Source organism: Miscanthus floridulus, chromosome 3, assembly GCF_019320115.1.
Source record: "Miscanthus floridulus cultivar M001 chromosome 3, ASM1932011v1, whole genome shotgun sequence".
Taxonomy (NCBI): domain Eukaryota; kingdom Viridiplantae; phylum Streptophyta; class Magnoliopsida; order Poales; family Poaceae; genus Miscanthus; species Miscanthus floridulus.
In genome coordinates, this window is record NC_089582.1 from 115014528 (window position 1) to 115086156 (window position 71629).

Sequence of the window (71629 nt, forward strand, 5' to 3'; positions counted from 1 at the left end):
GAGCTCCGACGGCCTCCCCTGCTCAAATCCCGTCAGGGACCTCCTACAAGAATTCGACGAACTTCAGGGTTCTAACTGCGAAGTCAGTGACTCATGTGAATAGTGCGTAAGGACTGGTTTGTAATTATTTTGCAGGAACTTTGGAAATTCATAGTAAATCGTAGAAAATTCGTAAAATAGTAAATGAGGACTTTTTGGAATCCTTGTGAAATTCTCTATGCATTAGATCTATAATATTACATGTTTTACTTTAAAGTTTTAGCTGTAAAAATATATTTATGCAGCTAGGTTTGTAATACTAGTGGTATTTGTCTTTTTCATAACTGTAGATCTAGGGCTCCAAATGGAGTGAAATTTTTGTGGCATGCTACTCATATGATAGTTGATGTGTGATAAAAATTTCATGAGTATTGGATGAAGTATGAGTGAGTTATTGGTTTATCTTGCTCTCACATGAATTCTTGCTTTAGCAACTTGTCTTTTTCGTAGAGGTTGCTATACATATCCAAATGGAGTGAAATTTATACAGTAGACTATTAAGAGGATATGTGAGCCACTGTAATTTTTGTAGAAGTTATTGTGCACTTTTGGTATATGTTCATTAAGTCACCTTATTATCTAAAATAAATTAAGAAATGCATTAAAAGAATTTATTTGGTCATGGACACTAGGTTTTCTGGTGTTCTTTAGTCATGTGTGACATGTTGGTAAAGTTGGTTTTGCCTAATTATGTATTTGCAACATAAGTTAATAATTATTTTCTTGCCGATGTGGTTTATGGATAGATCTGGGAACTTAGCAAAGTTCTTCATGATAATGTGCTTTGTTGTGAAACTTGTTTATACAAAAGTTGTAGATAATTCATGTATCTAGCTTCTATTAAAAATTGGTGTCATTTGGCCAAGTAGTTTAAGTGTTATAGCTGTTTAAAGTTGGGTTTCAGAAATGGCTGTTTTCTGTCAATTGTAGACCAGTTTCTGTAAATGAATATATTTGACTTAGTTAACTTGAGAATCATGCTGAGATGATTAAAGATGAAATGTAGATAATTTCCTAAGCTTTCCAGAATGTCTTGTTTCATATCATTTGGATTTATAAAACTCCAGATATGATTGATTTATGAAGCTGCTGTTTGCAAGTCCAGAAATTGGCATATTCCGGTTATAGTTGTTGCTTCACCTTGACTTGCTTTGCATGTTGCTAAGTGTGGTTCACGTCCTTGGTAATTAAGTTAAATACACCTGAGATCTTGTGAGACTTATGTGCCATGTATAATATTCTTTGTTATCTTAGCATGATAGATTGTGTGATGTTAAGTTAAGCATCGCAAAGTACTTAAGTGTGTTTAGTGTAAACGATGCTTGTCTTGCTTGCTATTTGTGATGCGTCTCATGGTACTATTCTTCATATTCATGCACTTGCATCTTGCATCTCATCTAGGTACGCTAGATGAACCACGTGAAGGACGTGATGTTGGAGCCGAATCCGAAGACGATGTATGGAGTATCTGTCCCGAAGATGGAAGGACTAAGCGAGTGCTAGGAACTGAGATGTCACCAGGATGGTGCAAGCTAACTGAACTGACTTGTGTCGGATCCCAGGCAAGCCCCGGAGCATTATAAGTCTCCTAATTTATAAAAGCAATTCTTTCTATATATGAGTTATATATTGTTGCATTAAGTTGTAGGAGTTGATTGAAACCGTTGATGCATTTATTACTATCCTTGCCTACCTTATTACCTTTTTACCCTGTTAGGTCAGGATCGAATAACTGCTTAGCCTTGCTTAGACCGGTAGCGATCGGTGATATCCGGTCACCTACATTATAGGTGGTTACTGGAAGAATTTAGCTATGGAAAGAATGATATCCTGGAATTAACCATGTGTGATGGATAATTGGAGACCGGACGGAAAAAGTTGGAGGCAACCAGACAGGGTTCTGGGGTGCTGTTAGTTTCCATCTGTGTCGATTAAGGACCGACCGTTGTTGGGCCTCGAGTCATGTTGAACGCATGCCTTACATTTAGCTGGCCGGATAAAGTACCTTCCGACCGCGAAGCTGGGAGATTTTTTGGGCCGAGTAGATTGCCCGCAACGCACTGTGCCGGAGCAGGTGTGGTAGGACACGGGGGCGGGATGATAAGGCCAAAGTGCAGTCGGTCGGCCCCCGGGTACATGTGGTTCCTGGCAAACTCGAGATTCCTGGAAAGTTGACTCGGTGATCAATATCTCACTTTAGCGGGTGAGTGAGGTTTGTGTAAGGAATAAATCACCAGCTGGTTAGGAATCGATTCGAATCGCCATCGCTCCTGGATAGCGAGCACTTGACTCGAGTTACTTCATCGTAGTAATTATTATGGAACAATGATGGTTATCTGGATGGTATGGGATATGCTAAATCTAAATTGGTAACTGGATGTTATTGGTTAATCAAGTGATTGCTATAGTACAGGTGCTTACCTAGATGGATAGGTCATAATAAAGATGATGCGAAGTACTTAAATTGGTTTCTTCATGATAGCTTATGCTTTTCGCAAATAAGTCAGCTAGCCCACTAAAGAAAGCCTTGCATGATCCTTGGTGTCATTTGTTTTGGTTTTCGACGGGTAAGTCTGGCTGAGTACATTCGAGTACTCAGGGTTTATCCCACCTTGTTGCAGGTGATGTTCTCGACCTGTTGATGATGGTGGCTAACCACCGGTGGGCTCGGTGATTCTATACTTACTTCTCATCTATATGCTTTTGTCGGATGATGTCACTATGCTAGCAATATATTTGGAACTTATATTAATGTAATCATTTGAAAGCTATGTTGTTTTCACTAAGCGGTTTTGAAACCCAAACTTGTACTATTATTTGTTAACCCCTTTGTAATATTATTTCCGCTGCAACCCGATGTATGTGATGTGTATTTGCTTAATCACGCGATCTTGGTTGTGATGTTGATTTACCGAGGTCTTTCGGGACACTCGGCGGACTACCGGGTTTATATGAGTGAAAGTATGGGTGTGTCAACGTGTTAGCGGGGACAACCGTACTTGATCTTATATAAATTGGGCGGTTCTGTCACAGCTGGTATCAGAGCGAGATTAAGCATAATACTATCAGGTACATAGTTTTAAAAGCCAAGTTTTGGTTTTAAAAAGTCTATTTTAACTAAAACTTTAGCTACAGGCAAATTTATCAAAACTTATTTGTAAAACTATGCTAGCGACATCTTCCTTTATGCCCAGTTAAGGACTATTAGGTGGCTATCTAAGTACTAACTTTGGGGGATGTACTTTGTTGAAAATTTTACTTTCATCGTCCATACGGCGTGCTATTGTATGGATGCCATTCGCTTGAATGGTACTGTATGGATCAATTGCCTCTACGCCCAGGTAAGTGTGAGTTGTGAGAGTATGACCGTCCAACTATCGGTCTAGGGGAGAGTTAGCTGTGGTTACTGGAATATTTACATGTTACACACATGTATATATGAAGGTACTTAATTGTGGGTATATCTGTCGGGTAGCTATGGATATCGAAGTATATACATCTGGGGATGTATATATGGAGAGTATCTTAGTTTACTACTTTCATTGTGTGCTTATTTATCTTTTTGTGGGGATGGGCTGCAATGAATTTGCCTGCAGGTACGCTAACCACGAATGCGTAGATTGAATGTAGCTGACGACTAGCTATATACCGAGAGAGTACGTGTTATGCCACCGACATAAAACGTGATTGTCGCCTTAGGCTGGCAATTTTGTGAGGACGAATAGGACGAGCATGCATCATGATTGTGCTTGTGCATAAATATGCTTTCCCTCACCTTGTTCTAATACTAAGTAACTTGTGATCAATGTGATGTTACTATCTTCTCTGTGTGAAGTTAAACAAGAATGCCTTGTTCCATGTTGCTTGAATAGGAAGTGCTTGAGAAAAGTGTGTGCTTAGCCTTGCTAGAAATAATTGTGGTTACATGCTTAAACATATAATGTCCTCTAGTTTAGCCAAGTGGTGGGTATGTATGCTTGTTATTTAGGTAGTGCCGTAGTTGTCACCCTTTTGTCCTCGGTAAGCGTACGAGTGTTGAAGAGCGCTATCCTAGAACCACGTCCAAGTTTTGGTAATCACTTGGTGGACACAAGACGTATATGGAAATTCGGCAAGAAGTCCCCTGCTCAGTTGTCCTTGGAAATTAAGCTATGCTCTCTTGCGTTGTGTTTTGATTTTCGGATCCCCTGCTTGTTGACTCCTAACCTTGTGACTACCTTTGTTTGCTATCCCTCCTTCGCATAGTGCTTGCTCCTATGCAACCCAATATATGCCATGTGAGATTTCTTGTGGGTTGTATGTTCAGTAATGGTGCCACGATTAGCGATCTATGGTGCCGCGACGAAACCGAGAGCCTCCTATGGGTGCACACACAAGGCTGTGCTGCTCGGCACGCGCTGGTATCGAGGTTTCTAGTCATGATCCATTGCAGAACTACACCAATATGTTATTCTCACTTGAGCTCTTCCTTGGTTATCTCTCCTTATCATGTCAAGAGATCTATATGCAGAACTAGATGCAATAGGACTTCCTTCTGGAGTAGTCCAACGGTTAACCTTTGAAGAACAGGTCACTAACAGGAACATAAATAGACTGCAAGAGGTGGTAGACAAGTGACTCTACTCGACGTGACTGTCCCTGTAATGATGTCGATCATCTAGTGAGCAACTTATATCATTTTCATTGGATCAGAAAGGTGCACCACACTTAAGGTTGAACAAGTTATTAGTCGGAAGGTAAATGGACTAGGATATTGTGTGTTGTAGTAGGTCACCTAGTGCTCATGAGCTTCCTGTCCAAGTCTTGACCTTTATGTGCAAGGTGATCAACCGACCTTCTTTGGTGTGACCCCTTTCTGCTGACTTCAATGGCGACCATCTGTAGGCTTCGACCACAATTTTTATTATCAAGAGTGAAGATCTGGAACATTTTTAGTGTTGAGGGACAACTGATTTGTTACCAGTAGGAAAGTTAGTCTTCAGTTAGGTAACGACTATTTGGTAACTATGAAGGCCAGATTTCACAGAACAATGTTGATCAAGGAAATAGCAAACCTGGCCCCGCAATGCAGGTGCTACTTCTTCTCCAAATGTGCTATCTAGTCAATTCTATCTTTGACAATCACGTATATAGTACAAGACGTTGTATCGGCTAGGTAGGAGCTAGCGAAAGCATGTCCCTAGTTTTTAGTCAGCATCTTTGTGCCCCAAGGTGCCACTAACACATGTGTCCAGACTCTATTGGATGAAGTGCCGAAGGATATATAGGAATGGTTCCTTGTCAATGTAGAAATGCCCTACATGTGGAATAATGTTTTGTGCCCTGCGAAAACAGCCCACAAGTCCAATGCTTGTGCATAGTCAAGTTGGTGCCTAAAACGATGGTTGAAGTATTACTAGGGAAGCATGTAAGGAAAACTCTAGCCTCCATCCTCAGCTAGAGAAAGACTGCTGCTGCTATGAGAAAGGTTAGAGAGTGCCAAACACACACCTCAACGTGTGGAGCGAAGAAAAGGGAGGACACGAAATCTATCCAGATTTTGTGGCACTAAACCGGTTATCTTCAAGCCGGCGGTTAGTGACTCAAACGAAGTTGGATTGACCCCAAACTTGGTGATCTCATTCATTGCTTAGGACCCTTCAATGTCTTAAGTTAGTTTGAGTATTGGTTGAGTAAAACATCGGATTAGAGAGATATCTTGTCGGCTTGGTTTGCTGCCATTTTCAAACACAGCAGTTTTGGTAGATGAATTGTTTGGATGGTCAAACGGTGCCCATTTGAGTTGAATTTTGGTGAGTAGTTAGAAGACCCATGGATCTACATGTCCACAAAAAATTGTGCATGTTGGAGCAGTAGTTTGTGAGATATGAATAGAAAACAAAAGGGTACAGAATCTGCAATTTCGCTGTGACTGCGATCATCATTTGCATTAAACGGTTGTGTTTGTAATTCATGCAAAGAAATTACAACTTGTAGGTGTATTGCTGATTAGACAACCCTCCATACCCTTGAGAAGACTAATTGCACCCCTATGTGCCTTGCCTTTGCCCTCTTAGATCAGCAATGCGTGAGCAGTCAAGGTGTTCTAGAAGTCAAAATTGTGCCCTTGCAATTCGAAAGCAATTGGAAAGATGTCAAACCACAGATTTTTGGATTATGGTTTTTGAGATATTGATTGGCCTTGGAATGGAAGTCTCGAAGACAAATGTAGTAAGAAGGCTGGTTTTGCTACGATGCAAGTCAACCCAACTTGTTGTGCAACTGCACCACGAAGGCAAATTGTGCTCAACCTGCTTGGTAGTGAACTAGTCCCTAGTTTTGTGATTACTTGCAACTTGTATTGTCCTCCAAGCCTCGCTAACATCCTTCTACGTCAATGGTTCTCCAATGCTGACATGCCTTTGGTACCTTATATGTGTTTTTACCCAAGAGGTTGCATCAGATCCAACCTAGATCACTGTTGCAACTTGGATACGAAGGCTCCCTAAGGAATGATCATCGAGAACGTTGAGCCGACAGAGTCAGCTACTATGTTTACCACTCACTCAGCAGACTCAGACCATACAATATTGTTATCAGAGAAAGAGAACTGCACACATGGAACCATTGCAACGAGTATCCTTTAGAAGATTATCATCTAGTGCAAAGTCCATAAGGTCTGTGCTATATCCACTTGGGAAGTAGATGCTGCAAGTATTTAGTCTACGTTTGTATCGCTCTTCGTACATCAAGGACGAAGTACGTAGGACATTGCTATCTTGGATTCCTCCCAAAATAACAATATTTCATGAAGGCCAAAGAAGGAAATTATTCAGACAACAGCTTACGACGAAGAGCAAGTATCAGAAAGTGTCATGACCAAATTAGCCTCTCTGATGCTCCAAAGTTAAGTAGCCTAATGCTATCACTGATGTTGGAAACTGGATGACATGTTTCTCTTCCCTTAAAAGTCTTTCGCATCGAATCTCGGGACGCGATTCCTTTAAGGGGGGAGGGCTGTAACACCCCAGGTGTTTGCCACCAGTTAAGCAATGGGTTTGAGCTAAAACATGGTATGTTAAGTGATGATGAAGATGTCAAGGTCAAACCTATAGAAACGAGCCCCAACCTAAACTTGGATATTGCACCTGTGCTCGCCTATAGACCCCTTTTCAAGATATATGCTTGGGTGGTGTGATTGGAATATCTTCATGTGTCTCACATCAATACCCATCTATATTGATCCATGGAAAAGTTTCGTGAAGTTTGGAATCAAGAAGTCACATGAAATGACGAGTTATGTCCTTGCTTAAATAATTTTATAAAGCGAATGGAATTCTTGATCGTCAACCAAATCTTGCAACCTTGCCCAAATGACTCTAGATGAACTCTACAACGAAAGTCATGAAAGGTTCATGTTGAGGAGAAGTCAAGAAAATGCCTTAATCGGTCAATAACTCTAATTTAAGCTTTATAGTGACGATACTTTGACCTATGTTGACCAACCACTTACAGTGCTTGCATGGAGTTGCACCTTAAATAAAAGTTGAAGATTGGGTAGAGTAGAACAAACTTTGTTTTTGGACTAAGAGCTAGATCAGCTTGGAAGTAAGTCAAATCAAGGTTACAAGATCAAATTTGCTGCTGATTTCAGCACTTAGAAAAATTTCTAAGTCTGGAATCCATTGTCATCACTATTGGCATTCCGCGTTCTCCAAATTTTGCTAAGCAACTTCAGTTGATCCAAATGTAAAAGTTGGAGCTTACATGATGGGGAAGAACATACAAGAAGATGGCACCAGTTGCATTTCATTTCGACCATCAATTTTGGATGTTTGCTTGTCGCTGTCAAATCACTGACACTATCAAGTTTAGTACTAATTATCTGCTAATCCAACAGCCTAATGGTCGAGCACCCTTAATCAAGTTTGTAGAGCATCAGAAGATGAAGAATTTTGCTTCAAGGCCCATAGCCCAGTTCGGAGCAGAGCTGGCCCAAAAACGGACCCCAAGTCGGGCACAGAGACGCACGCCACGTGTTCGTTGTTTTGTCTCCGTGGCAGCCATGCAACAGAGCGCGCACTCCATTGCCGACGCGCGTCCCGCCTCCGCGCCACGCGCTGCCCTGCCCCTGCGCCTCAAAATGCGAACGCCCGAGCTGCCCGAGCACTCACTCGCCTCCCCACTCTCCTTCCCTCGCTCTCTGGTGCTGCGCGCGCTCCGGAACGCGGCCGCCATGGTTGCCGCCGCGAGCTCGAGTTTGGCCGCTGCCGTTCTCCCACCTCCGAGCGCTTCGCAGCCCAACAGCCACCGCCACTATCTTCTCCTTGCCTTGCTCCATCTCGCGTGCACGCTCGCCCAAGCCATCGGTCGCCGTATCGCCGTCGCCACCGGAGGACAGCAGCCGCCGCCGCTGCAGGCCGCCGGCGTGCGTGGCCAGGCCGCGTCGGGCCTCCTCGGAGCAAGCTGCGGCCACCTACGGGTGCGCGTGGACCCACCGGTGCTCCCCCGCCCCTCAGCCGCCGACGCCATGGCCTCCTCCGGCCGGAGCAGCGAGCTCCGATGGCCTCCCCTGCTCAAATCCCGTCAGGGACCTCCTACAAGAATTCGACGAACTTCAGGGTTCTAACTGCGAAGTCAGTGACTCATGTGAATAGTGCGTAAGGACTGGTTTGTAATTATTTTGCAGGAACTTTGGAAATTCATAGTAAATCGTAGAAAATTCGTAAAATAGTAAATGAGGACTTTTTGGAATCCTTGTGAAATTCTCTATGCATTAGATCTATAATATTACATGTTTTACTTTAAAGTTTTAGCTGTAAAAATATATTTATGCAGCTAGGTTTGTAATACTAGTGGTATTTGTCTTTTTCATAACTGTAGATCTAGGGCTCCAAATGGAGTGAAATTTTTGTGGCATGCTACTCATATGATAGTTGATGTGTGATAAAAATTTCATGAGTATTGAATGAAGTATGAGTGAGTTATTGGTTTATCTTGCTCTCACATGAATTCTTGCTTTAGCAACTTGTCTTTTTCGTAGAGGTTGCTATACATATCCAAATGGAGTGAAATTTATACAGTAGACTATTAAGAGGATATGTGAGCCACTGTAATTTTTGTAGAAGTTATTGTGCACTTTTGGTATATGTTCATTAAGTCACCTTATTATCTAAAATAAATTAAGAAATGCATTAAAAGAATTTATTTGGTCATGGACACTAGGTTTTCTGGTGTTCTTTAGTCATGTGTGACATGTTGGTAAAGTTGGTTTTGCCTAATTATGTATTTGCAACATAAGTTAATAATTATTTTCTTGCCGATGTGGTTTATGGATAGATCTGGGAACTTAGCAAAGTTCTTCATGATAATGTGCTTTGTTGTGAAACTTGTTTATACAAAAGTTGTAGATAATTCATGTATCTAGCTTCTATTAAAAATTGGTGTCATTTGGCCAAGTAGTTTAAGTGTTATAGCTGTTTAAAGTTGGGTTTCAGAAATGGCTGTTTTCTGTCAATTGTAGACTAGTTTCTGTAAATGAATATATTTGACTTAGTTAACTTGAGAATCATGCTGAGATGATTAAAGATGAAATGTAGATAATTTCCTAAGCTTTCCAAAATGTCTTGTTTCATATCATTTGGATTTATAAAACTCCAGATATGATTGATTTATGAAGCTGCTGTTTGCAAGTCCAGAAATTGGCATATTCCGGTTATAGTTGTTGCTTCACCTTGACTTGCTTTGCATGTTGCTAAGTGTGGTTCACGTCCTTGGTAATTAAGTTAAATACACCTGAGATCTTGTGAGACTTATGTGCCATGTATAATATTCTTTGTTATCTTAGCATGATAGATTGTGTGATGTTAAGTTAAGCATCGCAAAGTACTTAAGTGTGTTTAGTGTAAACGATGCTTGTCTTGCTTGCTATTTGTGATGCGTCTCATGGTACTATTCTTCATATTCATGCACTTGCATCTTGCATCTCATCTAGGTACGCTAGATGAACCACGTGAAGGACGTGATGTTGGAGCCGAATCCGAAGACGATGTATGGAGTATCTGTCCCGAAGATGGAAGGACTAAGCGAGTGCTAGGAACTGAGATGTCACCAGGATGGTGCAAGCTAACTGAACTGACTTGTGTCGGATCCCAGGCAAGCCCCGGAGCATTATAAGTCTCCTAATTTATAAAAGCAATTCTTTCTATATATGAGTTATATATTGTTGCATTAAGTTGTAGGAGTTGATTGAAACCGTTGATGCATTTATTACTATCCTTGCCTACCTTATTACCTTTTTACCCTGTTAGGTCAGGATCGAATAACTGCTTAGCCTTGCTTAGACCGGTAGCAATCGGTGATATCCGGTCACCTACATTATAGGTGGTTACTGGAAGAATTTAGCTATGGAAAGAATGATATCCTGGAATTAACCATGTGTGATGGATAATTGGAGACCGGACGGAAAAAGTTGGAGGCAACCAGACAGGGTTCTGGGGTGCTGTTAGTTTCCATCTGTGTCGATTAAGGACCGACCGTTGTTGGGCCTCGAGTCATGTTGAACGCATGCCTTACATTTAGCTGGCCGGATAAAGTACCTTCCGACCGCAAAGCTGGGAGATTTTTCGGGCCGAGTAGATTGCCCGCAACGCACTGTGCCGGAGCAGGTGTGGTAGGACACGGGGGCGGGATGATAAGGCCAAAGTGCAGTCGGTCGGCCCCCGGGTACATGTGGTTCCTGGCAAACTCGAGATTCCTGGAAAGTTGACTCGGTGATCAATATCTCACTTTAGCGGGTGAGTGAGGTTTGTGTAAGGAATAAATCACCAGCTGGTTAGGAATCGATTCGAATCGCCATCGCTCCTGGATAGCGAGCACTTGACTCGAGTTACTTCATCGTAGTAATTATTATGGAACAATGATGGTTATCTGGATGGTATGGGATATGCTAAATCTAAATTGGTAACTGGATGTTATTGGTTAATCAAGTGATTGCTATAGTACAGGTGCTTACCTAGATGGATAGGTCATAATAAAGATGATGTGAAGTACTTAAATTGGTTTCTTCATGATAGCTTATGCTTTTCGCAAATAAGTCAGCTAGCCCACTAAAGAAAGCCTTGCATGATCCTTGGTGTCATTTGTTTTGGTTTTCGACGGGTAAGTCTGGCTGAGTACATTCGAGTACTCAGGGTTTATCCCACCTTGTTGCAGGTGATGTTCTCGACCTGTTGATGATGGTGGCTAACCACCGGTGGGCTCGGTGATTCTATACTTACTTCTCATCTATATGCTTTTGTCGGATGATGTCACTATGCTAGCAATATATTTGGAACTTATATTAATGTAATCATTTGAAAGCTATGTTGTTTTCACTAAGCGGTTTTGAAACCCAAACTTGTACTATTATTTGTTAACCCCTTTGTAATATTATTTCCGCTGCAACCCGATGTATGTGATGTGTATTTGCTTAATCACGCGATCTTGGTTGTGATGTTGATTTACCGAGGTCTTTCGGGACACTCGGCGGACTACCGGGTTTATATGAGTGAAAGTATGGGTGTGTCAACGTGTTAGCGGGGACAACCGTACTTGATCTTATATAAATTGGGCGGTTCTGTCACATTGTCGTGGGCTCGCGGCTATAGAACATGACAGGGCTGGCCACGCTGTACGACCTCGCAAAGCAGCGGGCGTGGGCGCGTGCAGGGACGTGGCGTGGCAGGAGTGCAGCGATGCGCGGTGGGCGCGACGACATGATGCGCAACATGAGGCCGTAGGTGGAGAGTGGAGTCGCTGCTACGACGGGGGCGGCGCACAACCCGCGTGCTGCTGTACCAGGGTGTCCGCAACCTCCGGGACGGCATCGTGTCCACGGAGGCGTGGCTGGCCGAGGTACGCTGGGACGGCCTGTGCGCCGTGTGGCGGACGGATGTCGGCGAGCTCACGTCGTACGTGCAGTGGTCGGGCTCACTGGCGTACCTCACGGTGTATGGGACCAGGCACCTGCCACCTGGTGCCGGCGGACAATGGCCGCGCGGCGCAGGAGATGAACGAGGGATGGGTGCTAGGGACGGGGCTATTTGGGTCCAGGAGCCGCGGTGGTGGCAATGGCAGGAGGCGCGCAGCCTGATCCCGCCGCCAAGCCACGGTGTCCCCCTAACGAGTGACGAATATGAGTGGGCTCGGCTCAATCCTGATGTGGGCCAACGCAAAATGTGTAGCCAGCCCAGTCGCCGCAGGAGCACTCGGCGTGGACGAAGCGCGCCAGCTCCGTGTCCGGGTGGAGGATGCCCGCGACGGCATAGCGCGGGGTCAGCGACCCGGCCTCGATCATTTGACGTACGTACGCACGGCAATTATCATGCCGTGCTTTTCTCATGATCCCTCCGAGCGGCGTCCCTGTGTAGTCGACGTACGTGTGTAGTCACGATCTGCATGGCTTCTTGGCACAACAACCTTGGCGAGGGCGCCAATGCGTCAGTTGGCGCTACCGTGCTAACGTTGTGGCCTTCGGTCAGGATGTCCAGTAGCAGCGGTCGCTCGGTCCGGTCCACTAAGCGCCGCTCGTCCACGTGCAGCCGGGCGTGATGGCGTGCCGATGTACACCTTCTTCGGGACGTGCTTGCTGAGGTCCAGCGGCGAGTCCAGCACTGGGGACGCCGGCTTCGGCTTGCCCCGGACGCCCATGTACACGGACACATGCCGCGCCGCGTCGTCGTACTCGACCTAGGGCGTGTAGTTGGTGGGGTTGCTGCTATTCGTGGTGATGCGGAACACCGTCAGGTTCGCCGTCTTGACGGACATGACAGAGCCGACGTTGAGGCCGACGTGGTTGTCGCTGGGATCGTAGTCCTGCTTCATGGTGTCGAACTCGACGGCCACGAAGTGGTTCCTCGCCGGGGTTGGGTTGGCCTCGTGCGTGGCGTTGGTGAGGCCAAGGTAGCCGCCGTAGCTGCCGGGGGACGGCTTGTCACGGGACGACGCGACGACGAAGGTGAGCCCCTCGTCGGGCCACGGCGACGAGTCCAGGAGGTGGAACACGTTGATGGAGAAGGTACTGTTGAACGACATGACCTGGACGCGCGGGGCCGTGGCACTGCCACTGCCATTGTCGACGCAGCGCCACATGGTGAAGCGGCACTGGAGGAGCACGGAGCCGAACTTGTTGACCATGATGTCTTGGTAGCTGCCGACGTTGTCGGTGTCCGGGGAGACCTGGATCGCGCCCTGGTAGATGCGGGCCTCCCTGCTGAACACCAGCTCCTTGCTCCTCCTGGAACGCCAGCTCCTTTTGCTCCCGCGAGTTGCCCTCCTGGAACGACGTGTAGTTGTAGGTCTCCACCTCCAGCGCCGGCGGCGGCTGCAGCTGCCCGTGCCTCGGCTCCTGCGCGCGGCCTCGGCTCCTCGGTCCTTAAACTTGTCTTGTGGTTCCACAAGACAAGTTTAAAGACCTACGATGCATGTACCTCTTTAATAAACACAAAAATTGTGACACTCCATCTGCTCATCAATCAAACAAGAAGACAAGACTATACCGTCCTAATAAACTAGAACAACACTGTCCCATCCTACTTTGTAACCTAAGACTTTATTAAGTGCCCACAAATCCCAAAGCTAAAGCACTAGCATTTTTTTAAAACTTCTAAAGCACTAGCATTCTGTGCTAAGCATAGCTGAAAATAGCCCGTGTGATTTTGCCATTTTCGAGCAACAAAAGCCATGCAACGAGTCCACCATGGCAAGAAACGAAGAAATCTACACCCAAGCGCCTTCGTCCTTGCGTTGTACTACCACTATCTAGGAAAAAAACAATTTAAATACATTTTCTTGGGTAAATAAAATGCTTAAAGTTTTGCTAAATATATAGATTAAAATATTAATGTTTATAACACAAATAAATATATTATGAAAATATCATAAACTATATATATATATATATATATATATATATATATTGTTAGTTAAATATGAGATATTTTATCGTGTTTTTTTTTTTTTGACGGAAGGAGTACATGGCCTCACATGACAGGCCTCGAACATTCAGATAGACTACAACATCCAAACCAATCTTATTGGACAATTCGATTTTGACTTGGGCCTGTAGATATTCAGCCCTGTTTACAAGCCCACAAAAGATTTTAGGGAGCTCCGTTCACATCCTGCCTCCCGTCAACCGCGTCATTCCGTGCACGCGCGCGAGCTCTCGTCGCTCAACTAGGCGACCGCCGCCGCCGCCGCCGCCGTCGCCCTACGCCACGTGCTCGGGTCTAGCCTCGTCGGTTCCTTCGCCAAGTATTTATCGGACCCTTCGCCGTCGACCGCACGCCCCTTCTCTTCCCTTCCTGCTGTGCCAAACCGAGCACCCGAACCCTAACTTAATCTATTTGGGTAGGGTATTTGTATTCGGATCTGATTTTGTTACAAGTTTTTATATGTATTATATTATACCTAATTAAATTCGATTTTTTGTGTGCAAAAGTTGGGTGTACACATATCCTTTACTGGGTCCGCCCCTGGCAGGGGATTAGGAAGCCATCTTAGAAAAAAAAATCTAACAATCACATTTGTTTTGTTATCTAATGACATGTCTCAACTATTGCTATTAACACTGCTGATGCAGTTTTACTTATAATAGTTCTCTTGAGGATGCAACAGTCTAATTAACGATGGTGTGCCATCAAAGGAATGAAATAGCATGTTATCACATTCTCAAACCATTGTCATGTTTCAAGATTTCAATGCTGGGTGCCTAGCTGACAGTCTGACACCGACATTATTGTGGATTGCAGAATGAAGATGTTCTTCTTATTTTTCTGTTCATTTATTTTGCAGTTGAATTGATCTTACAGGCTTCAGAACATGTTCAAGAATACATTTCAGTCTGGGTTCCTGTCCATTCTTTATAGCCTCGGGTATGTAGTTTGGTGATCCCATATTAGTCTCCTTTTGCTATCATGCATCTTAACAAGATATATCATGTGTTTCTATTGTGATTTGTTCAGGACCAAGCCATTGCAGATATGGGACAAGGAAGGTTTGTCATCTTCTTGATTTGTCCTCTTTATTAATACTCATACTTCTTTCCTTTGTTCCATCTTGTTCTTCTGAGGGCTGACACGAAATAAGAGCATCGGTTCATTTGGTTAGGATTCGAGCTTTTAGCTGCTAAAGCACTATCTGCTTCTGATGCTGGCTTTCTCCACTTTTGTTCACTTAGTGTGTGGGATAGATTATGAAAGTATGAACTTCATCTGCTAGAATATCATTGGATCGTTATTGATCATTGTCTTCCAGCAACAAAGTAAAATCTTCATGAAATATTTGACATGAAAGTGTGAACTTGTCCATCAGTACATACACTGCAACCTGCTATTTTAGCTTCTGCTGGGAGCCTGGGACCTAATAAATAGTAAATACATATGTGCTTCATTCTGACTTACCGCAAACATGTGTCAAATGTACCATTTCTGTTTCTTAATGGTTTATCCACTTGCAGTTGTGAATGGGCACATTAAACGACCTCAAGATGAAGATATCCAATCTAATGTACTTGAAATCATTGGAACAAATGTACAGTCAACTTACATCACATGCCCAGCTGATCCTTCTGCTACTCTTGGGATTAAGCTACCATTTCTGGCCATTATTGTGAAAAATCTTAAGAAATACTTCACGTTTGAGATCCAAGTTCTGGATGACAAGAACGTCCGACGTCGATTTCGAGCATCAAATTTTCAAGTGTGTAAGAGCTGCTGATCATTCCATTTTCTGCAGAAATAAATTGTGTGCCTTACTTATCTGATTGATTTGATTCTGCTTCATGAATCCTTTACATTTCCTTTTCCTTTCTAACTTCAGTTTTGTTGATCCTTTCTGTTAAACACCGCCAGCTATCCATAAACAGTATTTCACATGAACTTAGATCATAGTGAATAAATGGTGGAACGGTCTGAGGTTCTAGGATAAACAATTGATACTTGCAGTTTTATTTCATACTAAGAACATAGATTGTAATGAAATAATAATAATAGAAATATACTAGTTCTTGGATTGGCAATCAGTACCTGCAATCTTTCTACTTTATACAAGTTTTATTCTTCTATTACTTTTTTCTATCTTTGAGTGGTGTAAATGCAATCCGTTCTACAAATGTCTTTTGCTTCACCTTAACCCTTGGGCTTTGGGAAACTGGAACATACGACCTATCATTATACCCTGCAAACTTCTACTTAGGGATGCAAGTTCTAATTACATTGTATGGACCCAAAAACTTGCTCAAATGAACTAGAATGTCATTTCACGTAATTTGACTATTTGAGTGAGGAGGGAAATGAACTAGAATGTCATTTGACTATAATTAGTTAGCTGACCAAAAAAACACCATTGGATACCCACTTGCATCCTTCTACCCGTGGACTTCTGTCAATCTAGTCCTTAATGCCCTCGTAAGTCAAACATGCGGTGTATATAAATTTTTTTGCTATGTGTTAACATTACGACTCTGAAAAAGTTGCAGCCTGCATACAGATATTTAGTCTTATATTTCACCTATTTTTTCCTTTAGGCATTTCATAAAAATAATTGTAATCATGATGGTTGATCTATTATTTAGTGCGGTGGAGTTAGGTTGATTGGCACTTTCTTTTGCATGGTTGCACTTGAGTTGAATGGTTGATGTATTTTATCCCTTCCATTTTTTCACCATTTAAAAAAACGAGGCACCTAAATTGTGTGTACACACTGTGCATGCAATCACACTGACTTGTAAACTCTTTGCAGTCTGTTACAAGGGTGAAGCCATATATCTGCACAATGCCGTTGAAGCTTGATGATGGCTGGAACAACATTCAGTTGAACCTCACTGATCTGACAAAAAGGGCGTATGGCACAAATTATGTCGAGACGCTGCGGGTGCAAGTTCATGCAAACTGCCGACTTCGCCGAATTTACTTCTCTGACCGCCTCTACTCAGAGGAGGAGCTGCCGCCTGAGTTCAAGCTCTACCTTCCTATCCAAGTGAGAACTCCTATTTATGTACTTTGCTATAAAACATTTCTTCACTGCTTAGCTATCTACTACATCCTTTTGTGTGAACTTCACAGAAATCATAAGGATCCAGAGGGCATGGAGAGACTTTGGTGACCAGGAGGCATACATCATGTCATTGTGAGGATCCCTTTCCCATGACCTAGCTGTGCATTTGCCTTCCTGAGACTGAGATCCAGAAAAGTATCAGAATGTTTCTGTTAGTTTTCTGTTGTGTTCTGAATGATTAGGCTCTTCCGATCATAGCAAGGTGAGTAGCCTTAATTGGGGGCTCTTACCCAGTGACCCCCTGTCAACAACTCAATGTTATTAAGTCCAAACCCTTTCCCTACTGGTCCTTCTGGTCCAAAGCAAAACGTACCGTTACTGCTTACTGCCTGGTCATTTAACGTGCTCCTTCCATAGTTGTACTATCTCTATGATAGTATCATGTGACCACTGGTTTGTTGGATGCATGTCAAGCGTGATTCGCATTGAAAGCTTCACTTCTCTTCAGCGTCAGCCGTGCCGACTGACGACTGCTGCAGTCCTGCTCGGTCTGGCGCTCTGAATGTACCCGAAAGCACTGCGTACTGCTTCAGAAAATCTGAGCCTATTTGTGTTACGTATCAGTATCAACCGAAACTGTTCGTGTGGTTCACACGAGCAACTGAAATCATTTGGACTGGGCGCAATGATCGGAATTTATCCGTGGCCTTTCTCTTTTCAATGGGGATTGCAGATTCGTGTTTGTCTGTTGGAAAACGTCGTGCTACGGAACTGCTGAGCTCTGAAGCTAGCGTCGTGGCTTTCTAGTCGGCGAGCAAATGGTTGGGCAACACGTGCTGCGGCCTACAACAGACCAAGGCCACCAGGGGACCAGTGCGGCGGGCGGGCCGGCGGTGATCAGTGACCACCCACCAGCAGCCGCGCGGCCCCGGCCTTGCCGGTTGCCGCCTGGAACACGGCGCAGAGACGTGGGAGGCAGGCAGGGGACGGGCAACGCAACAGGGCAAGGAAGTAAAAGGCGCCGCGCGCAGCCCGCAGCAAGCGGTGAACGAATCCACCCACCGCACGGCCTGGTCCGGCTCATGTGCCGCGCCCGCGCGCCATGCCAGCCCGGGCCACGGCCGCGCGCGGGCGCCCACCGTGCCGGACCACGCAGTGCAGGCACGTCCGTCCGTCCGTCTGCGTCCGTGCCGCAGGGGGCGTGCCTGGCCGTGGAACGCTTTGCGCTCCCGGCGTCCAAGGCGCTGCGCGCGGCCGTAGCGCCAAAAGCTGGCGTACCTGTACTGGTACCCAGCATGTAGTATTGAGTGGCGGCCGGCGCAGGCAGCAGGTCGGTTACTTGCCGTTGTGGCCGGTAACGCGACTGCCTCGCGGCCGGGTCCACGTCATAAATGACGAACGGACGGATGGATAGATAGATAGATCATCGAGCCATGGCATGGCACTGCATTGGCATCGCCGCATCGCAGGCCGATTGCAGCTGATCTCTGAATAACGTGACCACTTGTTGCAGCATCGGCCGCCCCTCTACCACGAGCATCAATAGATGCTTGTCTAGAAACCGTAGCATTGTTTGCTCGCACCCCCAATTTATTCTGGACACACACGAACATCCAAAGTTGGAATGGGAATTGATATGAAATTCCAGCTCCAGCGTTTGAATTGAAACCAGACAGTAAAAGCTGGCGACCGCGGGCGGCGAACCCGGTGGCAACACGTACTGGCATAGCGATCCTAGGACAACGAGAGACCCACCAGACCAGACGCAACGCAAGGCCAAACAAGAAGACACCAGTTACAAACGGCTCCATCCAAAAGCCTCGCGCGGTCGCGTCCGTGTCACCCTCAGGCCCCACCCGGCCAGGGTCATCCGGTCATGCTCGTGCGTGCATGCATGCACGCCCAAATCTCGCCGGCGCCCGGTCCCAAACGCTGCGGCGAGAAGACAAGCCGCCCCTGCCCCCGCCACTCCTCGACACACCGCCGTCGCCACCTGCCATATCTGCGCCTGCGCGACGCCGTGGGTGTGGGACGGAGCCGATGGGAGGTAGCGCACGCATGCAGCCGGCGGCCCGGGGTCCATGCGTCCATGTCCGTCCAGCCTCCAGTGGCAGGTGGTGGTGGTAGACTGGCAGCTGGTAGGGTTGGGAGCGCGCCCGGCCCCCGCGCGGGATCGATCGATCGGTCTCTCGGCATGCACCTGGATCCTCGCCTCAACGACCATCCCTTGCTGCCGCACTGCATGGTACCCGTGTGCGTTCGTGCATGCATCCCATCGCCCGCGGCTGCGTGCGGGCCTCAGACCAGCTAGTGTCCATGCGACGCGACCGATGGGGGCGCTGGAGATCGATCGGGTGGTGTACTGCAGTGATCTGAAGATGCTTTATTCGGATGTACAGTAGCTGCTCTCGCTGTGATCGGTTGGAGCTGTCCGAGTGGGACAAGGACAGCGACGGGGAGTGCGGGCACTGTTCGATCGGCTATGGCATGGCTGGCTGGCTGGCCGATGGACGTCCCGACGGGACGCCGATGGAGGAGGATTGACCCAGCCAGGCCGCCATGAGGCATCTCGCTGACCGGCGGCAGGGCGGAATGGGAGTCGGGTGGCCGGAGGAGGATCGGTCCGGTCCATCGAGAAGCGAGGCCTCACCGCCTGCCATCTCGCTTGAGAGCGAGGCTAATACGAATCCTCGTCTCTCAGCCCATTCCATACAACAGTTACATCTTCAGTATTAATACATGGCCTGTTTGAGAGTTTCTTCGTTCGTGTGTCTAAGCCGATTGTAAGCTTACAACTCGTTTCTCCTCTCTCTTCTACCTCACTACCTCAGCACACAGTCCACCTGCAACCAATTACTATGCTTGCTCTGAGCTGACAGCGTAAAGCGACGGCGCTACGAGTAATTAACAAACCCCGATTGGACAAACCAAAAGCCTCATGCTTTAATTGTCTCTTAAATTAGTCTGCTCTTTCTTTGCGTGGCATTGAATGAGTCGGCTCTTTGCAAGGTGCGACTGTGGTTGATCTTGCAGTTGCAGCACTACAGCCTTTTGCGTTAATGCGTCTGAATTGATTCAGGTTACTGTGCTTGCGGCAGCTGCTGTCACAGGCCACAGCAAATGTAATGCGCGTGGCTTTAGCAGCAGCAGCAGGAGTGGCAGGAATCATGGCGGCCTACCCGCTGCCGCTGGATCGTTTTGACCGAGCCGTACGAACGCTGAAACTTGGCCACGTACAACGCCGGGCGCCTACGGGCCGTTTTGGACCGGTATTCCGTTTTCCTTCCACGGTGGAGTCCAGCGTGTCCGGTTTGGGGCGCTCGCGGAAGGATGCGACGCTTCGCGAGGCGGCGGCGCGAGGAGCGACTCTTGCGTGATCCCCAGGAGCCGGGGGCTCGAGATAAGTCTCGAAACTACCTCAACAGCCGGAGTATTTGATGGCTCAGATGGTGTTGCCATTGTAAGAAAAAAATGCTTAACAGGGGCTCTTAAGTTAACTGGACAAGTTAAGCGTCCTTGCAAGCGTTTTTACACTGTAGGTTCAGCACCTTGACAGACGCTTGCTGACATTTTTCTCTCTCTCCTTTCAAACGTTTTTACAGGAGCCTCTGCATTGTACATGACCTATGCGTGAATTTGCAGGCTGTGAAAAACTGACAAGAATCACTGAATCAGGGAGGCAATGCAGCATGGCCTCCGATCCTGGAACGTTTACATTTATTTACGCATGCGTGCGTGCATATGCCTGGATAGAGTAAACAATACACCTTCGATTCTTTAGTCATATTCATACATTAAGCCTGTAGGGTCTTCCGATCCCAATCCACAAACATGCATGTCCAACCCTTGTATTTTTTACTAAAACAAAAACAAATCGAAAGCTTGCAAACCATGTTTTCTTGAACTTATCAACCCGGTTTATCAGTCATAGAACAATGTTTTTCTCTCGTAACAAATCAGCTTCAGCCGACTTATAAGCGCAGAAACCATGTGCATATACAAAATCAAAATGCAGTCAGATGCCTGCCTGGGTTGCATGCATTGCTGCCCTACAGACATGTGAATGACACATGAGACCACCCTAGCTAGGAATAGCCAGCACTGATCACTAATGCGCTAGCTAAGATACCGTTCACACGTTATTACAGGATCGTTATTGTTCGTTGGCCCACGGAAGTCATCTATCAGGCACACTTTTAATCGAGAGACAAGACGAAGCAGACTGCGTGATTAGGTCATATAGTAGCGTGTCCCTTGCGAGCCAGCCTCAATCGGACCGGCCGGGTCCCTGACAACGCGAGCTGGGGGGCAGCGACCGCTCCTGGACACGGCCACGCATTAGGCCCATGCGGCCGTGCCGGCTCCCGCGCTGCCACCGGCCCCGGCGCGAGCTCATGCATGCCGGATGCCGCCATGCGTGTCGCCATCGCTGCTCGTCGACATCATTCGGAGTCGGACACGAAACAACGGCCTCTGTGTCACTTCCATCGACGTCAATCCGTATAGGGCTCGCGATCGATCGACCGATCGGTCGATCCTGCCGCGCGTTAGCGACTTAAGTGTCACCGTGTCAGCCTCGTTGCTTCCGGCGTCACCGGCACAGGGCCGGCGGTGGGTCCGGGCAGAGCCGCAGAGGTGGTGATCGCCGTCGCTGTCCAGCGTCGCCGTCGCCGTCGTTACCGACTCCGTCGCCGTGTCGCGCGGTCGGGACGCCGAGTTGACGTGCTGCTAGGTGGCGACCGCGTGAGATTAGTAGTGCCTGATTGGACGGCCGTGGGGATTATTCGTCCACGCGCTTCGATCATCAGGATGGCACCGCAGTCGACACGGCACCGAGTAGTTTGCATCGTTCAAGTGGCCAACCGGCACTAGCTACTGAGTACTGACAGATCTCAGATGATTGATTTGCGTTTGCTGCTGCAAAGCTAGGCTGTCCACCTATTATATTCCCTCGACTTGTAGACAATTTTTTAAATCTCTGGCTAAGTCGTTTAGCAGATAACGTCTAAAACAGCTAATAGCGGAGCCAGATTAGGCTATAGCAGCTTTGTACATAGACACAAATAGTTTCATCTGTCTCAAACAGCTATAGTGGCAGCTATAGCCAGAGATTTAAAACCTTGCTTGTAGATAAATAATTTTACCTTGTTCATGATGTTTTCGTCACCAAGAAATTGGCATATTGATTGCTTGTTTCTTTCCACCTAATGGTCCATGGAATAATTTACCAGCCATTTAGGTAGACTAGAAGTGAGGGCCGGCATGATGGTTGTGTTTGGTCTCTATTCTGTGAACCCAACGACGTGGTTAAATTAAGGCTTCCGCGAACAATGCCGGTGGATCAGAATAAACGGCGTGCGTCTCCTTGCCTTCAGTTCAGACTTTTTTTGCAAATTGTTCTTGAGGTACAGCGCCAATCTGAAGAAAATTAGAATCAGAGCTCAGCCAACTAATTGTCCGTGCAGTGCAGGGACCAGTACCCAGTGGTACACACACATTTACTCATCCATATCCAGTACACTATTCTAGCAGCCGCTAGTAGGTTAAAAAGGGTTTGGAACATTTCACGATCGAGTAAACAAACTGCTTTCCATTTCTAATTCCGTAAATATCTGAAGTTAAAGTTATTCAGAGTTGTCTCTTTGGGACCAATCCTGTTTTGTACTCTCTCTTTTTTCTCTCGGCAAAGCTCTCGCTGCCTATTCCAAAGAAGAAGAAAAAAGTTATTCAGAGTTGAGGGAGCACAAATTGACCTTGTGTATGAACAAATGATTTTTTTTCTTGTTCCAAGCAAGTGGAGAGTACAATAGCATGCATGCAACCCTTGGGAAGAGCCCAAGAGCAACGTTGCCTAGATGAGGCGATACCGACAGAGACTTCAAATCTAACAATATGCAACCAAGTCTACCGCTACTACTGCTAATGCTAGCTACTGCAGGTCCCCGTTACGGCCACCAGACAAGGGGATGGATTGCGTCCAACATCACAAACTCGTCTGGTGGCAGCTTCCACCACCATAGATCTCAACATTATTGCCTCCTGCAAGTTTTAAAAACAAGAAAAAAAGGAAAATATAGTTATTTAAAATTAAATAAATTTGATAAAGATATATACATTCTGCAGGATATATATACTAAGTTATTATCACATCACATAGTTATTAAAGACACAAACATGGCTCCACCGAATTTTGCTGCATTACCTGTCGTCCTTTCACTCGCTCTCTCTCCCTACTGGAAAGAGCACATGTGGTTACTGAACAGCACTTGATTGAACAGCTCTTGCCTTGGCTCGTCTACTGTTTGCACCATGTAGCTGCCATTGTCCTGAAGATATTATGTAGACAGATCAGACTAAGCTAATCACCATACTTTGTTTGGAGCTGAATCCTGAACGATCATGTGGCAGAGGGAAATGAGCAGAAGGCAAACCTGAGGGAAAGAGATGCTGGTGCCGCCATCGCCGTGGACCTCGTACGATGGGGAGGAGGTGGAGGTGTGCGTGTCCATGATACCTTCAGATGGAGGTCTGTTCAGGACAGAGCCAGGCATTGCAAGCGCCTCATGGTGGAGCATTCCTTCGATTTTCTGGGGGAAAAAACACGTGAATTGGAAGTTTGTGGTTTTGTGAACACCATGACATACAAGAGGTGATATATATGGTTGAGGCGCAGAGATTGTGAGATGTTGCATACTGGAGTATGGTCACTGAAAGCATCACTGTCAATGCCAAACCCATACAGCACAGGGCTCAGGGAAGCAATCCTCATGGAAAGGAACTGCAACGCAATCAAGAAGCAAGTGGACTTTCCAGTTAGTTACATCTTTCTAACTAAAAAAGGTCTCAACATGTATCATCTAATCTAGTGTTATTATTTATTTATTTGCCATGTGTATCACCTCAACTTGGTTCTGCAAGGACTGCACATAATTGATGATCTCATCCAAAATGAGGGCTTTTCCAGTGACCTGCATTAAAAAAAAGCATATTTCCCTCTAAAAAATAGTGTCATGCATTAAGATGCAAAGAGTAGTTTATTTGATTGGTTACAAAATAAACCTTATCACAGCCAGGGACCAGGGCCTGCAGCACCCTCATCCTCTCACTGATTCTCTCCCTCCTCACCTGAAGGAAAATGGCAGAACAGATGAGCAAAAGGAGGCCCAAACAGCCAAGCTAAATCTACACGAGTCAACAGCAGCAAGATGGCGGTGAAAATACGCAGGCGTGCACAGTACCCTCTCTGCAAGGCTGTGGCTGTCTGTTGCTTGCCCTCTCCTTGCCCTGACATGTATGTACCCCTTGGGCTCCTCATCTAACTCCTTGCTGCTTCTGTCTCTTTTTTCTCCCTTCTTTTTGGTGCTTTCCTTTGAGTTTGAGTCCTGATTGTTCAGCCACACAAGATCAGTAAACTGTGAGCCACATGTTCATGAAACTAATTTCTATCAAGATTCAAGAACTGTAATCTTCTGTTGTAAAAGTTATGATCAAACGTTGCGCTAGTGTTTAATGAGAACTAATCTTCATCAAGAAAAAACAGATTCTGTGTTAGAAGTTATGATTTATGAAACATTTTTTTCGGAGAATGCTGAAGTTATCTTCTTACATGCACCAGTAATCTTGTGGTGAACTAAAACTACCTTGGAGTGAGCAGAGCTGAAGCTGGCACTATCTTCCCTGGGCTTCCTGGCCTTCTTGTCGTCAGAAGCAGTGCCTTGTGGGGAGGTGTCGAGAACACCAGATGAGGTCTCCAGCGAGGCTGAATCTGCCGTGGCTGCGCCATGGCAGAACAAGAAGCTCGGCGTGCCATGGGAGGCACCGGCTAGGCCATGCTCCATCTGCGTGAGGTGCGGGAAGCTTGCCATTTGTCAACCACCAGCACCCTACTGCTTTTCAGTGTAGTTTTCTTGGCAAGGAGGAGTTCGGAAGCAACAAGATGGAGTTCAATGGCGACTTGCCATTGGCTTATATACACAAGTAGCTGGGGAGGGGAGACGAATGGGAAAGAGAGAGAGAGAGAGAGAGAGAGAGATGATGATGATAAGACCAAATCATTACTTCTCTATTAATGGATATTGGCTGTGGTAAGAAAGGGCCCCGGTGTCCCTTGTTGTAATAGGATGAAACAATTGAAGAAACGTCAATCAGCAATTCAGCATATTGATATGGTCATGTGAGTAGGGCCTGATCCTTTTTTTTCTAATTCCTATTTTGTGCCCAAGTTGAGTAGTATGTAAAAAACTTTTGCGTACCCCACTTTAGGTAGCAACTTTTTTCGGGTATAAAACCTCAGAGCACGAAGGAGCATCTGGCAGAGTTGGCTTGTGTCGTAGTCAATGTTTTTCTAAAAGGTTGAGAATAAACCGCTAATTAAGCAGAATAAATGATCGATTAGACGAAAACGATGTGTGTAGTGTTTACACTGATGTTTAAAAGGCTAAACGGCTTGATCATAGTACTATCATGGGGTGGTCTGGCCAACCAAGAGGTTTAATTTGATTTCTCCCTTTGTACAATATTATTAGAAGTGAGAGGGACTAATTAGAATAGGACTCTTGTAAAGGGACACATAGCAGTAGCAGGTCGGAAGCAGCTCCATAGTCGTTCCAACGAGAAAGAAAGAAAGAAAGAAAGAAAGAAAGAAAGAAAGAAAGAAAGAAAGAAAGAAAGAAAGAAAGAAATATGTCATCTTTGAATTCAGGCCAGGCAATTTTTTTTTTAACTTTGGCCAGTAATAATATGTGAATGAAGAATTTGTAAAGCAAGGTTGTATCTCTAGTCCTATCTGGTATTAGAGATAAAAATCTCTAGTCCTATCTGCTGAAGCAGTATGAACAGGTTACAGTTTGTTTGTGAACTACTTTACTGTATGCAGGCTAAGCATTCTTCTGATGCGTAGCAACAGAAGGTTATGAGATTTTGTGGAAGTTGAGGATAGAAGTAAATCAAATTTACCTGCACACTGGTCCTGAATCCTGATCCTGGTCCTTATCCTGGTCCTGGGTCGTCATAATGGAGAACTCAAACGTGGTTGACGACTGATGAGAGCCTGAGATATGGGCTCCATCATGCGCTTCTGGTTTCTGAGCTTCTTCAGCCCCCTGCCTGCAACATCACCTACAAAGTAGCTGCGTCATTAACTGCAAGTAAAAACCATGTGACACTGACAGTAAAGATACTTGTGACCATCAGGGTGGGAGTGGCACAAGGGATCTTCCTGGCAGTGCGGTCATCAGGACGGGCTTTTGAGTGTGGCTGCACGCATGCATGCAGACGCTGGACGGTCTGTTGGTCCTGAGATCTCCCGTATGAGTGAGTCTCGCACATATATTATGGCTAGAGGTAGAAGAGGGAAGAAGAATAGAGCGCACATATACAACATAAGCATCAGCGTTGGCCGAAGCTCTGCAGAGGAGATAGCAAAACTGAACTCTCTCTCTTCACTGAGTCGCAGTGCAAAGCTATATATACAACTCTACCCATCTAATCCTAGTACACAGACATGTCAGGCTACCATACTGCTACAGTGACTAGATGTAACAGCAGGGCTGACTTTAGCGTCTCCCCTGCTATGGCTATAGTGCGGCAAGAGAGCCTTTCGGCGCTTGCCCCTGCCGCGGCTACAGTACAGCAGCAGGGAACCCTTTCGGCGCCTACCCCTGCCGCACGTAAAGAGAGAGAGAGAGCAGCATATTACTTTATAATTCTTCTTCTAATCCTGCTGCTAATTCTAGAACCTCCACTATGCCGATCATCTTCTTCAGCTCCGTGAACCGAAAACGGCTGAGCGGCTTGGTGAGGACGTCCGCGAGTTACCGACCAGTTTCAACAAATTCGATGACGATCTGCCATCCATCGACATAGTCTCTGAGGAAGTAGAACTTGACGTCGATGTGATTGCTCCGGTCGTGGAGAACTGGATTCTTTGCGAGGATGATGACGGGCTGGTTGTCCACCATCAGTGCTGGTGGGTGAGCTTCCACACCGGTCAGCTCGCCCAGCAGTCGGCGCAGCCACACAGCTTGGCACGCCGCTGTGGCCGTCGCCACATACTCCGCCTCGCACGTGGACAACGCCACCACCTTCTGTTTCAGCGACAACCATGAGATTGGAGACGACCCGAGGAAGACGAGCACGCCAGAGGTGCTCCGCCGTCCATCGATGTCCTCCGCCATGTCTGCATCGCTGAACACAGTGAGTTGTAGCCCACTTCCACCGGTCTTGGGGAAGACGATCACCTGATCCACCATCCCCTTGACGTAGCGCAGCAGCCGCTTCACCGCGGCCAGTGATCCTCTCGGGGATCCTCCATGAAGCGGCTGACATAGCACACGACGAACGCAATGTCCGGCCTCGTGTGGACTAGGTAGCGCAGACCGCCGACGATGCTCCGGTAGAGTGTTTGAAAGGTCCTAATATGGCTAGAGGGGGTGAATAACCTATTTAAAAATCTACAAACCAACTAGAACAATTTGATTAGTATAACAAATAGCGAAAAACAAACTTGTTCTAGCTCTATAAGGGTTGCAAGCCACCTATCTAATAATTCTAGATACTATGATCATTAGACACTCAATTTACTAAGTCACTACTCACTAAGAGCTATCATATTTGCTACACTAAAGAGCTCCACTAGATGAACTTAAACTACAAAGCAAGCTCTCAATTCTAGTTACACTAAAGAGCTTGTTACAACTAGTTTGCGGGAATATAAATGAGTAAGTGAGGTGATCATACCGCCGCGTTGAGGAGTGAATCAATCACAAGATGAATACTAACTCAATCATCGAGAGAATACCAAAGGGCAAGAAACAATCAATTTTTCTCTCGAGATTCACGTGCTTGCCGGCACGCTAGTCCCCGTTGTGTCGATCAATACTTAGTGGTTCAGCGGCTAAGAGGTGTTACACGAACCTCGTCCACACAATTGGACACCGCAAGAACCTACCCACAAGTAAGGTAACTCAATGACACGAGCAATCCACTAGAGTTACATTTCGGCACTCCACCGGAGAAGGCACAAGACCCCTCACAATCACTATGATCAGAGCCGAAGACAATCACCACCCTCCGCTCGATGATCCTCGCTGCTCCAAACCGTCTAGGTGGCGGCAATCACTAAGTGAAACAAGTGAATCCCGCAACAAAACACAAATACCAAGTGCCTCTAGATGCAATCACTCAAGCAATGCATTTGGATTCTCTCCCAATCTCACAAAGATGATGAATCAATGATGGAGATGAGTGAGAGGGCTTTGGCTAAGCTCACAAGGTTGCTATGTCAATCCAAATGACCAAGAGAGTGAGCTAGAGCCGGCCAAACGGTATTTATAGACACCCCCAAACAATAGAGTCGTTGGCTCAATTATGGGGCTGACTGCGCGTTGACCGGACGCATAGGTCGTGTGCACCGGACGCACCGGTCGTGTATACCGGACGCGTCCGGCGTGGCGACTAGACGTGTCCAGTCGCTGCCTGACCGACACATGTCCCATTTAAATAAAGTAGCCGTTGCTGCCATGAGTCCCATGCGATCGGACGCGTCCGGTGTGGACGACCGAACACAGGATGGGCAGCATCCGGTCGAGTCCAGAGAGCTCCTAGAGCCGCTCTGGGCCGACCGGATGTGTCCGATCACACTGGACCGGATGTAGGAGACTCAGCATTTGGACATGTCTAGAGAGCTCCCAGAGTCACTCTAGGCCGACCGGACGCGTCCGGTCACACCGGACCGGATGCTCCCAGAGTTCGATCAATTTTAGTTCTGAAACTCGACTAGCTGGTTCATATCGAACGCGTCCGGTATGGTGACCGGACGGTCCTGTCGCTTCTCTGCAAACCTGAACCGAGCTAACTCACATTGACCAGACACTGAACAATAACACCTCAGCGTCCGGTCACTCTACTGAACTAGAGTCCGGTCATTGATACCGGACACATCCGCTCTCTATACCGAAAGCATCCGGTCACTCTGTGACCAGCGCGACTAACTCCCTTTCAACTCTATCTTCTTTACTCTTGCTCAAATGTGTCAACCACCAAGTGTATCACCTTGTGCACATGTGTTATCACATTTTCACAAATGTTTTCAAGGGTGTTAGCTCTCCACTAGATCCTAAATGCATATGCTAATGAGTTAGAGCATCTAGTGGCACTTTGATAACCGCATTTCGATACGAGTTTCATCCCTCTTAATAGTACGGCTATCGATCCTAAATATGATCACACTCTCTAAGTGTCTCGATCACTAAACCAAAAAACTTCTATCAATTTCACCTTTGCCTTGAGCTTTTTGTTTTTCTTTCTTTTATTCCAAGTCCAAGCATGTGATCATCATCATGGCATCACCATCATAATGTTATGATCTTCATTTGTTTCATCACTTAGAATGTGCCACCTATCTTATAATCACTTTGATAAACTAGGTTAGCACTTAGGATTTCATCAATTCACCAAAACCAAACTAGAGCTTTTAGTGTTGCATCTACCTTCACCACGGTACTAGCATTCGTCAGCTTCAGCGGCTCCTCCATCGGAGTCACGCACGGCTTGCACTCAACCCTGCTGCTCCGCTCCAACAGCTTCGAGGCGTATGCGCTCTGACCGAGCATGAGCATCTCCTTCCCCTGTCTCACCTTAATACTGAGGTAGTAGGAGAGTGCGCCAAGATCGCTCATTCAAAAACGAGCCGCCATCTCACGCTTGAAGCTATCGATGTCCTCCGCACACGCGCTAGTGGTGATCAAGTCATCCACATACACACCGACGACGAGCTCCTCCTTTCCCCATCACCATGTGTAGAGCGCGTGCTCAGTTGCGCACCACATGAACCCAAGCTCGCCCAGCGTGGCATCAAGCTTGGCATTCCACGCTCGCGGGGCCTGCCGCAGCCCGTAGAGCGCCTTACGCAGTCGAAGCACCCTGTGCTCTGCTCCTTTGATGGCAAAACCTAGAGGTTGCCTGATGAAGACCGTCTCTGCCAGCTCACCATTGAGGAAGGCCGATTTTATGTTCAGGTGATGGACGTGCTAGTCCTTCGCTACTGCCAAAGCCAACAGCAGTCGAATAGACTTCATGTGCGCTACCAGTGCAAAGACTTCCTTGAAGTTGATGCCCTCACGCTAGACAAAGCCTCGGGCGATGAGGCGCGCCTTGTGCTTGACAATGGCGCCGCGCTCGTCCTGCTTAACCTTGTACACCCACTTCAGGCCAATCGGACGACATCCTAGAGGTGGATCGATAAGCTTCCAAGTCTCGTTTTCCTCGATCGCCTTGATCTCCTCCTGCATCGCCCGTCGTCAATTTTCATCGTGCTTGGCCAGCGCGAATGTGGGTGGTTCTTCTGCACTGATGAGAAGTAGCTCTAGGTCATTGAGCAGCTGACCCGCTAGGCCTGAGAACCCTATGCCACTGATGATGTCGTCTAGCCTGTGGAACCACACCTCCTCACCATCGTGGAAGGCATCCATGAATTTGGTGATGTCGCTTGGAGGTGAGGCAAACTCGATCGATGTTGATGGAGTCCATTATTCCATCGGAGTGGTTGGCACAACACCTAGAGTGCTTGGCAGCCTAGATTCAGTGCTTGGCACTACTCCTGGACCGCTTGTCACTAAAAGGACCTTGATGTCACCTAGAGGGGGTGAATAGGTCTATTTAAAACAAACTCATAGTGGAAGTTAAATTGTAGGTGTGGCACTGCTGCTCCTAAGGTGCAGCATGCCGTACTGCGGCACTGCCTCACTAAAAGTGCGGCACTGCTGCTCCTATAGACAAGCTCGAACTACAATTCAAAAACTACCCAAGGAAAAGTAGATCGAGCAAATTACTGATGTTCCTAGGATAGTATAGAGCCTATTCCACCACCAAGATGTTGGCGGAAGTGCATGAGCAAGTAGATCGGGACCAAACCCTAGAATCACCACAAATACAAGTATAGCAATGCAAATCACAAGAACACAAGTGACACATCGATTTATCCCATGGTTTAGCTCGCCACTAAGGCTTGCCTATGTCCATGTTGTTGCGGTTGCCACAAAGGCTTTGGGTCTCTTTCAACCCTTTCCTCACTCTTAAGTCAAGAGAATGAACTCTTGAGATGAGGGGTGATTTCACTAGCTGTTTGGGGTGATTACAAACCACCTGAGGCTCTCTTATGTTCTTGAACAAGCTAGATGAGTGGAGTGCTACAGTGAGGAAGAAGAGACAGAGAGCCATTGGGGAGGAAGGAGAAAGGTATATATACCCCTAGCCCCCAACGATCACTCCACCCAAGAGGTTGGGCGAGATAGAGCCCGCGGCCTCAAGGTCAGGTGAGACAGAGCTCGCGACTTTGGGGTCAGGCGAGATGGAGCCCGCACCCAAGGGGTCAGGCGAGACAGGGCCCGCGGCCTCGAGGTCGGGCGAGACGGAGCCCGTGGCTTCGAGGTCGGGCGAGACGGAACCCGCGGCCTTAGGGTCGGGTGAGACCTTTTAATACGTTTCGAGTCATCCGGGAAAGTCAACATGGGCGCTAACTTCCTTGTGCCGCGGCTCAAGTGCGGCAATGCCTCTCTTCAAGTATGGCAGTGCCGCACCACGCAAGACAGTAAGGGTAATAGTGAAGTGTAGACTGTCTTGGCTGTGAATCTAAGGATGTATGTGGTTGTTTGAGCACTTGGTAGCACATATTAGCTTAAGCATTGTGTCCCCCTTTATAGTACGGCTTTTTCTATACTCAAATTCAAAATATAAAAGAATTTAAATCTCCTTTGAGTTTGAAGCCATCTACGTTTATAATTGGGGGCTCCTCCGTTTTATGTAGCATCCTCAAATATAAATTCCCTCCTAGAATATCTTCTAGATATGAATGTTGAGATCAATCAAACTTTAGTTTGATTCACATAAAGACATATATGAATCAACATCAATATGGTCAAGCCAATTCATGATTCCTTATATCCTCTTCATTTTGGCTTGACACTCCTAATATTCACTTCAATATCTATCTTCATACTTCTAGCTTGATCAAAGCAATGCAAAGTGATTTGCCAAATCTTTATCCATACAAGCAAACCAACATAGAGATCGACTTATATCCAGTATGAGTTGTGTCCTTTGTCATTTAAACCTTTGCTTGGAATTTCTTCACTTATGCATTCTTGACTCATTCTCCAGTCCTTGATCAAAGCTAATCCACTATCAAATTCTTCTTGTTCATGCAAAGCAAGCCATTATTGAGACCAATCTAAAATCATCAACTCATGTCTCTTTTAACATTTGCCAAATATGCTTGCTTTCTCATGATACTATCATATTCCTCAACATATAAGCTATTTCATCAACTCCATTTGCATTGTTGTCTTTCTCTTGAACTATATTATTTTCGTGATCTTCCAACACAACAATACACAATTTTGGCCTTGATTTGAACATTTTGAGGAATATCATCAAGTTTGCCTTCTTGTTGAACCTATATACACTTCTCATTCCACAGTCCACAAGTGTATGCAATAAACTCAATTTCCTGTTCAACACTTAGCAAACTTGTTATACCTTTAATAGTGTTGTCATTCAATTCACCAAAACCCAATAAAGGGCTACATGCACTTACAGTCACTACTCCTAGAGTGGTTGGCACCACTATAGGAGTGCTCGGCACTAGTCTTAGAGTGGTCGACACCACTACAAGACCTCTTAGCTTCGCTACGGGAGCGTTTGGTACCCATCCTGGAGTAGTCGGCACCATTGTAGGACTGCTCGGCACCACTCCTAGAGTGCTCGACACCGCCTTAGGAGTGCTCGGCTCTGTTGCTAGAGTGGTCGGCACCTCCTCTCTAGCGTCTCCACCACCATGGATGACCAAGTACTTGATGATAAAGGTGCTGGTGAAGCCGCCAGCTTCCCCCGTGCCCGGACTATCCTAGTCCTAGGATGCCTTCTCGTCAAACACGACGTCACGTGAGGCAACCACCTTGCCTCCGCGTGGGTTGTAGAGCTGGTACACCTTGGTACCTTCCTCGTAGCCTAGGACCACCATCGGTGTGCTCCTGTCCTCTAGCTTGGTGAGGACCGACTTTGTCTTCCTGACATGGCTGATGTAGCTGAATGTCTAGAGGAAGGACACGCTCGGCTTGCGCCCATACCAAGCTTTGAATGGTGTCACGCCCTTCAGGGCCTTTGTGGGCACGCAGTTGAGGATGAACACCACCATGATCACCGTCTCACCCTAGAACCTTACCGACATGCTCTTGGCCTTCATCATGGATCGAGCCATACCGACCACCGTCTAGTTCCGCCACTCCACCACGCATTCTGCTATGACAAGTACGGTGTGGTGTGGTGTCGCACCATACCCTGATCCACGCAGTACGTAGCGAACTCCACCGAAGTGAATTCATCGCCACGATCTGTCCTCAGCACGCGTAGCTTCTTTTAGGACTCCGCCTCCACCCACGCCTGGAACCTCTTGATCGCCTCTGTCGTCACGTCCTTGCTCATTAGGGGTTGTAGCCACATATAGCGACTGCAATCATCCATGAGCAAGAGGAAGTACCATCGATCACCGTTTATGGCTGGCTTGATTGGCCCGCATAGATTGCCATGGACGAGCTCGAGAGCGTTCGCCATGCGATACTTGGCCACCTTTGGCAACGGCAGCCTCCTCTGCTTCTTGGCTAGGCAGCTATCACACAGCTCGCCTATGTGCTTGATGTGGGGCAACCCTCAGACCATCTTCTCTAGCTGACCGAGCGCGTCGAAGCTGAGATGGCCGAACCAGGCATGCCACAGCCATGGCTCCTCTGTGTGCCATGCAGCCAAGCAGATGGGCCGCTCCACCTTCAAGTCGAGCAGGTACTGCTTCACCTTGGCAAGAAGCCGCTGCTCTCGGACCCTGATCCTGAGGACGCCGTCCTTGATCAGTACCTTACTGTCGCCCTCATCTAGCTGGCCAATGCTGATGATGCTTAAATGTAGCTACAGGATATAATATACATCCATCAGCGCGCGGTGCTCGCCATTCTGGCACCTGAAGATGATGGTGTCGCGCCCTCAGTTCGCCACCCTTGAGCCATCACCGAACTTCACCATGCCGGTCATGTTGCCGTCGAGCTCAGAGAAGGCTTTCTTGGAGCCCGTCATGTGGCTGCTGGAGCTGGAGTCCAAGTACCACCGCTGCTCTTGCTCGCTGCCCACACATCTGAGGTGGACTTGGGCGCGTGGTTCATCGAGGTTGACAGCCTTTAGAGCCTTGTCGTGCCCTTCCACCTCCATAACCTCTTCCTTCTCCTTGGCCTCAATGTTGTGCAGTGCACAGAACGTCACCATCAGGAGAGTGGCCTCATCATCCTCATCAGCCTGTGCTAAATGAGCGTCAGCCTTCTTCTCCGGCTTGCGATTTGGGCACTCCTTTGCCCAATGGCCCGTCTTCCTGCAGTGTCGGTGGGCGTTAGGGTCGACCTTCTTCTTCTTCTTCTCCGAAGAAGCCTTGCCGCGGCGCTTGCCATTGCCACCGTGGCTGGAGGAGGCTTTTCCGGACTTCTTCTCCTTCATTCAGGCAGCCCACTCCTCCTCTGTCAGCAGCAACTTGCCACTATCCATTGTTGCTGTGGCCTGCTCTATGCGTTTGTCCACCGCCCGTAGACCGCCTATCACATCCTCAATGGTGAGGGTGGATAAGTCCAACATCGTCTCTATGGAGAGAGCGATCTGGATGTACTTCACTGATATGGAGTGGAGGTACTTGGAGACTACCTCTTCTTCATCGATGGTGACGCCGTGGCTCCTCAGCTTGCTGATGAACAACTGCAGGCGGAGGGAGAAGTTCTCCATCAACTCACCATCCTTGAACTTAAGGTTGGCGTACTCCTGCTTCAGCAGCTGGGCCGTCGCCTTCTTTGCGCGGTCGAAGCCGGCCCGCATCGCTGCAATGGCCTCCAACGTCTTCTTAGCAGAGTTCTTCGCCCCCAACGGCTCCCTGTACTCCTCTGGCACAGCAGCGAGGATAACCTCCAACGCTGACATGTCGTCTTCTTCTTTGTCGGTGCCCTTATCAATGGTATTCCAGAGCCGTCGGGCTCTGAACTTGACCTTCATGGTCACCGCCCACTCGCCATAGTTGGTGTGAGTTAGCGTCGGCTAACTGGTGCCGCTGACCTCCCGCACCGTGCGCACGACGACATCCTGTCGTGGCTGGGCACCCACAGCAGCGCCGCTGCTGTCGCCCATCACCCTGTTCGTTTGGGCTTGTTTGGCTGATAAGCCATGGCTGAAAGTACTGTTAGCTGATTTAGTGTGAGAGAAAAGTATTATTCGTTGGCTGAAAAAGTACGACTTATAAGCCAAACAAGTTCAAACGAACAGGGCGCATCTCCGAACTGTCCGTAATCGCCAGCGGTTAGTCCGGCGACAGCGCTTGTACGGCTCCGATACCGGTTGTTGGTCCTGAGATCTCCCGCACGGGTGGGTCGACCGCTCACCGGCGTTCTCGCACACACACTACGGCTGAAGGTAGAAGAGGGAGGGAGAACAGAGCACGTACACACAGCACAAGCACAGCGTTGGCCAGAGCTCTGCAGAGGAGATGGCAAAACTGAACTCTCTCTTTTCACTAAGTTGCAGTGCGAAGCTATATATACAACTCTAACCATCTAATCCTAGTACACAGACATGTCAGGCTGCCATGCTGCTACAGTGACTAGATGTGACAGCAGGGCTGACTTTAGCACCTCCCCTGCTGTGGCTACAATGCGGCAGGGGAGCCTTTCGGCGCATGCCTCTGCCGCGGCTACGGTACAGCAGCAGGGAGCCTTTTCGGCGCCTGCCCCTGCCACGCGTATAGAGGGAGAGCAGCAGATTCCTTTACACGGTCCACGACGATCGATGCATGTCAGTCTAGGGCCTTTCATGTTTTTTTTTTTACATCGGTGTTCTTTTTTCCCCTTTTATTCTTAAGAGGTCTAGACATATACTAGTATATATGTTTTCCCCATTTGAAGATACAGTATATGTTTTCCTTTCATGTTTTTTACGGAGTACATCGGGGTTCTTTCTTTTTTCCTTTTATTCTTAAGAAGAGGTGTAGACATATATTCTTTTTTTCCCTTTTATTCTAAGAGGTGTATTTGATGATACAGTATAGGTTCTTGCGCAGTCATTTTCAAGTACGAGTAGCAGGTCCACGTGAACACACACACATTGTACGTATGGACTTGTTTGGTTTTCTCCTTGTATATGGAACAGTACTAGCTGCTACTTGTGCATGTTCTGAACTTCTGATCCACGTGAACACACTGCTTCTTGTCCGGGTGACCGAGATAATAGACATACAGGGATCACTCCGCTTCGATCCTCTCAAGCGGTCAAGCTTAGCTGAATGCATGCAGAGCCGCGACGCTGCTCGGCTGCTGCATCCTTTCTCGTTCCCTCCTCCCTGTCCCTGTCCTGCTGGTTCCGGCAGGCCAGGGTTGTGTCATTGCCTCGAGAATTTAGACGCCAGCTAGCAAGCTGATCAGGATTCAGGAATCAGTCCCCCGCTGAGAGGAAAAGCTAAGGGCCTGCATGCATGGTCGATCGATCGATCGATTAGATCGATGAACACAGTCACAAACGCATATGGATCGCTGCTGTTGGGCGCTGCACTGCTGCTGCAAACAAAAGGTAGCCCGGTCGGGCCATTGTTAATTTCTTCAGCATGCATGCATGGGCAGCTTTGCAGATTGATGGAGCTCCGGTTCTCGATCTGACGATTGGCGTAACTAGTAGCTAGGATAGCTGCTCCATGCCTCCATCAGACTCGATCTTGCCATCGGTATTATCGATCAGTTACTGGAAATATATGCTATATACTCTCTCAAGGTTTCAGGTACCGCGACGATCTTCCCTGCACGTACGTTCACCGTTTCTGAATTCTGCCAACGTGCCGTACCCACGTACATATACTGATATAAGTACGTATAGCTCAGATAGGAAACAGTGTATTACTGTAGTAGATGCTTCGCAGGCGGTACATGTTACTTGCATGCGTGCTTCATCAGCAATATAAGCGGTATAGCGGATATATACTAGATACATCCATGGATCGAGAGGACAAATAACAAACTCGACTTCTGCTTTAGAACAGGAAAACAAGTAAGGTCTTGTTTGGATACTGTCGGATTTACCTTAATCTATATGGTATATGTTGGAGTGGATTGATGTGGAATTTACTTTAAGTTCTACTCCGATCTACCCCAACATATGTGAATTGATGCGAATTCGATTACATCTAAACTAGGCCTAAAAAGGTCACTGGACTTGCACGAGCGGCGGCATGCATGCATGCATCAACGTCATCATCTTCAGATCCATTGTATTCATTTCACCTTTGCTCTTATTTTTTAAAACGACTTCCATTCACTTCTCTCTTAGATTAGACAAGAAAATACTTTTCAAACCGACCTTATATTAAGGAGGGCACGAATATATGAAAGCTAGGTGATGGATGACATGACGAGTCTAGCTAGCTATTTGCACCTCACACTAGTGTCTATCAGCGCAGTGTAGTATCTTGCGAGACATAATCTATGGCAGCACAAATTTAGATTTTAATTTTACATTTAGTCTTGTTAGTTGACACAGATTTTTTATTCTTAAATTGAGTTGAAGCCCTTTCGCTTATTATATATTTACTAACTCTCTCCTTTTGTATGTTATGAAAAATAAACATTTTAACTCGTAGACTACACTCTTTAAGTGTGCCACGTTAGCATAAGTGGCCATGTATATTTTCCCATTTTTGTCACTTTGTGAGAATTCTAAGGTGTTTTTTTTTCTAGCATGTTTGGTGAGAATAAATGTGAATGCTTATGGACATTTAGTTAGAGTTGCTAGGCTTTCTCTTTTTCTTTCTAACATGATATATATATTGCGAAAGGCGTGCGCACTGCTACTTGCTCGTTTGATGTTTCGATGGATCGTGCTTTCATCGTCCTATATATACCGTACGTACTGACGAGCGAGAGAAGTTGCTCATCCGGGTCCGTAGGCTTTAGACCTAGCTTCCCACGTAGACGTAGCCATGTCTATGTACGACCGGTACGTATACTCTTGGTTAATTGCACGCTGCACTTGCAGAAATTTGACCTGTGACACTGCTGTGTATGTATACTAAATATCGGTATTTAACTCTTCTTCTCCTTGCACACGTACGTACGGTTCATTGGACGCAATATTTCTATGCGCACTCAGGTACGTACTCCCTCTGTCCTGAAAATCATTTTGATAGAATTTATAAAATTTTATGAAGGAAACAGAGAATTATATAACATTTGATGTGGTACATCCTCAAACTACATATAAGGTCTGTTTGGTTCTCTCCCCGGCAAAAAAAAAGGTTTGTTTGGTTCTCAAAAATTGAGAGGAATTGAAAAATAATCTAGTAATGAAATAGAAATCACTTTCTAGATATTGTTTTCAATTAGGATCACCAAGCAGGTCCTAAAAGAATTTTGAAATAAAAAATTCTCTCTAATTGCTCCTATGGTTTTCTTGCCTAGCAGTCTTGGTCAATACAACCAATGCTCCAAATAATCATAGCATAACTATGTCGAACACCAAAGCCAGAATATGGTCCTCATGTTGAATCTGGCGACCAACCACAACCACAGACATGCCACGAGATCCAATATTTCAGAACCAGACTGACACATATCTAATTCGATAAAAAAAAACACCGGGGGTTGAATCATCGAGTACAACACAAACGGCAAATTCAGTACCTCCAACCTTTGGTCCATCAAGGTGGACACCTGATTTCCTCTCTGTGGCCATGAACAATGAGATCGGCGATCCAGAATTAATATCTCCATGGGAAGTGCCCATGAGCACCCTTGCCCTTGTAGATAGTGACTACAAACTAACCTCCTACCGATTAAATTGGCTCTCACAATAGTGACCTTGTTGTGGCCATTGTCGAAGCCATAGGATAGGAAGAAGGGCCCCCATAGATAACGGCTGCGAGGTGCCCTGATGGCGGTGGCAACGGTGGTGGCTAGCTTGGAGCCTTTAGGGCAGTGGCTGCATCAATGTACTTGCCTCGTATTTTCAACAAATTTGATCAAATTTAGCATGGTTTGACTTAGTATAGCTAAGAATCTATTGTATTTTAGGTGAAGTGAATATATACTACCACTTATATTTAGCCTACATGGAAGGATAGTGATGCAAGCATTTTGACATGAACGAACCAAAAAAAGGTCAATCCCTATACACAGCAATCCGCACTTGTCCTCCTCCCAATTGAAGATGATAAGCTGGTAATTGTCATAATCCCACATAGAGTCACTTACCCAATGATCCTTGCCATCTGGAGGAAGTAGGAAATTAGTCTCCGCCACGAAAATGGTTCCATCCTCTGACTTATATTATTATTAAAGAGCGAAGTGATTCTTCGGTCCATCTTTTTCTACTTCTCAAATTGCTCTTCCGCTATCCGCGTCTCGTAATTTACCTGAACTCGCTCACGTTTAGAAATGATCCGGAGGCCAATTCTAAGACATATTGCGTTCGGTTACAACGTTAGGACATGGGCTCGTTTTCATGTGTGATACAAAAAGAAAACTACAATCATAACTGCATTTTTTTAGTATGAAATTTAATGGCAGCATTGTCAAAACACACACACACACACACACTACTAGGTGAAGTAGTACTCCCAAGGAAACAACAACAAAGCTTCCTGTTTTCAGGCGGAGCGAGTGGCTACGAAAATGCTCCTACATTAATCGCCCCCCGCCATGTTGTCAACACGCTCCGGCGGTACCATTAGACTAGCCACGGTTTGGCGATTCGGCGTGTTCTTGTACGCCATGCTCGTACACGTTGAGGCAGCCGGCCTCTCGCATCCTTCCAAAACCTTGCTGCTGCTCGCCTGTGCTCGGGGGTCGGCACATGCAGCATAGCATGGCTGATGCCTGCACGGCTGCACTGCACGCACGCAGCCCCAGACGACAAGTGGGCAGTCAGCAGCTGAACGACGGGCACCTCGCCACCTCCTTGTTACCTTGCAATTAAACTCCGGGCATCGACGCATCCAGCCGGGGTTCGGTTTCCCTGGCCCTGCCAGCGACGCCCTGATCGGCGAGGACGAGGACGACGACGCGTTCTCGGGGGTGACGAGATTGAGATCTGATCTGATGCAGCCATGCCGGCGTACACAACTCTGCTGTCACTTGTCACCAACAGCAACAGGGTTTGCCTGAAAAGCTTGTGCTGTGCAAGTGCAGCCTTGTAGCCTGCCTGCCTGACCGCATCCGCTCATCCATGCTGACGGTGATGGGCTTGTTCAACCTGACTCCGCAGCCAATGCCAGCAGTGCGAAGCAAAAGCTGCAGCTAAGCATCTTGCTCATCAGAATCAGAGTAGCTTGCTGTCGGCAACATGTACAACAGCGGAGTAGACTTTGTATCTGATCGATCAAGACTCAAGACAGGCAGGCAGACAGCCACATTTTCACCAATCTAATTCTTGCATAAATTACTTGTATCAGACATCGCTGTATGTACATCTGTCACAACAATGGCAACCACTTCCCAATGTACACTGCAACATCTGCAAACAAAGGCAAAACAACTCACAAACTGCATCCACGACAAACAGGCCACTTTAACCTAAACGCGACCAAAACCGCAGATAGGCCTAGAAAACTATAACTTCCTCTTGCCACAAACTAAGAATATCAGCAAAGGTATGAGGTATCCTCGGCTGTGTGCCAGGAAGGTGGCCACAAAGGCACAAGGTACCGCAGGAACTCAAGACTTGACTACCTACATGATTTATCTACTTGGGTCCTCTAACAAAACAAGGATCTCTTCGTCCTCTATGGTTCCGCTGTCGATTGCATACTGTAACGCTGTTCTACCATCTCGGTCCACGGCTTGAGAATCAGTGCCCCTGCAAGGAAAGTGAGAAAGTAAGATTATAAACTCCTCGTCTCTGTAGTTTCCTGGACTTTCACAATTTGCTGTTAAGCTACAACCAGCATGATAACTTCTGCATACCTGGAAAGCAGTAGCTTGGCGTACACATGTCTCCCTTTCATGATGCTGTGATGAAGTGGTGTCCGCCCTCTTGAATCTGCAGAATTTACATTGGCACCGTACTGCAAGAGTAGTTCAACCATGCCCAGATCCGCAACACGACATGCTAGATGAAGCAAAGATAATCCTTCAACATAATCATCCAACCCATCTATACGGGCACTTGTGCTGGCAGGAGAAACAGAATCCCCGGTAGAACCCTTCTCAAGTGGATTGCGGTCAAAACATCTAGAACTTCCATTAGACGGAGAAGTTGATTGCTCTTGTAGAAGGAGAGCTTTTCCCAGAGTCAAAGCCGAATTAAATGATGTATGACCGTACGAAAAATTTACATCGGCATTTGACCCCACAATCAAACTGTACACCCCCTTCTTGTTGTTTGAACTTACATTGTCCCACATCTGTTCTGCAAGTTGAATCTCATCGACGTTATGTTTCCGCACAAAATCCTTTTCAGCATACTGAAATAATCAAGAGAAAAATAATCAACAATTAATTATACTTTATAAAGTTACAAAAAAAATTCTCTCAACTTCTTCTTTTTCAGCAGAAGACAGTGACGCATTAAAAGTTATTATCAGTACAATTCATGGACATTTCCTAAGAACACACGTAACCTATAGATGCTGCTCATGTAACATCATTTGATTTGATACATATAAATTCACAATATTGCTGATCAGTGGTATAATAATTCTTTGTTGAAAAACTAGAATAAACAGTACTAATAAAAGAACTATGAAGTACTCCCTCCGTCCCATAATACTTAACCTTCTAGCCTTCTACACTTGTCCCAAACTCACTTCCCAATGTTTCTCTTTTCTCAAATCTCTCTTGTTCTCGTTTCATGTACACTACACCTTTTTTCACTCCTTAATTCCCCTGCCCAGAGCTAAAATGTCATCTATTATGGGATGGAGGGAGTACCTTGGCATGAATAAATTTCTCCTTCACTGCGATAGAATCAGATTGTTTAGGCTTGCTTGGTGCAAAGCCATGCGACATGTTCTCTAATCCATCAGCCCTGCATAAAGTAGAACTTGCAAGTTATGGCAACAAAAGGATAATAAATTCTACAGCTTTTGTAATGTTAGTTACTTTGTAAGACTTTTTGTAATGTTACCTTGAAATATCACCATGGTCAACACAGCTTGATGAAGGTAACATTTCTTCCCAGACAGTATTGGCAAACGTGTTGCCTATTGACTGAAAGAGATTGATTACAGATGGCTCCCAAACCCTGACATCAAGCGTCAGGGATCTTACCTGCCAATACAATGTAAATTTCAGTCCATTGGTCATATTAATGATGACTTCAAGTGAAATATACCCAATTTACAGTAGAGAGCTATAATAGTCACTATACTGCAACCTACAGCGCCTGGTTGGCACAAAGCATGGGTAATGCACAGATACACAAGTATCATCCAAGACTCCCAACAAATTCTAATTGCATAACAATATATCTGAATTCTACAGTTATATGATCAAACTTTTGTTCATGTAAATTGCAGAGAAGCCTTCTAGTTTACCTTAGATATATGCACACCCATATTTCTGTGTACCCCAGAACACTCTATGCATAGAAGAACTCCAAGGTTCAGGGATGCCCAATCAGGCTCTGAAGCACCACAATCAGCACAGCTATTATTACCAGCCACCTTCCTAAGCAAGTCAATTGGCTTGTCAGGTTTCATCATGCTTGTTCGGTGATGCTGTGCAACTCTTGCAGAATGCTCGAAATAACCGCTCCCTGAGTTCTTTTCCAGCATACAATCTTCATTTATTGAATGTTCAAGTTCTGTTGAGCTACTGAATGAACTGCTTGAGCTGGCAGTTAGATGATGACTGCTGCCCTTAGGACTCAATAGAAGACGCTGTAAACAAAATACAGATGCCACATAAATCAAATTCGATATGTAAATAATTCAATGTTCACTACTCATCACTTACTCGTTCAGGGGATTGAGAGCTCAGCAAAGAAGCAATGACGCCAGTAATTTTTTCAATCCAATCCATCTGATCCATTGCACTCTCTGCCTGCACAATATCCGGTGCACATCACTAGACAGAAATCAATATCACAAGTATGGTTATTGAACAGCTTCATATAACATCGTCCTGTATAAAGAAAAACAGATATCAAAATATGCATTTAAGCTTCATACCTGCAATGTATAGTTCTTTGTGGGAGAAATTATTCTGAAGCAGAACCGTAGATCTGATTGGTCTGCATCAACTTTAATGGTCGATGTTAGCAAGTTTACAGTATGGCGTGCAACTGATTTCTCATCATGCACGCCTCCATGATAATGAGAAGAGAACCATCTGCTGAGCAACCCAGAACCATGTTCTGAGGGAATGCTAGTTCTTTGGTTAGAATAACCACTCTACAAAATCAAAATTGGGACAAAAATGATGAGATAATATTAACTGAAACACTAATTAAGTGTGTGAAAAAATTATTTCAGATCGAGTATTGTAAAGTGTTGTGAGAATGCTTACAGATGGTCTACTGTTCTGCTTGCGATAATAGTATAACATTCCTCGACTGTCGAGGACAAAGAACCTCCTTTTCCAATCACCTCTCAAGTTTGAAGATCTTTTAGAGAGATAGCCTTGGCGAATGGTCTGAACCTGAAAATAGGTGCTTACTTTTCAGTATAAAACATGCATCTTCTTAGATGAAATTACACAACCATGCATGCATGAATATTGTCTTCGGATAGTTCCAGTATCCGGTTACCTTGCCCTTTGAAGCTGATTGCATTGCTTCCTCAATCATCTTATGCGAACTTCTACCAATTGTTTGTATTCCATCACCGTTAGGGGAATCATTCATTCCATTTGGTGACCACCGACTTTCACGATCAATTTGCCGTTTGAACTCTTGCATCCTCTCAAGAAGAGCAGCCTGCTCATAGTTAGACCTTTCTCTTGATTGTTGTGCAAAAGCAAGAACCTGCAGAGAGAGAGCATGATGTAAACAACCTTTATCAGATTCAGCAAATGGAAAAGCAAGGAGGGGGGTTATGTCTGTAATTGCATAATTCAATAACCGAGTGTGATGCATTGTAATTCACAAAACCATTATAAAACAAAAGATATGAAGGTGATTGCAATTCAGTAATGTGATGGGTAAGAGAGTTACTTGATTGATATACGGTTCCATCTGATGTAGTAGTTCATATCCCTGAAGAAATAGCAACAGAGGAAGTTTGAATCACATTTGTACATAACCTAGAAATGTCAATATGAAAATTATGGCAAGGATATACTTGTTTGAAATAACGAAGATGAGCATCCATTGTCCCACTAACAGCCTCCAAAAATTCAAACCTTTTCTTAGCCTCGATATTTGAAAGTGCAGTCACCTGAATATAAATATAGATAAGACAGGCATTCCAACTATGCAAATAAGGAATCCTGAACAGTGACAAGTAAACAGGGTATGTACCAGATTGAAACGAGCTTGCTCAAATGAAGACCTGGCACTGTGAAGCTCCTGATTATGTCACAAGCAATTTAGTGGCAGCAAGTAACCTTATCGTTCAAGTTTGGAAAGACACTCAATAAGGTCAAGGTAAACTTACATCCTCTACTGCAGTTGCTACGTCAGTCCTTGTACCTTTCTTCAAGGACAAATACTTTTCACGTGCCTGGTTAAGAAAACAAAAACAAGTGGAAGTAAGAAACAAGCCTTCTAAAAACCAACTCAAGCTTTGTTCACAATGTACCAGGAACTGACGTGTGAAGCATGATGGCACATCAAAAAGAAAACAAAGCTACAAACTCAGTGCTATAGAGTAGCAAAATTAGCCCCGTGGGACAAACGGCGGACACTTTTCATCCTAGACAACTTACAATTTGTTATGACTTAGAATTCGGTAGCTGGAAAAGAAAAAGAAAAATAACACCTAAGCAAACTGGCCAACAGGTCTAGAGATCCTTCCAGCTCCAGTCCAAGTTGGCTTAGTTATTAGGTTCACAGGTAAATAGAATGTAAAAATAGATCATTTCTACCATAATAAGCTATTCTACAAGATTTTGAATCCACTTGTATGGCCATGTGAAATAGAATTGAAGTATTACCTGGTCATAAAGAAGGGTAGCCTTGTCAAAACATTTCCTAGCATCCTGTGCAAATGTTATCGAATTAACACCATATAAAATTTCAAGTGTGCATTCTACAGGTTCAATGTTTTATAGAAAACTATGTCAATACCTTCATTTCATGTAAATCAATTTCCACAAACTGGAGCAGCTTGTCATTTAGCATATGCTCAACCTATCACAACAATACAACAGCAGTTATACCACATAAGGTGGAAGTGTAATTGCAAGTTTGTAATACTTAACAAAATGGGATTAGTTCTGCCCCGGGTGATGAATGCACGGGGATATGATTTCAATACAACCACAAGGATGAATTCAACCATGCAATTGTCGAAATAACCTTAAAATGAAATACTGTAGAGTGAGTAGATTAGCCATAGACAAGTTACGGTATCTTAAAGATTGGTGACAGACAAAGGTATTCTTGATGAAAAGCACTACCATAGTAATGTACATACTGATGCTCTACCTGGGAGCGCAATACTTCCTTGTATGTTCCAATTTCTCTCAAAGCAATTGTAAATTTAGTCATTACAGGCCCTGCAGAAGAGGTAAATGTTGTAATGTACAAGAGAACCAACCAAATAGTAAAGGAAAAAGGCAAGAGAAATTTATCATGCTCATATCACAAATTGAAGTTTTGAATACATGTATTTTAATGAGAACCACATTACTAACCTCCAAATGCAACACTGATTGGATCATTATGACCCCCTCCAAATGTTTCAAGTGAACTTGCGAATGCAATATCTCCATCATATGCTTCCCCTAGTCCTTCCCTGAAATAAAAGTAGAAATTAGAGAGGCATAGTGAAACCCCGAATTAAAACCCAACCCATATAATCTGATAATAACATTCACAAATCAGAGACGGAATTTTCAGGTTTGGTAAGCCCAAATATGCTACATAAATGGCACATTATCACTTACGTGTATTTTCGACAACCTTTGTGAAACTTTAAACATCTCTCTCTTAGCAAGTCAGCCCCTTCTTCAAGTGATTGCATCTATTAATGCGAGGAACAAGTTCATCAGTATTCATGAACCAAAGGAAGCAAGTTCTTTGGCCGAATCCACAAGGAATACAAGTTAAGCAGTGTTAATGCAATATCCCCAAATGCGATACAAAGGTTAGGTTAGCCTCACCGAATGTATATTATGTTTCGCACAGAAATTGAACAAGCTATTAAGCATGAGTAAAATTGAAGACACCTACTTTGGCCGCATAACAAACAATTTATGATTCCTCAGAGTCCTTGCATTTTTGTCCAAATCATGACAAAAACTAAAGCATACATTCTGCAACCCACAACCCACAAATGAATCAAACATTTCCAAAAATGTACACTAAACTATCACAATGTATGCCAAATTTACACATTGACAGGCAAGCTATGCTACCAGTTTTGCATTGAAAAAACAATAAATTGTCAAAAGAAAATAGCAACCAAAATACTAGATCATAGAGAATTGGCAAGAGAAGAAACACAGCAAAGGGCTAAAGTTTGACACGTGTTTGTATGTATCAGTATAGTCTAACAACACAAAGTGACTGTGAAAACATCAGACAGGCCACAAAACGGTTAAAAGGAAGCCTTAAACCTGTAGCTCCTGCACTATTGGTTCAAAATTGAATTCGAGACGAAGTTACACCAAAAGGGGTCAGGAGTCTCCACACTCATTCCCCATCAGCACAACCAAAAAAACAAGGGGCAGATCCATGCAACCACCCGCAGCCCAATACGGGAGCCACCGGAGCCAAGCATTGCACACAAAGCTGAAACATTTCTCTCTCCCGCCCGCCCGAGAGGCCGAGATCAACATCCCAACCGCTGCGCAGGATCCACAGACAGCATGAACCAAGATCCGGCTCGACCCCTCACCTGTTTCCTGAACATGGGCGAGTCATCGAGCCTGCTGAAAAACATGGCTGCCTCCGCCAGTCCCGCCGCCGCAGCCGCCACTTATTCGCTCCACACGGCCACACTACCTCCTCGTAGGCCGCCGCGGCATCTGAAAGACTCGCTCCCTGGAGACCGCGCTCCGCAGACACCGGGACCACCTCCACCTCCTCTCCGCAGAACCGCCCCTCCACCTTCGGCCGCCGCGCGCGACACTGGGAACGCGACCCACAAACGCAGCCCTCCGACTACGCTGGCACAGAAACCCTAGGCAGCGGCCGGAATCGGCGAAATGGCGGCGATTTGCTTGGGGGGGAGCGGAGAGGAGAGGAACCGAATGGCTCGGCGAGAGGGGAGGGAACACGCGGGGGGTGGGGGGGGGGGGGGGGGGGGGGGAGAGACAGGGAGGGGTAAAGAGAAAAGTGTGAGATGGAAAATAACGGTGCGCTTTATTTCCGATTAATAAGTTTTTTTGTTTTTATTATATCGCTGATCGTGTGGAACTGGAAGTGGCGTGGTAGGCCTGGTGTACCGTGGTGGGGCCCGGATGCAGCCAGTGGGGGTGAGAGGAGGCGGGTCACCTACCGGTGAGTGGACGGGTGACTTGCCGTTGATGCCCCGTGTGTGCACCTGTCATGTTCTTATTTTAAAATAAAAAGTAAGTAAACAAGAGAAAAAACAGAAACTTTTGCACTGGTCAAAAGAAGATGAGTAGCAGAGTTCTACAGAGGCAAAAAGTGAGAGGTTAAGGCCCTGTTTAGATTCTAAAAATTTTTACTCCTAAAGTGTCACATCGAATCTTACGGTACATGTACGGAGTATTAAATGTAGACGAAAAACAAAACTAATTACATATTTGGGTGAGAAATCGCGAGACGAAAATTTTGAACCTAATTAGTCCATAATTAGACACTAATTGCTAAATACAAACGAAAATACTACAGTAGCCCAACAAAAAAAAATTTACCAACTAAACGCGCCCTAAATGGTGTCGTGCCATTTTGCACCTCTGTTTTTGTCATGCTTTTTAATTTCATGCTTCGTTAACTAAATACAATAATAGGGCAGAGTTATTGAATTTGGACAGATTGATAATCCGAGCAAAAAAACGGAATCATAACATCCACGCTGTTCCATCCGTGTCAAGTATAGTACAGTAATCCAACTAGGTTAGGACTTGTCTGGATATATTCATATCTACCTCAATCCTTAGCGGATTTAGGTGAAAATTAAACTAAGTTATGCTCTAATCCACTTCGGCGCACATGATCTAAACAAAGGCCTTGTATGGTTTGTATTGTTAAAAGACCGATCGATTACCACATGTGTTATTCAAGAAACCATGGCTACATGGAGATGCGACCTTGTCCTTGTCAAGGAGGGTTGCAACCATTTGAACTATGTGTTATGTGAATTCGGCACTAAACTTAGTTTTGTTTAAACTGTTTCAAACTAGCAGGCTAACTGTTAAGACTAATAAGACCATATGAATCAGAGTCTACGCCCGTCCAATGTCCAATCTAGTGTCAATGACCATGTACGAAGGAATGTATTGAGATTAGATAGACTTAGAAAGATGGGAGACAGTTGTGGGAGTAAGCCGATGTGATCACAGGGTGAGAACTATACCTGCAGGGTAAGAGGAGGTTGTTAGTGATTAGACATTAGAGAAACCGAAATTTGCATAACAAATTAGAAAAAATATATGGGATAGGTAACAACAACATCAAAAAAAGATATACAAGGACACTGACTTCTTAATACTAGTAAACAGTAGTCACTAGAAGTGTTTATAGCTAGTGATATGTTCACAACAAGACAATGGAAAGCAATTCCAAGAGTTCTCATATCTATTCCCTCGAAAAAAAAACGCAATTCTAATTTTAAACTTGGACACGAGTTTTTTTCTAGACGAAGGGAGTAGTCTCTTGAAGTTAAGGTTTACGTAATAAAAAAACACCCACGAGTAGCGCCCTATCCAAACATGATAGTGTAAGGGCTCGTTTAGTTTTAAAAAATTTTCACTTCAAAGTGTCACATCGAATCTTACGGCACATGCATACAATACTAAATGTAGACGAAAAAAACTAATTACACAGTTAGATGAGAAATCGTGAGACGAAACTTTCGAACCTAATTAGTCCATAATTAGATACTAATTATCAAATACAAACGAAGTGCTACAGTAGCTAAATCCAAAAAATTTTGGGAACTAACCGCACCCTAAGTTCAAGCTCTAGGCCTTGTTTAGATTGTAAATTTTTGCAATTTGGACACGGTAGCATGTTTCGTTTGTATTTTACAAACTTTGTCCGATCATGGACTAACTAGGCTCAAAAGATTCGTCTCGTGATTTACAACCAAACTGTACAATTAGTTATTTTTTTATCTACATTTAATGTTCTATATATACGTCTAAAAATTGATATGATGGGGAGAGAAAAAAATTTAAAATTTTGAGGCAATCTAAACAAGGCGCTAGTAACGATGAAGCATAGCCCGCAGACTCTACGATGTAGGGTGAGTGTACGAGCAGCAGCAGCAGTCCAACTGGACAAGAGAGAAGAGACCAGGAGAAAGAAAAAGCAAAAACCAGCCAGGAATGGGGGTGATGGGGTAACCCCACCGGCGGACGATCGAGAAGCGCGACAGTGATCATGGCACGAACAGCGCAGCTTTCGATTTAAATTCAGTTTTTACATTTCGTTCCTGGGAACGTACTCAGACACAGTTCGGAGAGCGGGCTGCAAATGCGTTTCGGCTAGTTGGACCGATTCGGCGCCGGCAAAGTACTGTAGCACTATGTAGTGCAACGTCGTATTTCGTTTGTATTTGATAATAATTGTCCAATCGTTGATTAATTAGGCTCAAAACATTCGTCTCGCAAAGTACAACCAAACTATACAATTAATTTTTGATTTCATCAACATTTAGTACTCCATACATGTACCATAAATTTAATGTGACGGAGAATCTTCTTTTTTATAGTGTTAAAGTTTGGATTTCGGTGGAAGCCCTCGGCTTTATTGGATGCCGCTCCCCTGCGGGTGCGGGCCCACCAACCCAACCTTAACAAAACTGCTGCATACTAGTACAGCATACGCGCGCTAATCTGGTGATTAGAAAAATTACTGTACCACAATACGGCACTACGTATACACTGTAGAACCAGACGGTTTAAAACAGCTTTTGTAAGCGGCAAAACCCGTCATCTCATCAAGAAGATAATGGAACTGGACAAACGCATGAGCTCCTCTTTTTTTTTTTTGTCGATTGTGGCACCCTAATCATGGTAGTGTTCTTTTCCATGTATTAGTGCTCGCCGTTTTTCCCGTCTTAGTTTATGATTCCCAGAAAGGTTTCGTTTTAACTTGTACTCCCCTTTAATGCATCCCATACATAAACTAATTTCATCATCACGAGTCAAAACTGATTATCTTATTTGCCCACGACCAGCGCAAATTCCCGTTGCGGCCTGCATTGGAAATATTTAACAATTCCTTGAATAGCTAAAGCGTTCGGCTGGCTGGACTGCGTGGCTGGGGCTGGGGCGCGCACTCAGAAGAACACTGTTCATGTGAACAGTGTTCTCAGCCATAACAGTATTTTTTTCTCACAACAATAAGCTGAAACAATATTTTGGCTTATTTTTCAGCCCTGCCGAACACTCCCTAAAATTGCCAACCGTAGCACATGACTTTTTCTGTTGCAGAATGTTAATGATTCAAACAAATATAGGCGTATAAATTTGGATGCAAACCGTACTTGATTACCAAGGCCCTCTCACATGATTAAAGAGGCAGCGACTGAAAAGATCTCCAGAATCGATAAGTAGTATGTTCCCTTTTGGCTCCAAACCGATCAGTACCTTTGTGAGCTCATAATACGGTATGCAAAGATTCATGAATCATGATGTAGTTAAGCTGAAACGCGTCCTAAAACGAGTTTCAGGTATAGAGTGACAGTGGCAGATGCTCTGGCTGAGCCCGAGCCGGTTTTGGGTACGAAGTGGGTGTGGACAGAGCGGTAGGCAGTCGGCCGAGGACGAGGACGCCAGGCGACGGCGACGGCGACGGATGGGTGCGACATGATGGTGTTCACTGCTCAGGGCAGGCTTCCTCCCCACTCCTCGGTTTGACGTTTGAGCGGGGTTAGCGCCCACTTCTGCGAGTCCGCTGTTTCTCTCCGGTCCGCTCACCTCTCGTCTCTCACCTCTGCTGCATGCTCCTTCACTTCTCTACTAGCCTTCTGAATTTGTAATGCCGCGTTGGCATGCGCGCACCGCGCGAATTTAAGGGTAAGTGGCTCTGCTAATTGTGCAAGTATTGAACACCTCTGCATCGCTGTACTGCCGATGCCGTGGAGGTCGTCTTTGACAGTTTCGACTTTCAACCCTGGGTGACAAGGGATGCGGCGGGAAACGGAGCACGCGACAACAAAAGCATGTCGCGGCACTAGAGCGGACACAACGCCGCCCTTTTTTGGGACGGCAATGATTCCAGCACGGTGCCACCGTCCGGACTGCGCTGTGCTAGTGGCTGGCGGCTGGCCGCCTGGCCGGCAGGCCCAGCACGCACTGACGTCCCCGTCACCCCCTACCCGCCGCGCCGCTGTGGTCACGGGTCACCGGCGGTGGCCGGAACGTGCGCGAAGGACAAGGCTCGCGCTGCACTGACGTACTCGAACAGGAGGCACGTACGGGTACTACTGGAGGCACAGCACAAGCACAGCTGAGCCGACCCTGCTGCTGCCTCGGCCTGCTAGGCCCATTCGGCTGGCTGATTTTTTTTCGAAACACGCTGAAAAATACTGTTCTGACTTTATTATTGTGAGAGAAAAATATTGGTTTGGTAAAAAAAAAGCTGAACAAATAGGATAGGATATGAGGTAAGTTGAACGGGTCTAGTCTGCTACTGGGTTTGGTGAGCAGCAATGTGATAGACTTATAGGCCATATTTTTTAGCTTGTTTTTTAGTTGAAATAGTATTTTTCTCTCATAACAAATCAAGCAGAACAATATTTTAGCTTATTTTTTTAGCAAAGCGAATGGGGCCCTAGGACCTTTAGGTGTATATCAGTGGAGAAATTCTTAACTTAGATAAGCAGACTTGGTAATATATCTCGTCGAGTGTAGTCACGGTCGTGGCGCCGCTGAAAGGCCCTGAAGGCTAGAGATGAGTGAATAGCCTATTAAAATTTCTACAACGACACTTAGCAAACTGGTTAGACAAATATGAGGTGAAATAAGTATTGCGCTAGCCTACTAAAAATACAAGCCACATACCATAATTCTAGTTTATATAGTCTCTATCCACACAATGGCTATGTCACTGCACTAAGTAAGTGTGCTCTCAAATGCTAACTAAAAAGACACACTAACCAAACTAACAAGCTACACTAAAGAGCTTGACAACTAGTTTACGATAATAAAAAGAGATAGAGCAAGATGGTTATACCGTCGAGTCGAGGAATGAACCAATCAATCACAAGAATGAATACCAATAAAGACCAATCACCTCATAATCAAATGATGACATAATAATTTTTACCGAGGTTCACTTGCTTACCGGCAAGCTAGTCCTCGTTGTGGCGATTCAGTCACTTGGAGGTTCACGCGCTAATTGGTATCACACGCCAAACCCTCAATAGGGTACCGCACAACCAACGCAAGATGAGGATCACACAAGCCACGAGCAATTTACTAGAGTACCTTTTGACTCTCCGCTGAGAAAAGGTCAAGAACCCCTCACAATCACCATGAACAGAGCCAAAGATAATTACCAACCTCCGCTCAACGATCCTCGCTGCTCTAAGCCATCTAGGTGGCGGCAATCACCAAGAGTAACAAGAGAATCCTGCAGCGAAACACAAACACCAAGTGCCTCTATATACAAACACTCAAGCAATGCACTTGGATTCACTCTAAATCTCACAAAGATGATGAATCAATAATGGAAATGAGTAGGAGGGCTTTGGCTAAACTCACAAGGTTGCTATGTCAATGCAAATAGCCAAAAGAAATAAGCTTGAGCCGACCAAACAATATTTATAGACACCCAAACAATAGAGCCGTTGGCTTAATTATTGAGCTGACTGTGGGACCACCGAACGCACCGGTCATGTGCACCGGACGCGTCCGGTGTGGCGATCGGATGCGTCTGGTCGTAGCTTGACCACCACGTGTCACTTTCAAATTGTTTAGCCATTCATGCCCAATGGCTATCTCTGCGTGATCGGACGCACCATTAGAAAACGATCGGACGTGGGAAACGCAGCATCCGGTCGAGTCCAGAGAGCTCTCAGAGCCGCTCTAGGCTGACCGGACGCTCACAGCGTCCGATCAATTATAGCGTTGAAAACCCGAGTCTTGCTAGTTCACACCAGACGGTGTGGTGACCGGACACGTCCGGTTGCTGTGTCTGCTCGCTGTGTCTAGCCAAGTCCAGAGAGCTCCCAGAGCCACTCAACTACGACCGAATACGTCTGGTGTGGACGACTAGACATGCCCCTGCGTCCGGTCCTCTCTAGGTCAACACCCGCGCTCCACATCATCTCGACCGGACGCTAAACGGTGATTGCTCAGCGTCCGGTCACTGCTATGACCCAGAGTCCGATCACCTCGTCTACTCTGCCGCGCCTGGCTAGAATATCGGACGTGTCTGATATGGATATCGGACGTGTCCGGTCACATCGGGAAGATACCGGACATGTTCGGTTCGCACGTCGGACGCGTCCGGTCACCCCGTGACCAGCGCATTCAACTCCTTTTCAACTCTATCTTCTTTATGCTTACTCAAATGTGCCAACCACCAAGTGTATCACCATGTGCACGTGTGTTAGCATATTTTCACAAATGTTTTCAAGGGTGTTAGCACTCCACTAGATCCTAAATGCATATGTAATGAGTTAGAGCATCTAGTGGCACTTTGATAACCATATTTCAATACGAGTTTCACCCCTCTTAATTGTACAGCTATCGATGTTAAATGTGATCACATTCACTAAGTGTCTCGATCACCAAAACGAAAAAGCTCCTATCAAGTTTCACCTTTGCCTTAAACTTTTTGTTTTTCTTTCTTCTTTTTCAAGTCCAAGCATTTGATCATCACCATGCCATCACCATCATCATGTCATGATCTTTATTTGCTTTATCACTTGGAGTAGTGCTACCTATCTCATAATTATTTTGATAAACTAGGTTAGTACTTAGGGTTTCATCAATTCACCAAAACCAAACTAGAGCTTTCAATCTCTTCTTTTTGGTAATTGATGATAACCCTTTCACCAAGATATGAATTGAAATTTATTTGAATCCATATTGTTTGCCCAAGCATTATTTGCCATGTGTAAAAGGATATTGACAAGTTTCATGAATCCCATATGGTAGCAATTGCTCCCCCTACATATATGCTAAGAGTTTAGATTGTAGCTTTCACATATGCTTAGATAGTAAATATAGGAGATAATGTTTATCAAATGATGCTAAGGTATAAAAGATGGACCTTTAAAGTGTGATACCAATCGGAGTGCACCATTATACCATCCTTAGCACTATTAGTAACTAGACATACATAAAAAACTAAAATACCCCATAAGATCAACATTAGAAACAAAGGTCTAGTTTTCATAATATGAGCACGAATCTAGTTACTTAACCTATGCATGCTAGTTTTTTATTTTATCATTCAAACCTACAACTAGCATGCACCACACAAGCATGGATATTGAAATTTAAAACTTATGTCATGCAAGCAAACATATGAAATATACATTCAAATGCATCAATTAAGTTTATGAGCTTGCTCCCCCTACTTGTGTGCTTAAAATTTTAATTGATAATTGATTCCCTTTCTTTATCATATCTCTCCCCCTATGTCAAGTTTTCCCCCTATCACTTATATCTTTGTTTTCCCCCTTTGTTGTCTTTTCACTATCTTTGTACACTATTTCTCCCCCTTTGTCATCAATGACCACAAAAGTTCAAAATATAGATAGGTTGAGATTATCAATGTGAATAAATAGGGTGAGGATCATTTTCCTAAATTTGGTCCAATCTAGATTATTTACCAAAGATATTTAACTCGATTTGATCCAAGGACAAGCTTATTCATACCTCCAAATAAGGGTTATCTTGTACCATATTGAGTTAAACACTTATAACTCATTTTCTAGATCAAACACTAGGTTTATAGGCCCACAAACATGTCATATGCTACCACTAGACCAAATTAAGCATAGAAGCAATAGTGGTATCATACAAACATAAAATTTATTTGATTTTCATGAATGAGACTATTAGATGTGAAAGATGACTAGATGCACTAATCATGTCCTTAGTAAGGATGTACCAATCAATTTTTACCTTGAATTGCTTGAAGGAGAGGCTTGTCATATAAGTGGGGATGTGCATCAACACATATTTGATAAATCTAATATGTTCAACTTATTTCTTAGCTTGCAAAACCTTTTCTCATCTAATAGCTTGGTGAATATATCAGCAAGTTGATCTTCGGTGCCTACACTCTCAATGCAAATGTCCCCTTTTATTGGTGATCTCTTATGAAATGGTGACAGACTTCAATGAGCATTGTTCTTGCATGTTGAACTGGATTGTTGGTTAACTTGATTACACTCTCATTGTTACATAGCAGTGGCACTTTCTTGAATTTGATTCCAAAGTTATTCAAGGTGGCCTTTGTAATAGAACCGACCAATTATACGAAATGAAGTAAGAAAATTATCTGCCAGAGCAGACGATTTAGCAAACTTAAGTCCGTATAACCCGGTAGTCTGTGAAATCACGAAGGATTTCAAACCAACTCACATACCGGCCCAGATCGTAATAAGTTTAGCGGTCACCATCACATATTACATAAAAGTTCGTATCATAGATACATCAGAGTTTAAATATAGTTATTACAAAATGAGTTCAAATAGGAGTAGCGGAAGCCATTTGTTTAAAACCACACACACTCACACGGAGTTCAAATACAGTGCCAGCTAATGATCATCTCCAACAAAAGCATCAGACGAGACATACATAATGACCATGCCCATGGTCCTAAGCATCACCCATCGTAGGATAAATGCAGTTAATATAGTAGCCGTAATACATCTGCCCATCTACAATAAGTGGGAATAAAACCCTGAGTACAAGAAGGTACTCAGCTAGACTTACCCGACATAATCGAAAATAAGGTGACACCAAGGATAATGAAGGGCTTTATAGTAGGGTAGCTGACTCATTTGCAAAAAGAGGCATTTTTAGCATTTTAAGAACCTTTACAAAAGCATTATTGTCAAGTTAATTATTATTAACCTATCGACTACATTTGCACCTATACTAGAGCAAGCATGTGATTAAGCAAATAATGATAACCAATGCTCATTAACAACTTCCATAATGTCATATTCATTATAACTGTCCAAGGGTTCCATCAACATTACTACGATGAAGTCACTCAAGTCAAGTGCTCACTATCTAGGAGCGATGGCGATTCGAATCGATTTCTAACCAGCTGGTGATTTTATTCCTTACACAAACCTCACTCACCCGCTAAAGTGAGGTATCGGTCACCGAGTCAACTATCTAGGAATCTCAAGTTTGCCAGGAACCACATGTACCCGGGGGCCGACCGACTGCTCTTTGGTCTTATCTTCGTGCTCCCGTGTCCTACCACACCTGCTCCGGCACAGTGCGCTGTGGGCAATCTACTCAGCCCGAATAATCTCCCAGCTTCACAGTCGAAAGGTACTTTATTCGGTCAGCTAAATGTAAGGCATGCGTTCAACATGACTCGAGGCCCAACAACGGTCAATCCTTAATCGACACAGACGGAAAGCACTACAGTCCAAAACTCTGTAAGTCTCCGTCCGGTCTCAACTTCATTTAACACTTAGTTATACCATGACTACATAGTTATCCAAGCAGATCCAGGTAACCACCTATAGCTCACAGGTAACAGGAAATCACCCGACTTCTACCAGTCTAAGCCAGCTAAGCATTAACTCGACTGCGGATACCAGGGTAACAAGGATATAGTATAACAAAGGTAGACAAGGTATAATGCAGCAACGGTTGCAAATAACTCCTGAACGTAATGCATCAATTAAAGTAAAGCATTTAATTAATAATTTCAAACCGGGGAAAAAATGCTTCGGGGCTTGCCTCTCTCAAAGGAGCTTGGGCGGTGATCGGGGCACTCCAAAAGTTCCTCAACGTCCTCCTCGTCGACTTCGGTCACTTCCTATGGCTGCACCTCGAGCTGCTCCTCGGGCTCCTCGGGTGTGATGACTGGGCTCTCGGTTTGCGATCCTATATGATGCATGTGCGTAAGTGCTTATGCAAAAAGTGTATCGGATGAAATGAACACAATGGATATGCTTGAATGCATGGTAGTCAACATCATCTAAGAACATATACTATAAGCACATGTCATCTACTGCATTCTCTTCTACTATTAATATGCTGAGTCAACACATCTCATTAAATGCTTCAAAGATACACCAAAGCTTCACTAATTTCTTAATCATACATAAGGCAACATTTGATTAAACCCAAATTAATAATAGGTTTGAATAGCAACATCTATTTTTATAGCTTAGAAAAATCTTAGAAAATTACCATAGCATAGTACTGCCCTTAGTAATCTACCATCAGATTTTTATGGCATTTGGATAAGTGGAATGGCCTACACAAAAATGACAAGCTATGACATAATTATGAACATAAAAATACTTTGTACTGTGAAAAGTGTCAAACAATAGATGTAATATTTTTCCTATATTCTACACAGCAAATAATCACTGTACAAAAATTATCACATGCATGTTTTATACAAATTTTGCTCTCTAGCAAAAATAACAAAAATCAGCCATTAAAGGCACTTGAACTACATCTCACAATTTTTCTACAGGACATGCATGGCATATATTTTTCCTAGGAAGTACATTACACAAGAAGAATAACACACTTGGAAGCATATTTTTCTAAAACATATAAATTTTACTACTATTTTACAAGATGTCAGCAATATCGAGAATTAAATAAAGCTCTATAGAAAAGTATCTTAAAAATGACATGCAATATTTTTATCATGTAGATCTGGTGACAAGGAACCTAGCAAAATTTGTTTCAACAAATTTGGAGCCAAAATGAGTACACAAAACATTTTTCAAAGTATTTCTCTTCCCAAATAATAAAAGAAAACCGAAATCAATTTTTCCTATTACTACTGGGCTGGCCCGTGGAAACAACTGGCCCACGGCCACTTTTGGCCTGCGCAGACCAAGCGAAGGGGAGGGGCGAAGGCTTGGCTCAGGGCTTTGGCCTAAGGCCGTCATGGCCTAGCTCAGCTACGGCGAGACACCACGCCACGCCGGCGTTACGGTGGTGCGGGCGCTGCCAGCGGGCCAGCGGCCGTTGCCGGCCACCACCGGGCAAACGAGCGTGAGCGCTGGGTCCGCAAGAAGGTGGCGAACCTGAGCAGGCTACTCGAAGGGATGGAGAAGGGACGGGGGAAGCGTTTCCACAGCGAGGCCAAGCACGGCGGCGCCATGACCGACGGCGGCGAAACACGTAAGGCCGCTATACCTTGCTCATATGGTGTTCCTGCAGCGAGCACCGGGTGCCGAGGAGCGAGGCGGAGCGATGTGCGCTTGATTATACGCAATGGTGGAGCACCGGCGGTCAATTTTGCCGGCGGGGCTGCGGTGGCGACGGCGGCGCGAGCGGAGCTCGGTGAGGGGCGAAGCAGAGAGGCAGCGTGGGAGAGAAAAATGAGAAGTGCAGGGAGAAGCGGAGCTGCAATGACTTGTAAACGGCGAGGCGTGCTTGCTTGCGGGGGGCCACGGAACGCCACCCGGCCGGTGTCGCCGGCATGCGCTCGCCACACGACGCGGCGTGCCTGACGCGGTCGGACGCGTACGCGCGCGAGGGAAGAAGGAAGCCAGTGCGCGCGAGGTGGGCTAGGCCGAGGCGAAGGCACGACATGGGGTGGAAAGTTAGGCCAGCTTCGGCTGGCGGGCCAAAAGTGAGGCGGCGGCCCGTGAATGGAGAGAAACCATTTTTTTCAATTTCTTTTTTCAAGGAATTTTCAAATATCAGTTTTCAAATACCCTTTTGAGCAAGGAAATGACTTCTTTTGAAAATGGCCCAAAAATAAAAGTTGCTTAGAATTTAATCCTCTACAACTTTGCTTTAGGGACCAACTAAAAATTTTGCATAGATTTTGAATTGGGAAGTAAAAGCTAAATAGGGAGGATTTTTGACCATTTTCAATAAAGATTTCAAATGCATATTTTGTCAAAAGTTTGAATACAAACTTTGCTCCAAAAACTGTGCTAAATAATTCTAGATGATTTACAATTATAGCCAAACATGTTTTACTAACCTAGCAAGCATAATTAGGGCAAAAACAACTCTAAACAAGTGTATGCAACATTCATGTTTCACGAGCATGTTTTATATGTTTTGAAGCATGGTTTCAGTTATTATTTACATGATTAGGCATGGATATTTAGGATGCTTGATGATGCACAATATGCATGATTTGCAGTGCCTAAATGTTGGCATAACACCGGGGTGTTACAGCCTTCATCCAAAGTAATTGTGCACAACAACTACCGGTGGATATGTATTCGGCTTTGGCGGTTGATAATATAATACTATTTTGCTTCTTTAATGACCATGAAACAAGTGATCTTCCCAATAATTGACATATGCCCGAGGTGCTCTTCCTTTCAACCCTGCATCCCACATAATCCGAGTCAGAGTAACCAACTAGCTCAAACTTTGCTTCTTTGGGATACCATAAACCAATATTTTGTATATGCTTCAAGTATCTTAATATTCTCTTTGTAGACTTCAAATGACTTTTTCTTAGTGAAGCTTGAAATCTTGCACACATGGATACATTAAACATAACATCCGGCCTTGATACGGTCACATAGAGTAGGCTTCTAATCATAGACCGATACAATTTTTAATCCACCATATTGCCACTTGCATCACTATCCAAGTTGTCATTTGTTCCCATTAGTGTACTAATGGCTTTGCTATCACTCATGCTAAACTTCTTTAGTATGTCTTTGATGTACTTGCCTTAACTCACAAATGTACAATTCTTCAATTGCTTGATTTGAAGACCAAGAAAGTAACTTAATTCTCCAATCATGGACATTTCAAACTCATTAGCCATTATTTTTTCCAAACTCTTCACAAAAGTCTTGATTGGTTGATCCAAATATAATGTCATCAACATAGATTTGCAACACAAATAAGTCTTTGTCAATCTTCTTGGTGAAAAGAGTAGTGTCTACCTTGCCCATCATGAACCCTTTAGAGAGTAGGAAGTCCCTCAATCTCTCATACCATGCTCTAGGTGCTTGCTTCAAGCCATACAATGCCTTCTTTAACTTGTACACATGGTCGGGTTTCTCGTCATCTTCAAAACTGGGAGGTTGCTCAACATATACTTCTTCATTGATGTAACCATTGAGAAATGCACTCTTGACAACCATTTGGTAGAGTTTGATGTTGTGGGCACAAGCATAGGCTAATAAGATTCTAATTACTTCCAATCTAACAACCGGAGCATATGTTTCTCCAAAGTCAAGACCTTCAACTTGTGTATAGCCTTAAACTACCAATCTTGCTTTGTTCCTTACTACTATCACATCTTGATCTTGCTTATTTCTAAAGACCCATTTGGTTCCAATCATATTGTGTCCCTTTGGTCTCTCTACTAATTCTCATACTTGATTTCTTGTGAAGTAATTCAATTCTTCATGCATAGCATTCACCCAATCAATATCCTCCAATGCTTTATCTATCTTCTTTAGTTCAATGGATGACATAAATGAGAAGTGCTCACAAAATGAAGCTAACCTTGATCTAGTTTGCACACCTCTTAAAATATCACCAACGATAGTGTCCAATGGATGATCTCTAGCAATATTTATTGGTTGGAGTATTGAAACTTGATTGTTTGCACTTGCTTGATCATTGGGTTGAGATGATGTACTAGCCACTTGATTTTGTTTATTGTCATGAGAGTCATTTGCACTAGCTTGATTTGTATCATCTTGCATATTTGAGTTAGAGAGCGCTTGCACTTGATCATCTTCATCATTATTCACTTGCCTAGGCCTCAGTTCACCAATATTCATGTTTTTCATGGCATTTGTAAGTTGAATGCCTCTAACATCTTCCAAGTTCTCACTCTCATCTTGGGAACCCTTGGTTTCATCAAATTCAATATCATAAATTTCCTTAAGAGTACCACTAACCAAATTCCAAACTCTATATGCTTTGCTTGTAGTTGACTTTCCAAGTAGGAATCCTTCATCATATTTCTTGTCAAACTTGCCCAATCTAGTGCCTTTCTTCAAGATATAACATTTGCAACCAAAGACCCAAAAATATGCAATGTTGGGCTTTCTACCATTCAAGAGCTCCTACGGTGTCTTCTCTTTCAATCGGTGACAATAGAGGCAGTTGCTACAATAGCAAGCCGTGTTGATAGCTTCGGCCCAAAAAGATTGACTCACATTGTACTTACTAAGCATAGACCTTGCCATATCAATGAGTATTCTATTCCTCCTTTTAAAAAGGTCATTTCATTATGGAGTGTACTTGGCTGAGATTTGATGTCTAATTCCAAATTCATCACACAACTCATCAATTCTAGTGTTCTTGAACTCACTACCATTGTCACTTCTAACTTTCTTGATGATTATTTCAAACTCATTGTGATTGCTCTTGACAAATGATTTGAATGTTGCAAACACATCACTTTTGTCCACTAGAAAGAATACCCAAGTGTATCTAGTATAATCATCCACTATCACTGTCGGGTTAAAAAACCTAGGGTCCCTAATGAGCCTGCTTCCCAGCAAAAGCTTAGCCCGATAGATGGCATTACGAATGACGCGTAACTCCTGGGTCGGTCTAGATACCTAACGATAGGCCAGAAAAGCGATCAAGTCTAAAATCGGAAGGCCTGGCCAAGGAGGAGACGACGCTCACTTCCGACTCTGACCCACTTCTCTGACCAGAAGGCCTGGCCAAGGAGGGGATGACGCTCGCTTTCGACTCTGACATGCTTCTCTGACCGAGAATACACCGAACCTCTGCTTATGGCTCTTCTCTGACCAGAGCGGTCGGAGCCAACTAGGAACGACTGACTGAGGACATTCGCTTGGTGCAGACCCAAGAAATCAGGCAGAGCAAATAAGGTAAGGCGCTCAAGTCAAACGCAATACCGAGGACCATACCCTGTACACCTATAGAACAGTACTGTCAGGCCATGCCACCATGCCGACTCTCTAGAGGGACCCCGTTGTCCCCACTACAACCACCATGCGACTGGTTCCCCTACGGCCTCATGTCCCCCACGGACGCGTACACGCTGTGGCTTCAAAGGATGCTGACGCCGCCCCCTCTCACATCCAAATTTGTTGGGATGGCGGGCTACGCTCCTGCCTCTTTCCATGACCTCATGGATGATGAGGTTGAAAGCGACGGCTCTAGCATTGGCGATGTCGTGGCACCTAGCCACCCTCTGTCCTAGGAGTGCACTATGGTGGATGATCCAGGATAGCCACTGATGGTAGCAAAGTCTCTATAGACTCACACGCCTCTAGACACTCATGCGGAGGCCCTCACATGTGCGTAGGAGCACGGCGAAGAGTTATGACAAAGGCAGCAGAGCCAATCACCACCTACGCTGGCGCACTCAATGTAGCACGCTGTGCCACATGCGCGTAACCTGGTGAGCGGCACCCGGGGTCACGCTTGCCATGTCTAGTGCGACATCATGGATGGGGGAATGATCCTCATAGTTCGCTTGGGCTGGCCAGAACATCACCGCTATGACAATGCTTCTACGTGGCCTTCTAGAGCCTCTCAACCCCTAGGAGCAAGCGATCCACCGAAACCTCCAGGCGTTGGTGGAAACCGCCGCCGTTCAATAGGCGGAGAGCTCTGTGTCGTGACACCGACTCGCGGCCTCTCTCCCCACCGAGGGAATGTGGGCGCACCAGTCGAATTGCTCCATTCGCTCACCACTATAGTCGCCGGGTATGGAATAGGAGGACGTAGCTGCACCACGGCCTGACTCAACACCCGCTCCACACCGACCGCCTATGCACGAATGGCTCGGGCCGAACTGAGATGCTCATAGCGTCATTAACAATCGGCATCAAGTCCGGCGTGATGATGACGTCCATCAAGGGGCAGTGAGAGCAGGTGGCATAGGCCTCGGCCAGACCATCGAGGGGAGAGAGGAAACACACCCTAAGCATGGTTGCTAACTAGACGACTAGAGTCCTAGGCCAGACAGCCTAGGACCATGGGCCTTTGGCCATTGCATCCAAAGAGCGTCGTTCCCACAACGCTTCAGACCACCTACCAACATTGCCAAATACACTAGGGAAATGAATCCTGGTATATGGCTCGAAGACTTCTGGCCTGCCTGCCGAGCCGGAGGAGTGGATGATGACCACTTCATCATTCAGTACCTCTCCATCTGCATTGGGGAGCATGTTCGAGCATGGCTCAAATCTCTCCCACTTGACAGCATCCGTGATTGGGCGGACCTCAAGAGGATCTTCATTGGGAATTTATGGGGGACGTATGTCCACCCTAGGAATTTCTGGGACCTCAAGAGCTGCCAGTAGGAGCCCAACGAGTCCCTATAGGATTACATCTGTAGGTTCTTAAAATGATACAACTCCCTTCCCTATGTCATTGACGTAGATGTCATCAGCGCCTTCCTCTCCAGGACAACATGTGAATCCTTAATCCGCAAGCTTGGCTGTTTGAAGCCCTGTACCACCCACGACCTGCTCAACGTCACCATGAACCACGCCTCCGGTGAGTGGGCAGTCAGAGCAGTCTTTAGTGGAAGCTAGGACAAGGGCAAGGCCAAGCATGAGGACCAAGACAAGGGCCCCTCCACATAAAGGGGCAAAAAGAATAAGAAGGATCGGCGTCGACCGACCAACTCTGCTTTGGTTGCCATGGCCGATCGTGTGGGAAAGCAGCCCTAGTAGGGCCAGCCCGACTACTTCGACAAGCTCATGTAGAGTCCATGCACCAACCACGCCAACCCCATCAAGCACCTCTACAAGGACTACGAACTCCTTAAGCGCTTTCTACAATAGGCCGGTGGACCAAAAGAAGGAAAGGGTAAGGAGGCAGCGGCCAAGAAAGGAGGCATGGTGGGCAAGGATGGGGACAACTTTCCTAATCCCGAATAATGCCTCATGATCTTTGAGGGATTTGATGCCATCTACTACAAGCGCCAGCACAAAGTGTGATACAGAGAGGCATGCGTCGCCAAAACAGCCACCCCCTCCTTCCTTAGCTGGTTAGAATCTCTGATCACTTTTGATCAGAGGGACCATCCTTCTCACGTCACCAGACCAGGTCGCTACCCACTCATCATCGACCTCATTGTCCGCAAGAAGCGCCTCACCAAGGTGTTGATGGACGGAGGTAGCGGCCTCAACATCCTCTACGTCAGCACCCTCAATGCCATGCGCATCTCCTGGTCAGAGCTCCACCCAGTGAGCTCTCCCTTCCACGGTATGATCCTAGGAACACAGGCATACCTGCTCGGGCAGAGTGACCTACCCATCACATTTGGTGATTGAGCCAACTTCCACTCAGAGGTCCTCACCTTCAAGGTGGTGGACTTCCCAGGGGCCTACCACACCATCTTGGGGCGGCCATGCTATGCCAAGTTCATGGTGATCTCCAACTACACCTACCTCAAGTTGAAGATGTTGAGACCAAACAATATCATCACTGTGGGTAGCACCTTTTTGCATGCCTACACATGCGACCACGAGTATTATGAGCTCACCACTATCGTCATCAACTCAACCAAGCTCCCTCGGCTCATAGAATTTTTGACCCTAGTAGTGCCGGACTGCAACAAGCCAACCTCCTCGACTGCCTTCCACCCACTCGAGGAAACTAAGGCAGTGGGGATTGACCCCACTGACCCAACCAAGACACTGCGGATCAGGATCCAGCTCCTGGCCAAATAGGAATGCGAGCTCGTCGACTTTCTATGCACCAATCGTGATGTCTTCACATGGAAACCTTTTGACATGCCAGGCATACCATGAGAGGTCTCCGAGCATGCATTACGCCTTGTCCTTGTCTCAAAGCCCACCAAGCAATGCCTGCGTCGCTTTGATGATGAGAGGCGCAGGGTCATAGGCGAGGAGGTCACCAAACTCCTAGCAACCGAATTCATCAAGGAGGTATACCACTTTGATTGGCTAGCCAATCTCATTCTTGTTAAAAAGAAGACCGGGAAATGGAGAATGTGTGTTGATTATACTAGCCTCAACAAAGCATGTCCAAAGGACCATTTTTCTTTGCCATGAATAGACCAGATAGTCGACTCCACCTCTGGATGTGAAATCCTCTCCTTTCTGGATGCCTACTCAGGCTATCACCAGATCACGATGAAAGAGTCTGACCAGCTTGCAACTTTATTCATCACCCCGTATGGTTCGTACTGCTATATAACCATGCCTTTCGGTCTAAAGAACATCGGCACCACCTATCAATGGTGCATGCAGCAATGCTTCACTAACCAAATTGACCCGCTTGACTAGCCTGACCAAGTCGAGCGGCTAATACCAACAATCATTGTCTATGTTGAGACATAGTGGTCAAAACGGCTCAAGCTCTAACCTAATCGTGAACTTGGCCACAACGTCCATGAACCTCCTAAGGTTCAACATCAAATAGAATCCCGAAAAATGTGTTTTCAGGGTTTCAAAGGGGAAGCTACTTGCATACATCATGTCCGAATGTGGTATCGAGGCCAACCCCAAAAAATTCATGACCATCTCCAACATGGGCTCTATACGCAACATCAAGGGCATACAAAGGCTCATCGACTATTTGGCCGCCCTAAGCCGGTTCATCTCTTAGCTAGGTGAGCGAGGGATGCCTCTCTATAAGCTTCTAAAAAAGATGGACACGTTTGTCTAGACTAAGGAAGCATAGCAGGCTTTGGAGAACAGGGAGAACCCCTCCTCCTCTATGTTGCGGCAAGCAACCACAAGGTAAGCGCCGCCCTAGTCATCGAAAGGGAGGAGCCAGGACACCACCTTAAGGTCCAATGACCTGTATACTTCATTAGGGAGGTACTCATCGATGCCAAGGTTCGGTACCCCTAGGTGCTGAAACTTCTATATGCCATGCTAATGGCAACCCAGAAGCTCCTACACTACTTCACCAAGCACGAAGTCATGGTTGTGACTTCATTCCCGCTGGGAGACATCGTCCGCAACCACGACACCATGGGATGGATCTTCAAGTGGGCACTCGAACTAATGGGCCATGACATCAGGTATATCCCCCTCATCGCTATTAAGTCTCAGGCTCTCACGGACTTTGTCACCGAATGGATGGAGGTCCAGCTCCTGACCCCAGACATCACCCATGTGTACTGGATGATGTACTTCGATGGGTCAGTGATGGCACCTGGCTTAAGGGCTAGAGTGGTTCTGATCTCCCCAGATGGGAGTAGGCTCCGCTATGTAATCTGTCTCCACTTTTTGGTCTGAAACAAAGCCATGGAATACGAGGCCCTCATCAATGGACTACGCATCACCATCGAGCTCCATGCTACACGGCTGTATGTCCACGACGACTCGAAGTTAGTCGTCGACCAAGTTATGAAGGAGTCCTCTTGCAAAACCCCCTCATGGTAGCATACTGCTAGGAGGTGCACAAGCTCAAGGACAAATTCTAGGGGATCGAACTACATCATATCTCCTAAAAGGACAATGATATCGCCGATTTTCTTGCAAAATTGGCTGCCAGATGGGGTCCATCTCCAGATGGGGTCTTCATCAACGACCTTCACGAGCTGTCAGCCCATGTCCTAGAAGGTCTGATCTAGACACACCCGGACACCAACCTGGTGCTCGAGGGCTCTGACTTTGGCGCCTCCGTGACGACGTTGCCCATTGATGTCGCTGTGGTAGCACTCGATCAAGCCGTCTAGAGAGCACCACTACTCACCTACCTCCTTGAGGAGATTCTCCCACTTAAAAGGACTGAAGCACAATGGATTGCTCGATGCGCCAAGACGTTCATCACATTCAGTAATGAACTTTACAAGCGAAGTCCATCAAGAATACTCATGAAGTGCATCCCTACCGACCAAGGAAAACAACTCCTCGAGATGCATGCTGGAATCTGTGGACATCATGCGGCCCTAAGGTCGCTGGTCAAAAAAGCCTTTTGATAAGGTTTTTATTGGCCCACTGCACTACGAGAGGCAGAGGAGGTCATCCGTAGGTGTGCGGGATGCTAGTTCTATGCTCGACAAACTCATTTGCCAGCACATGAGCTCCAAACCATCCCCATCACCTGGCCATTCGCGGTCTGGGGCCTCGACATGGTAGGACCCCTCAAAAAGGGCTTGGGCGGCTTCACTCACCTGCTCATAGCGGTGGATAAATTCACCAAGTGGATAGAGGCGAAGCCCATCTCCAACATTCACTCGGAAGAGGCGGTCAAGTTCTTCCTTGACATCATCTACCGTTTCGGTGTTCCTAACTGCATCATCATTGACCACAAAACTAACTTCATCGAGAAGAAGGTGCTGGACTTCTGTGATGGATACGATATCAGGATCAACTGGACCTCGGTTGGACATCCACGTACTAACGGTCAGGTCGAATAGGCCAATAGCAAGGTCCTCTAAGGACTCATGCCACACATCTTCGACCGACTTAATAAATACACCGGGCGATGGGTTGCAGAGGTTCCAGCGATCCTCTAGAGCTTGAGACCCTGAACCGATCCACAGGGTTCACACCTTTCTTCCTGGCCTACGGAGCTAAAGCAGTGCTGCCCTCCGACCATGGTGCCCTAAGAGTGAAGGCCTTCGACCATGACCGAGCCATGGAGGCTTAGCAAGATGCAGTTGACCTGCTTGAGGAGGCTCACAAGATAATTGTCATCCACTCTACTCGCTATCAGCAAACTCTTCGTAGGTACCATGAAAGAAAAATCAAAGGGAGGATCCTTGAGGTCAGAGACCTCATACTCTGAAGAACCCAATCAACCAGGGAGAAACATAAACTCTCTCCACCATGGAAAGGACCCTATATGGTGATCGAGGTGATCCAACCGGGCACCTACCGACTAAAGGACGACAATGGCAACATTCTCATCAACACATGGAACATCGAACAGTTACGTTGTTTCTTCCCCTAAAAACTTGGTCTTACCATTATCTTTCATTAAACGTTTGCTCCTACAAGCACCCTAGCCCAAGCACTCTTGGCCTGGGTCACTCAAGGGCTCCACAAGGGTGTGATACCATCTCTCTTTTTTACTATCATATAAGTAAATACTTTTCACCCAAACAAATGGGTAGTCCGTTCCTTTAATTACCCTACATAACTTTGTTTTAAACTCCCGACCGATCACACCCCGCCATGACCTATGGTTATGAGCAGCTAAGCCTCGCGGGCCATGCTCGGGTTCTTAAGGTTGTAGACTATGGGTCAAACTGGCAGGTGCAAAAAAGAAAGGATAAAAAAGAAAGCTATGCTAGGGTAAAAACAAAGAACGGATGGGACATGCTTCCCCTTATAAATGATTCCATCACAAAACAAAACTGAAGTATTCATGAATACAAAAAATTGTCCACATGGGGGCTCCCCCACGAACTTATCCTTTACATTTACTAACTGTTTCTACTCTAAATTCTATTATGGCCGCTCGGTGGCATCGGCTGATGGCGCGGTCGACAAGGATAAGGGCTGCTCGCTTGCCGATGGGACGACATTTGGCTTGGTCAGAGGTGGGACGATGCTCATTTCTGACCCAGTCTCCACCCCATCCACATGTTGGATGACATCTTATTGGTACACACCTTCATCCATGCTCGAACGGTGAGCCTCCATCACCCACTACACGGAGACTTGCTCAGCAACCATCTATGCATATGCCACCAAGCTCTCCCCAAGCGCATGGATGGCATCCGCGCTCCAGCCATCGGCATACCCTCTATAGATGGCGATGAAGTCTAGGTCCGGGTGGAGCATTGCCACTGAGGTCAGCACCCCCAACATCCCATAGAACATCCCATCGGAGATAAGCTCCCAAACCTCGTTTGGGACCTCTGCCAGCTGGACGATGAGAGTGCTGGTGCTCGACGCCGACCGAAACACCTTAGAAATGACCACCTAGGTGATGTTGTGGATCTAGTCAAGCTCCCCCTTGAGAGCATGTCGCTCTTCAAGGGACTTGGCTAGTGCCTCCATGCTCTGACCAATCGACACCTTGGCTGTCTCTAGCTCTTGCTCTAGAGAACCAATTTTTCTACCCAGTTCTGGAAAAAGGACGACAAGCTCAGAAGCAAGGGAAAGGAAAAACCAAGACATCAACCAAAGGCAAAATAGATACATACCAAGGTAGGTGCCTTCGAGGATGGAGAGCCCTTCTTCTTGCTAGGTGACCTTCTCGAGCAGTCAGGCATTCGACTCCTCCACCCCAAGCACCTGCCCCCGGAGCACGAGCACTTCTCAATTAGTCTCCGACCGAGCCTTCCACTCCATCTCTAAAGTCTCCAAGGACTTCTAGAGCGCCGCATCGATCTCTGCTAGGTGGACCTTCGCTGCGTCGAGTCCCCGCTCAGCAGCAGTCACCCATTCCACCATGAGCAGTTCCAATGCCCACGCTCTTATCACCTCGGCTGCCCAGTCTTAGGACTCGTGGTAGGTGGATTCTAGCTGGCGCTCAAGCTTGTTGACCCACCACAACATCATGGCTTCCCGCTCCATCCGAGTGTGCTCCTCCCAAAGGAAACGGGACTTGTGGATCGACATCGCCTCTAACTCCTATAAAGCGAGAAGCAAGCACACTAAGGCAACCAGTGGAAGACCAAGGAGTTAAGGACAAACACTAAAAACACTAAAGGCTTACCTTAGCGACGCATGGTAGGTCGACTAAGACTACCTGATGGATGAGCTCAACCCGCTCCAAGGCCTCCTTGAGTCTCGCCTTGGTTTGGGTGAGATCAGACTCGATTGATAGTCCTCTCTCTCCTCCAGGAAGTGCTGGAGCGCCACCTCCTCCTCATCATGAAGGACGAATTGAGCATTCCTCGGGTCACTAGGGTAGGGCCACACCAGCTCACGGGTCGCTCCCAACCAGCTAGAAGATCTAGTTGCCGCAACATCGTGCAACGACTGGACCACCGCTAGCTCCTGCAACGGCAGGATGACCGGCGGCTCCACCCTAGCGCCTGCCTTGCCAGAGTAGGGGATCTCCACTATCTCAACTCTATGGCCTATTGATGGATGTTCTGCCTCTAGCCTAGCCGCATCTCCTCCCGACCCCTCCATCTCTGACCAGGAGGGCAAGCCGTGTGTTCCTCCGCTAGGCGAGGCAGGGAGCCTGATTTCCCTCTTCTCTTCTACCGTGGCTATTAGGGGAGGGATCACAAGGGTCACCTCTGACCCAACCTCCGCCATTGCCATAGGGATCTCTGCCATCATTGCCATGACCGCTGCCATTGTACTCGCGACCGACCGGGAGGACACAACCCCCAGAAGGGAAGGTCGCACCACCACCAGTCTACTTTCCCCGCCACTCGTCGTGACTCGCTGTAGGCTAGGCCTCCACTCCTCTCGCGACACGATGGTGGAAGAAAGTGTGGAACACCCACATCCCATTGAGGATGTGCTGCACTAGCTTCTAGAGCTCCACCTCGATGACCTCCAGCTTGTTCTATCGACTGGAGGGCCCCCATGACCATCCCTCCCACCTCTTCAGCCTTCTTCTGGACTCATGAATGGATCTATGAGTTCTCCTCTCCCTCGCTTTACCCTCTATCTTAGAGAAACCGCCGTGGCGCATGAATGCGCTTGCAAGAAGGAAGGAGGAGGAGAGGCGACAGATGGAGAAAGGCAAAGGAATGGGACAAAACCCCTCTCCCTTCCCCTATTTAAATGCGAATAGGCGTGTGATGGGATGCATCCCGACTGATGGGATGCACCCTGCCCAAAGAAATATCCCCCAGTTAAAGCGGGACATGGCCTAGGTTGGGCCCACCACTACCACAACCTAGGCGTAGGAAACAAGGCACAATCACATGCAAACGACCCTCCACCTTCCCAGGTAGGGTTTGGAAGGGCCCATCGATAGGATCTCTGTCGAGGAGAGACCAACGGGCTACCTGAGTCGATCAAATGGCTTAGGCGACTACTGAGAGATAGGTAAGGGGCAGTGGGATGTCCCATGTAGGCTACGCCGACTCCATCACGAATGACGAACATGGATCCCATTAGGACATATTCGATAAGAGCTCCTCAAACCTGTCACTCAAGTCATCAAGGTAACTTTACCAAACCTTCTTACTTTATTTTCTGATGCATGATGAGTCATTCATCCTTTCTCATATACGCATTCACACATTCATTCATACAATCATTCATTCATCCTTTCTT

General features: G+C 45.8%; 4 protein-coding genes across 6 annotated transcripts; 1 reads left to right on the top strand and 3 right to left on the bottom strand.

The window, feature by feature from the left end:
* Positions 1-12747: 12747 nt before the first annotated feature.
* Positions 12748-13194, bottom strand: LOC136544249 (lectin-like protein). Its single transcript, XM_066536474.1, has one exon. The coding sequence runs from the start codon at positions 13192-13194 to the stop codon at positions 12748-12750; it is 447 nt and encodes a 148-aa protein (XP_066392571.1).
* A 948-nt stretch (positions 13195-14142) lies between these two features.
* On the top strand, positions 14143-17400 carry LOC136546580 (uncharacterized). Of its 3 annotated transcripts, XM_066538555.1 has the most exons (6): positions 14155-14409; positions 14854-14933; positions 15024-15055; positions 15518-15759; positions 16801-17037; positions 17124-17400. In XM_066538555.1, the coding sequence occupies exons 2-6, from the start codon at positions 14881-14883 to the stop codon at positions 17130-17132; spliced, it is 573 nt and encodes a 190-aa protein (XP_066394652.1). In that variant the 5' UTR covers positions 14155-14409; positions 14854-14880; the 3' UTR covers positions 17133-17400. The 3 variants fall into 3 exon arrangements, with proteins under 3 accessions (XP_066394651.1, XP_066394650.1, XP_066394652.1); XM_066538554.1 differs by having other exon boundaries at positions 14143-14313; positions 16801-17400; XM_066538553.1 differs by having other exon boundaries at positions 14145-14409; positions 16801-17400.
* A 5387-nt stretch (positions 17401-22787) lies between these two features.
* On the bottom strand, positions 22788-25009 carry LOC136546581 (transcription factor BC1-like). The gene is made up of 8 exons (XM_066538556.1): positions 24696-25009; positions 24294-24437; positions 24115-24180; positions 23955-24023; positions 23750-23833; positions 23487-23642; positions 23258-23381; positions 22788-23094 (listed from the first exon to the last, which is right to left on the bottom strand). The coding sequence occupies exons 1-7, from the start codon at positions 24918-24920 to the stop codon at positions 23286-23288; spliced, it is 840 nt and encodes a 279-aa protein (XP_066394653.1). The 5' UTR covers positions 24921-25009; the 3' UTR covers positions 22788-23094; positions 23258-23285.
* Positions 25010-40164: 15155 nt separating this feature from the next.
* On the bottom strand, positions 40165-47492 carry LOC136542142 (ADP-ribosylation factor GTPase-activating protein AGD3-like). Its single transcript, XM_066534446.1, has 19 exons — positions 47111-47492; positions 46158-46234; positions 45906-46006; positions 45697-45767; positions 45337-45399; positions 45204-45248; positions 44705-44770; positions 44569-44616; positions 44390-44485; positions 44263-44304; positions 43858-44073; positions 43617-43748; positions 43280-43501; positions 43065-43151; positions 42644-42988; positions 42235-42377; positions 42039-42135; positions 41073-41572; positions 40165-40965 (listed from the first exon to the last, which is right to left on the bottom strand). The coding sequence occupies exons 1-19, from the start codon at positions 47153-47155 to the stop codon at positions 40848-40850; spliced, it is 2514 nt and encodes an 837-aa protein (XP_066390543.1). The 5' UTR covers positions 47156-47492; the 3' UTR covers positions 40165-40847.
* Between the last annotated feature and the right edge of the window lie 24137 nt (positions 47493-71629).

Bases quoted from the DNA above. Each gene is read 5' to 3' on its own strand.
- LOC136542142 (XM_066534446.1), bottom strand. From the start codon at position 47,155: ATGTTTTTCAGCAGGCTCGATGACTCGCCCATGTTCAGGAAACAG. The intron at 44,486-44,568 runs GTACATACCCTG...ATTTATATTCAG, and splicing joins AGCAAGCTCGTTTCAATCTG to GTGACTGCACTTTCAAATAT. The intron at 41,573-42,038 runs GTACTCCCTCCA...TGATTATTTCAG, and splicing joins AGAAATTTATTCATGCCAAG to TATGCTGAAAAGGATTTTGT.
- LOC136546580 (XM_066538554.1), top strand. From the start codon at position 14,881: ATGTTCAAGAATACATTTCAGTCTGGGTTCCTGTCCATTCTTTATAGC. The intron at 15,056-15,517 runs GTTTGTCATCTT...ATCCACTTGCAG, and splicing joins GCAGATATGGGACAAGGAAG to TTGTGAATGGGCACATTAAA. The intron at 15,760-16,800 runs GTGTGTAAGAGC...AACTCTTTGCAG, and splicing joins TTCGAGCATCAAATTTTCAA to TCTGTTACAAGGGTGAAGCC.
- LOC136546581 (XM_066538556.1), bottom strand. From the start codon at position 24,920: ATGGCAAGCTTCCCGCACCTCACGCAGATGGAGCATGGCCTAGCCGGT. The intron at 23,834-23,954 runs GTGATACACATG...ATTGCGTTGCAG, and splicing joins CCTTGCAGAACCAAGTTGAG to TTCCTTTCCATGAGGATTGC. The intron at 23,643-23,749 runs GTATGCAACATC...TTTTTCCCCCAG, and splicing joins CTTTCAGTGACCATACTCCA to AAAATCGAAGGAATGCTCCA.
- LOC136544249 (XM_066536474.1), bottom strand. From the start codon at position 13,194: ATGGTCAACAAGTTCGGCTCCGTGCTCCTCCAGTGCCGCTTCACCATG.